At 41.5% G+C, this 60,948-nt stretch overlaps 2 protein-coding genes across 5 annotated transcripts; both read left to right on the top strand.

Annotated features, from left to right (window-relative positions):
- Nucleotides 1-17,485: 17,485 nt before the first annotated feature.
- CUNH21orf62 (chromosome unknown C21orf62 homolog) lies at nt 17,486-28,340 on the top strand. The gene is made up of 3 exons (XM_057410046.1): nt 17,486-17,545; nt 18,335-18,525; nt 27,620-28,340. The coding sequence occupies exons 1-3, from the start codon at nt 17,486-17,488 to the stop codon at nt 28,209-28,211; spliced, it is 843 nt and encodes a 280-aa protein (XP_057266029.1). The 3' UTR covers nt 28,212-28,340.
- A 4,241-nt stretch (nt 28,341-32,581) lies between these two features.
- PAXBP1 (PAX3 and PAX7 binding protein 1) lies at nt 32,582-58,608 on the top strand. 4 transcript variants are annotated; one of them, XM_057410123.1, is made up of 18 exons: nt 32,588-33,127; nt 34,680-34,808; nt 36,483-36,659; nt 37,906-38,001; nt 38,739-38,842; nt 39,662-39,882; nt 40,813-41,002; nt 46,116-46,239; nt 48,509-48,608; nt 49,053-49,168; nt 51,613-51,812; nt 52,306-52,450; nt 52,607-52,728; nt 53,495-53,571; nt 53,835-53,901; nt 55,542-55,688; nt 56,075-56,229; nt 58,340-58,608. In XM_057410123.1, exons 1-18 carry the CDS (start codon nt 32,665-32,667, stop codon nt 58,455-58,457), a joined length of 2,751 nt encoding a protein of 916 aa, XP_057266106.1. In that variant the 5' UTR covers nt 32,588-32,664; the 3' UTR covers nt 58,458-58,608. The 4 variants fall into 4 exon arrangements, with proteins under 4 accessions (XP_057266107.1, XP_057266106.1, XP_057266103.1 ...); XM_057410120.1 differs by having other exon boundaries at nt 32,589-33,127; nt 37,906-38,127; XM_057410121.1 differs by having other exon boundaries at nt 32,589-33,127; nt 36,486-36,659; nt 37,906-38,127.
- Nucleotides 58,609-60,948: the final 2,340 nt, after the last annotated feature.

Genomic DNA, 60,948 nt, shown 5'->3' on the forward strand with positions numbered 1-60,948 from the left:
CGATGCTTCAAGTTCTTCCAAAATCAGCTGGGCCCCTCTGTGGCTTTGTATTGTTAATGGTAGCTGTAGGGAGGGTAATACATTGAACTCACAGCATCAGGGGCTGCTTTTTCATTCAGTGCGCCTGTTGTGAAGACAAAGATATTAAATGAAGAAAGAAAATGCTACGTTTAGGACACCATCAAAATATGTACAAGTTTAGGACAGCAACAACACAATGAGTTTTAAACATAACATGGCTAATTTGCTCTGATATGAGAATACCCAATCATCTGAATTTGCTCACTTTCCCAGCTTGCTTTTGCAACCTTGTCACTAATAATTGTGATACTATCTCTCTCCCTTGTTTTCTAGGAAAAATAGAAATAGGAGAAAAGCTGGGGAGGAAAAGATATTAAGATATTTTTATAGCACGTCTTTCTTTGGTGTATCTTTCAGCCTTTACATTATTAAACTGTTACAGGAATTTTTAAGCCAACTATGAACACATACACACCACTGTGACCTCCGCATCTCTCTACATTCTGGTTTAAACAATCTGGAGGTTTGTAAGTATGAAATAATTTTTCCTTGATCTTGTATTGCTTCACAAGGGAAATACAAATAAGCAAGGCTAATCACAACCACAATTCTCATGTAGCATTGCCATCCCAATGTAAAGAAAAATTCTCCCCTCATTTGTGTCACTCAAAGAAGTCTTGAGGAGGCTTTCTTCAAGGTTTCCCAAAATGGCCTCTTCCAGCTGAGATCAAACAGGAAGCTTTAGAACAAAGGAATTTCCCTGAAAAGCTACTCAACAGGAAAGGGGGGTCAGGGTGGAAACTATGTCATAAGTCATTACTGTGTTTCCTACCAGCAACTGCATAATAAAAATACAAGATTGACATTTTTTGCAGGCATTACTCCATGATCTCCAGTCCGTGCTGATGCCCATAACAAACAGAAAGACAGAAAAAGTCTTCTGTATTTTCCTTCTTTTAAAAGACATTATTAGAAATAATTTGGCTTTTAGCTTTCAGTTCTTTTTGCAAGTGTTTAAACACTCCAAAGCTCCTTGAATAATGCTGGCAAGATAGGGCAGAAGCTTCTGTCTTTTCCAATCTGGCCACTGGAAGAGGAGGAGCAGCACACTGAGCTTGTCCGGAGGGTGATGTTAGGATAGAGGGTGGCTTAAAGAAGTCAAGACAAAGATGCAGAAAAAAACTTAAAAAAGAGTAAATTTATCTGCTCCCTTCTCTTTTTCTCTTCCAAAGGGACCAATTTAGTTCCCTTTGTTTATTCATTATCTCCCTTTTTTGTTTGTTCATTTGAGATGGGGGAATAGATGGTCTGATGGCATCTGAAATAGATGGTCATCCCCCAGCATCTGTAATGAAGTAAAAAAGCTTGTTATTTAAACACTAATGTTCTTTAGCACTGTGTTTTGCTGTAGTTTTAACACACTTCATATGAAAATTGCTGAGAGTAGAATTTTTTGCAGGATCTGCTTTAAACTAAGGGTGGAAATGTAGTTTACCCTTATGAAATGTCTGCAGCTGAAGCAGCTGCTGAGGCAATGCGAGACCTCCACGTGGGTAAGGAAGGGCATCAGGAAGCACACCATCCACTGCCCCTAAGTCCCTACCCATCCACCCAAGCCCCATCTGTAACAGAGGCTTTTTGGAAGTGTCGTGTCCATTTGCCCATCAGGGTAGCACACCTCCCTACCTTGAACGTGCTACCAGGGTAATAAGGAAACATCTTTCTTACATACAAAAGTACAAGGGCTGGAAAGGACTGATGCAGAGAGCAACAATTCATGAAATGCCCATTTTACCAGAAGGCAGTGTTTCTGTTAACAGACCCATGAAACCATATGAACTGTGTTTCATTTAGTTAGTCTTTACCCTGTCTCTGCTGGACCATGACTAATCCTCTTTAGTCAAACAACTTCAAAGTCTGATTAGATACCCCTCACAAGCACACAGCAGCTGCCTCTTTGCCTCCGGTTACCTACTAGCAAAAGCTGCAAGAAAAGGTGTTACCAGCAAGCATCTGATCCAGTGCTTTGGGTCAGCCCTCAGGTTTTCCCCTCCCTGTCACAGGATGCTGCTCCCCAGCAAGCAAATTCCCAGGCTGAGCAGGTCCAAGTTACTGAAGCTGGCCTCTCCCTGCCTCATCTGTGGGAAACAGGGGAAAGGAGACAGTGAGGTGGGAGGGCAGAAAGAGCAGGTAAAATCCTGCAAACTCTTCTCTCTTGCATTAACAGTCCCCGCAGCACCAATTCCAGGAGAGGATGTAGAGCAATGCCTGCATCCCGCGGTAGTGGTGCATGCCAGTTTGTATGTATCTATGTATTAAAAATTGTCACTGTGTTGGGACTGAATTCTGCAAAGAGGCATCAGTTTAGAGATTAATTTTACAAAAGTCAGGAATTAGAGTTCCTCACAAGTAATCACGCTCAGCTCTCGTAGGACCCCACTGCTGTTATATGTGCTAGGCCAAAGCAATGTTAGTTCCGGATCTCTGATTTTTAGTATGGTGTTCAACCTCCTGTTCTTTCAGCCTGGCAGTAGTGTTCACAACAAACCTCACTGCAGCACAGCTTCTCCTTACACCAGAAAAACACATCAAACTAGAGCAGCACAGTGTTCCCCAGGAAAATGTTTCTTCCATCAGTGGAACTCCAGCCCCCAAAAGGGCCTGCAACACCTTGTTACCTATTTGTTCAGCCATAAGAAAAATCAGAAAGCTTTATTTCAGAGGAAAGATCTTTATTTAAGATTTTGATACTGCTGCTGCTACTACACAGCAGGATACATATGGGCTGATGTCTCTCAGCTGTCCTTTCAGTTCTCCCTTATCCAGTCTGTACGAGTAAACAACAGAAGTGCATATCAAGCAGGATCTGACAGTAGTTCTAAACCACATAAAAGCTCTATGTATTTAACTATATTTTGAGTTCACATGTTAGCTTTCACCTTATTATTACTAATATTATATGGAGGTCAGAGTGTTAAGAGGTCAGGAACTGGTCACTGCTTAACCATAGAAACCCCAAGGTTGATTGCTCCAGAGCCAGTATACCCACAGCATGTGCCTTGTTTTGCAGCACCTCTGATAAACATGCCTTGCTGGATGTGCCTGATTTACATCCTTCATCAGCTGTTTCCTGGCAGTCTGACACACGGCAAAAAACAGCCTTCTACTTTACACACCCGGTGCTGTGAAGGCATGCACTAAGCAAGAAGAGATTATAATAAGCAGAACATTTTGTCTTTTCATGCAAAAACTCATTAAAACTTGACTTGCTCCTAGGGGTGAGACATTCTGGAGACATGAGACCTGACTGAGATCTCCACTTGACTCATCTTCACCCTTGTTTGGGTTTGAAGTATTTCTTTTCCTTCTGCTATTCTAAAAGGATGGAGAAGGAAGGGTGGGAGAGGAGACAAACAGGATGCTTGTAATGTTTGGGTCTCTGTAGTACATCCTATTCTGAAAGAGGAATGGAAGTAACCAAAAGAGGGACCTAAGGTAGGAAAAAGACTCAGGGATGGACTAGGGTGTTTCCTCCAGGGAAAAAAGGAAGTCTTCACCTCAGGCTAAGAGCAGTTTGCTGCCCAGACCTCCAAGGTACTTCAGTTTCTGTTTGGTGTGTGTGGTCAATAGCAGGCAGACTTCCATGACAGGTTTCTGCCTTCAGGACTGTGAAACATTTGCTCCCTACCATTTTGCAAAGGGCAGATAAGTATTTGTTCAAATTTACATTTAAGATTAAATTAAAATTTTCCAAAACTTAAGAAATAAAGCACATGAAATGTTTGGGTTTTTTTTTGTGGAAACAAGGTTATCTGGTGTTAATGTGCCCATCTCTTTCCTCCAGCATCCCTCACAGCTCTAGTCTTGGAATGGTTTCCAGGCATGAATTGATTTATCCTTACAATGCATCTGTGAAACAGTGAAATGCTAGCAAACCCATTCTGAAGGGCAGGGAAGACGCAGAGATGTGCAAGGGTTAGATTTACCACACAGCATCCTTGATGTGTGGGGTACACTTTGTGCACCCCAATCCACCAAAGTCAACTTCATCCCACCTGTGGTACCACTGCGGACTGGGGTCCATGGAGTTAAGACCATTTCTATCCCCACATGTTTGCATTAACTGCTTGTAGCCATGCTCTTACCCTGGTAACCCATGGGAGAAAGAGGGAAGCTTTCTGCTCCTTCAGAGAAGGGACATTTGTTTCACATTTACTGCTGAGTAATAGCCCACTTGCAAACAAATTGCCATGAAGTAGCTGTTGTACTGCAAGTTAGCGGCCCAGGTTGATTTACAGCAAATTGTCCATCTGCCAATATCTCTAGAATAGACCCCTCTCTCCAGGCTGTAATATTCATGTCTAGTTAGCGCAGCACTTCTGAATTTAGGAGCTGAGACCACACTTGAAATACAATGTCCTTCAGCAGTTAAATTACAAAAAGCACTTGCTCTGTAAATAGTGGCATTATCAGAAAAGTTTGGGGCTGCTGATTCAGTGCTAGCTACAGCTCTGTTCCTCCTACAGGATCAAAAGAAGAGATTTCCACAAAAATAGGTATTAAAAAAAATGGTAGAAAAAAAGAAACTGAACCTCAGAGCTTTGGTCTGGATAGAAGTGTTTTGTCCCGGTTTTAGGTACTTTGGTTATAGAAAATAAAACACAAGTACATTTAATACAAGAAATGCCTAAGTAATGCACATCCACAATCTCCTATTAGATATATATATATACACATACATACACACACACACACACACGCACACACATATATATATACACTTCTGACTGCTTTTACCACAAAGTTCACAACTGGGTAAGCCTGGCATAAGCTTATGACATTTAGTAGATGTCCAAATTGTGCACTTTTTTCTTTTCATCTGCTCTGTTTTGGGAAGCTCTAGAGCTAGGTATTTTTTTGTCACGTTTATGTACTCCAACAGCAGTTACTGCAAGCATCGTGCAGAATTGCTGCTCTGCCCCAGCACCCTGGCTGTCACACAGGTCTGTGGCAAACACCTTGGGGCCCTGGGTATGCTCCAAGCACAGCCTTCAGAAACCAGCACATCATTACTTTCATGGCATCTGCATATTTTCACACCAGAGTGACAAGGGAAGAAACAATGGTGAGCATTTCATAACCTGAAGATGAGTGTGAGGGAGGTGCAGCATGATTCATACAGGAGTATTTGAGGGAACCATCTGAATACTCTGAGGCTGGTATGGGCTGCTGATGCCTGTGACGCTGGCTGTGAACCAATCCTGCTCATGTTTCACAGCAGAAGAATGGGAACTAACTGCTAATGTTCATTTTAGCCCGAAAAATAATCAAGTGTCAATCACCATCTGAATATAAGAGAGCTGGTGGCAGCAGGGAGGTTGCTCTTCCTACCATATGTCTTTTCTCTTGCTTTGGATCCACGGTGTCATTTGTGAAGTGTCAGTACTCAATTCTTTCCATTACCTGGTTTTAATTAACCCCCTAAAGCCCCTTTGTGCGGCTGGTGATATCAGCTGGGGCTCTGAATAGAAGCCACCCTTGTCAAAAAATTTTGGAACAAGCTCCTCTTGAATGGGCCCAATGAGCCGGGGGGCTGTTTCCTCTTTAATCCCACATTTAATAGCACGAGCTGGGGACAATAGGCAGCTTCTCCAGCTTTTTGCTGCTTGATTCCGTTTGACATATCCAGCCCTCTTTTGTCTCCCTGGTGAGGACACACCACCTCCGCGTGCTCCGCACGGGACACCCGCCCTGAGTGTCACCGAGATGAAACAGCCCTGGGCAGCCTCTGCCTCCAGACCCGTGCTGCCGGCTCCATCACTGCCTGCAAAGCTGCTTACCTGCAGGGAGGGCTTCAGCCAGCAGAGCATTGAAACCTGGATGCCGCCAGTTTTGGTTGGTCTTTTTTTCCTGATATTCCTATAAGAATGTATTTCCATCAAAGAAGTCAAGGATTATAAGATTTCGCCATGGCAACATGCTATTATAAATGCAAATGTAAGACTGGAAAAGGGGAAGATTTTATATCTCATAATTGGATGACAAAAGGGTATAACATTGCCATTTTCCATATACTTTGAAACTGGAAAAATTATCCTCTCCTCTATCATCTTTTTTTTTCTGGAGAGCTGTGTTTCTTCAAAAAGAGCTTTTGATTGGAGACTATGGAAGAAATAAAATTCTTAACTTCATTTTTATTTTATTTGGTGGTGAGGTTGACACTCCACCTGAAGAGTGGCTAGATCTGACTGGCTGCTGCTGTTTTGGGCAGGCATTTATTATCCAAAAGAACAAGTAAAAGATCAGTGTGATCATCAGCCTTGGAGCCACATTTTAAATCAGGAGACTTCACAAGCAGAAGCTGTTCTGCCTGTGACCTTTCATTTGTATTTACAGCACCAGAGCTGATGACATGTTCATTAGATATTTCTTCAAATGCCTGCTGCATGGAGAAGAAGTGGACTAATTAGGTTTAGTTTTGGAAAAGAAAAGTCCTAGCATGTGTATAGTTGGCTAGGCGTAAAACACTGAGCAGCACATTGCGCAGAGAACACCTGTTAGCATATATTTTTTACTTGTCCGTCTGTATTTATCTTCTTCTTTTATGCAAAAAACTTTACCCAGCCCCAGTGTCAGGTTACTCCTACCTCAGGAAAAGAAGAAAAGTTTAGATAATAGCATATACTAATCCCAATAAGACAAAAAAGATCAAAAACAAACCCAAAATAAACCAAGAAAACAACCACAGAAACCACTATAAAAGCACTGCCTTAGTGCTGGCCCAGATTTCCACATATAAACAGGGATGTGTGGGGACTCCACTTTTGGATGGTGCACTTAGGACTCTCTTAAACAGATCTTGTTTTCGCAGTAGCAAGTCTTTCCAGGAAATCACAATGTCTTAGGACTGGTTACCAAAGATGAAACAAAAATTAGTAGTAACTCCTCTAATTTGCCTGTGTACCATCCCATCAGACTTTTTCTCCCAGCTATTCATCCTGTCCTCTTTCAAGGTCCCTTTAAAAGTAAATTTCTTTAATGATGCCTGCAAACTCTTATCCTGCCCTCCAAGGACTTTTTGCTAATTTGATGAAGACCACACACATAAAATCAAATGCTTTTGTCATTTGTTTCTCATTGTACCCACTTTCTAAAAGAAAGCATCGCCTGCATTGTCTCATCATAAACATTAGAGTTGGCAATCTGGCACCTTTCCAAATGTTCATTTTTCAGGGTAGCATTTTAGATAATTGTTGAGCTTCATGGTAACTATCAATTATATGACTCACTGGAAGCACTAGCACACTTTTCTGTGTCCTGATATACCTTCTAGTCTATTATTGAACTGGCTTTAAATCTCTTTGTGGGTTAAGTTCTCACCAACTCAAGTAAAGCAGGATTTAATCCTGTGACTTTAACACTTGTAAGAATATCCACTGGTAAAAGAAGTTCTCTTGAAAGTGATATTATTAAAAGCTGCATCTATTGGTATACATCTTGAAGAGTTATTAAGCCTTATTCCAAAGCCATATAAAAATATTGTACGATTCAGCTTCCAGCCACAAGTATGGCTTGTGATCTCAGCTCTCAAGCTAAGCAGTAACTATTTCCAGCACACAGAATGAAGAAACATTACCCATCTAGATGCCAGAGGCCAAATCCTTCAGGGCTATGACATCCATCAACTCAACACCAAACCCTTAGATGCCTGGGTCCTAACATAAAATTCACACTGCTCAGCTAGGCACTCAAGCTTCCTACACGCTGAAAGAGTTTTGGGTTTGGGATGGGATGCGATTCACCACAGCCAGCCTGCCCAAGTCTGCCAGTAACATGTGCTGACAAGGTATGTCTGAAAGACAAGCTTTATGCACTTGACTTGAGCAATCCTATTTGCATTTGCACCATGCCAAAACAGGCTGTCCTGACACTTGCACGTTGGCCAATTTAATTGTATCAGATAAACCCTGCACCACAGTATTCCTGTTCTCCTTCCTCCTGTGTTGTCAACATAAGGCAACTCAACCACGCTGACTCCTTCAACTCCATCCTGATCTACCTCACCAAGGACACAGCTGCTGTCAGGCAGACAGCACCTTTCTCTCAAAAGAAAGGGCTCACTTGATGGTCATTTGTACCTGCTGTCTGCAGAGGGTCAACACTGCCTGCAGGTCCCTCAGATACTTATTTGTCTCCCCTTTCTCTTTTTCCCTTTGCTGTCCCTGAGGTCCTGCAATGCCCAGGATGGCTCACTGGCCTTTAGACCATGAGATATACTTCACCCTGAGAGAAAAGTAGTTGTTTTCCTTGTGATGATGGACCCCATTCCCTAGGCTCTTCTCTCATGCTCTGTAACACCCCAGACATCCCTGTAAAATCTCCCATTTGGTGCCCCATTGTCCAGGCATCATTTTGCTGGAGACACCAGAAGCGCTGGTGAGGGGAAATCAAAGTGCAGAGCCCCCAGGGGAGTTTAGCCATGGCAGACACTCAGGAAGATTCAACCAGAAAAGGGTAAGACAATGAAATACGCGCTCCACGATGACCTCAAACCGCAAGAATCCCAAAACTCTGCAGACTTCACGGTATGAAGTTAAATAGATTTCCGTGATTTCAGAGAAATAACTTCAGACATGCTTAGGGGCAGTATACCATCTCATAGCAAAATAACTATCAGGACAGTAAACTTTAGCTAAAGGAATCACCTTTAAACAGAGCTTGCCAAGTAAAAATGTAAAGGGCTGTTGCCTCCCAAAGGATGATAATCTAAGACAATATAAACCAACTTAAAGAGATTTATATGAATACAGCTATGTATATACTTCCTAGGAAATAATTTGAAAGAAATACCAAATGTGAGCACCATCCTACACTTCTTCCCCAATCCCCAGAATTTACTGGTTTTGAAACAATTCTTACTACTGCATTTGGATCCATCCATGCCAAGTAAATAGGGAAGAGATTTCATCCTAGAAAGAAAAAAAAACCTTCAATAAAACTTTAAATTTATCAGAAGGAATGAAATGGAAAAGTCATTTTCATGTTAATAACTGAGCTGATGAAGGCTATATGAAATTCAAAGTATTGATATGACAGTAGAGTAGCAACAGCATTAGGAGTCTCCACACTTGATACCTGTAATTGTAATAAAGTGTCATGCTTAGTCTTGAGATGTTTTTAGTGGAGGACTTTTTAGTGATTTTACTCTCAACAGACTACATGAATAAAATCCCATGTTTTTAAAATGTCTGTATTCCTTTACTGTGGTTTCTTAATTCTGTAAAATGAATGGTTCTCCAGAACTGATCAGCTGTTGCCCTCTGATTTCCCTGAGTAAAGCACAGAGGTGATGTCCCTTTAGACAGAAAGCTTCCTGCTCTGTGAAGATCCACCTGCTCTACGGAACACATTAGTTTTCACATCCTCAGTCTGTATTTGAGTACCTTATTTTTTGTCCTGGGTGGATTTATACCAGAAGCCTGGTAGGCAGGAGGGTTATTAGGAGTGCTGAGGGGAAAACTAGCCTGCTGATCAAAATTGTTATTTAGCTGGGTATTAATGCTGGAAGCACAAGTGGGATCCAATAAATAGTAATAGACCCAAGTCTGTTACTCTAAGTGTATAAAAATGGGCACATCCGGTAAAAATGACACTTAAACTAAGAACAAGCTTCAAGCCTTTGCCTCCAGTGTTCGCTGATGGATGTGGAGCAGAATGGACATGGGTATGGATATATTGTAGGAGCAGACAGAGATCAGAAGAGATGATGACTGCCAGAGGCTCTGCTTCACTGAATGCTTCGCACCTCTTTCCTCTGTCTGCTCTTTCAAAGCCTGATTACACAAAGTTAACGAAAGCCCTTTTGCCTTCTGTAAAAGGATAAGGATTAAGTGGAAGATTGCTGGTACTGAGTTCATTCATCCTCACTCGCCTCATCTGATACGCAGCCCTGAATGAGGTCTGAACAAATTTTTCTCTAGGGCTGGGGTATTAAAGGCTCTACTGTAAGGCTTCTTTCCTTTATTTTGTGTAAGGAGCTATCCTTTTCACAGGATGGTGCCTTGTTTTGTGATGGTCAGTGAGTATGGGAAAAGGAGAAAAGCAATTAATCTGGAGGATCCTAAATAGGGACATTTTACATAGGAAACAAGAGGCACTTCTAGCAAGAAATAAATGTGCCATTCCTACCTTGGGTAATGAGATAAAGGTGTGACACAAAGGGAAGGACACGTTACAGAAATCTTGCATGATACTCAGTGCAAGTGTACTGCATCAACATTTAAAAATGATTAGACACTGATCAGCAGTAAAGATACAATTGTTTCCAGTGTTCCACTTCAAACACAGAAATGTCCTAAAAGGAAACTCAGATCAGCAGTAATGAGATTTATTACTCTAAAGGTGAATTTAGGGCACTTTAGGAAAATTGAGACAGGATGAGCAGAAACGGTCTCAAAAAACTGTCAGGCAAATGTATGTACGAGTGACACAGTTTTGGTCTTTAAGCCTGGCTTTGATCAGATTTTTTTGTAAGGGATTTTAATGGGAAGGAAAACCATTTGCTTTCTGCTACCATCCCTGTCTCTGAGGGGCCATGAATTTTCCCATGAGCATATGGTCAAAATGCAGTCAAGAATATCTTGCTTTTGCTTAAGCCAACTTCTTAACTCCCACTGAAACCACTGAGTCTTAAGCACTTTCTTCTTTGTTTTCCTCATCAAGACATAACACCCTTCCATTGCATCCTTAATATAAATCCAGCTTTTATTTACATTCCATGTTACTTTCAAGCATACAAACCAAGCAAGCATCTTCCCTGAACCAGAGTCTTAGGAGAGCAATTCCAAAAGCTACAGCAAAGAGACAGGTAACAGGATTCCCTCCTTCCTACCCTCCCGTAACAAACACCTTTCCCCAGACCTAATATATAAGCTGGTCCCTGTTCCTTGGGAAAAACAAGGAAGGAAAAGATACATGATCAGCAGTGAACCCCAGTGGTCAACATGATGCACACCTGAGTGGTTCGAAACAGGGTACCAAGGTTCCACCAGCCACTCTGGCCTCAGCTGTGGGAATGGCAGCTGGACACATGAAGACAGGTATTGTTCAGGAACCCCTGGCGGCATTTAGCTCAGAATAGGCACATCCAATCCCAGGCAAGGCACCCCTGCCAGAGCTGGGACAGCTACAGACACCAGTGGCTCAGTAGCCTGTACCCAAAGCTCCCCAGAGTGCATCAGCAGTGATTACCCCTGTGTTCTGCACTCTTCCTCCATGCCCAGAGAGGCTCTGGCAGGGATCTGATCCGCAGAAGGGCAGCAGTCGCCCTGGGCTCCTCGAGCAGCCATTCTCATCGACACAGGCCTCTCCAGTGCCTCCCAGTTTGTGATGACAGAGAGCTGAGTCCCAGAGCTGCCTGCAGCAGGAACTGGAGCTGCCTGGGGACAACAGCAGGGGCTGAAGGGAAACCCCAGGCACAGCCAAACGGAGGAAGACTCCAGCTGTCTCTGGCTTCTGCCAGCCATCTATGTGTGCCCCTGGTCCAGGGGCTGAGCTGGAGGAGAGCAGCGCTGCTGGATCTGTACTGCTGCTGCTGAGGGTCTCCCTCCCTCCGGCATGGGAGCTGCTGTGACGCATGGTCTGGGGCAGCCATGCCACAAATTCACACATTCTCCACAGCCTGCGGGGCTTCTGCACCGTCAATGATCCAGCAGCGCTGCTGCCCAAGGCTCGCTGCCTCAAATGGCTCATTAAGCTGGAGAGATGAAATCTGTAACACAACCAGATCAATACTGGGAAGGGAGAGCTCCTCTCCCTGGAGGAGGTTAGAGGTGGGGGACAGGTCCTTATCACGACAGCTTGCTCGCACTCCCGCCGCAGCGCCCGGGCAGGGGCACGAATGACCCCACTCCCGCTGTGCCCCAGCCCCGCCAAGCCGCCAGGCGGCGCTCGCTCTCCGCGGGGCGGGCAGCTCGCGGGCGGGAGCGGGGCTTGCCGGCGCCTCCTGTCGGCACGGGCGGGAGGGCGCTGGCGGCCCACCGCGGGCAGAAGCTACTGCCGGCTGGAAGGGCAACAGCGCCCCCAGGTGGCCGCCGGCCGCTACCTTACCGCACAGACAGCATACACACACACACACACAGACACAGACACATAGACAGACAGACACACAGACACGCAGTCTGTCCCTCTGAAAACAGCAGCCTGGATGCTTTTGGCAAACCAAATTTTCTGATTGCTTTCCCCCGCCCACTCAGCTTTGCTCTCACATCTGTTTTGTTTATATAAAACATAAATCCCGCCTACAGCACTCGAAATCCCTCTGCTGACATTAATTCCTTAATTTGCTGCTCAGATCTTCTCAACGTCTGCCACTAGCAGGTTTTTCAAACCCCACATGTGATTTTAGATTAAATATAAGAAAGAAGTTCTTCCCTGTGAGGGTGGTGAGGCACTGGCACAGGTTGCCCAGAGAAGCTGTGGCTGCCCCATCCCTGGCAGTGTTCAAGGTCAGGCTGGATGGGGCTTTGAGCAGCCTGGGCTAGTGGAAGGTGTCCTTGCCCATGGCAGGGGGTTGGAACTGGATGACCTTCATGACCCCTTCCAGCCCAAACCATTCTGTGATGATGAGATTCTATGACTAGGTAGCATTTTACAGAGAGGCACAAGCTCCCACTGCCCCCACTTTGAGACAGCGAAACAAAAGCCAGCCCCAAGCTGGAATTTGGCAGCACACTTTCTGCCCTATGCCCCCCTCCTCCCACCTCATGTCCCCCAACAGAGCCTAGCACAGTGGCTGTGTAACATCTCTGCAGCCTGAGGACGATGGCAGAGATGGGCCTGCATGCGGGAGCTTCTCCTGCCCTGTTGGTGCTTTTAGACAGTGAAGATAAGCTGGCAGTGTGCTTTCCTAGAGATCAAACAGGCTGTGGATTATGAGACGTGGTTTGTTATTTGCTATTTTTATTGCTGTAGAATTGACTCAGAGGCTGCCTGAGGGAGTAGCTGGTGCACCAGAGGAAGAGGAATGAAAGGGAGAAGTCGGTGGGGTGGGAAATCCAGCCTGTACCTCAAGCATACACTGGTGGTTTCATGGACCTGCCATAGGTTGCATCTCCCTGACGAACAGCAGGGCCCAGTCCCTCTCTTGCCATCAGAAATCAGTGGCTCCAGTGACAGATTGTTGTGGTCAAAGGACGTGGAGAAATGGCACAGTTGGCCTGGCACATCACTGAACACCACCAGCCTTATCTTAATGATCTCTAAAATGCATTCGGGGAAATACATCCATGCTGCATTCAGAGGGAGATGGGGAGAGCTGAGCTTTACTGAGAATCTCCACCCAGACACAAAGCCGTGATCAGTAGAGCCACATGCCAGCTGAAATCTAGGCATAACAACCAAGCACCTGAATGGTGCCACACATGAAATCAGCTGGATGTTTTAGCTGTTAGCAGATGACTGTCTCCACAGCAAAAATTACATCCATAACTGATGGCACAGTTCCTCTAGATGTTGTTGGACATGACTAACTCCAGGCCAACAAGAAAGTCATGACGTATAGCTCCTGAACAAAATAATATTGCAGTCATTCTGTGTAATGTAAGCCCAGGCCTACATATTAGTGCCATATTAGTGCAGCATATGCCCCATATTAGTGCAGCAGAATAATGCCTGCTCATTATGGGTGAGGCCCATTCTGCTCAGCTTTTTCAAGCAACATTAAAATAAAATTAATTTTTTTTTCTATGGCATGCAATGAGAAAATACAGTTAAGTACAGGATTACACTCCTCAAAATCGCCTGTTGGACTGGATGAAGTCAGTATAAGGTCTTCAAAGCAACCGCTTTCAACAGGAGTAGATTTATTTCTGTTGAGATTTTATTTGCCATAAAACTGCTTGTACTGTACGTAGAGCAGTAGGAGCAGACATGGCTATGCTCGAGAAAAAATACTGCGTCAGGTGGGCTCCACATTTTGGGCTAGGCACATTTCTTTGGCTTCCTTCTGAGAAGGAACACAACCAAAGTTACATCCTCTGAAATAATCTGGCTATCAGTACAGCTAGCTTCTTTCCTTGTTTTCCATCAGGTTTCTCAAGCTTTAGATGGAGAGATAATCTCATTTATGTGTACACAGTTCTTGGCCTGTAGGTTCAGATGAGCACTGGTTGCTGCCAAGTGTGGAAGTGAGGTTCTTTGGTGTTTGTTTAGAAATGCTATCCCTTGGCAACAGGACAAAACATTCAGTTCACCTTATGGATGATACTGAACAGTGACTACCAGCCCTAACAGTTAACCCTAAGCAACTCAGAAGTAAGCATCAATTTATCACATTCAATCATCAATCAATTCACATGGTTTTAATACTACTGTAACATGTATATATATAATGTGTTTATTCTTACTTTATGTCAGCATATGAGATATTATACTAAGCCACACTGTGGCATGTATACTCTGTTCCATAAAACCTGTCCACTCCTTAGCCTCTTGCCAAATTGCTGCTTATTTTTATTCACCTGAGGCTGTAGAATTTCTGATGCATTACAGGGTTTCTCTTCACACTTACAGAAGAACAATGCCTAGAACAAGGGAAAAAAACATCCCAGTCTCTAACCTTCACATTCTTCCTGAAGGAGCACTGAAACTCAGAATAATTTCATGATTCAAGAATCTATGTATATGTGCACATATGCACATACACAGAAGAGCTAACAGGTGTATTTAATTTCCTTTAAAGACAAATGGCAAAAGGCATCAATCATCTTATGCAACTGCTTTTGTGGCTGTCCACTTTACACACAAATGGGAACATGTTACCATTCCCCATGATGACATACTGAGACATGTGGACATAAGCAGGAGCAGTGCTGGATAAAAGCCACTTGGCTCACTTATGAGCCCATGAAACAGAGCTGAAACCAGGCAAGGCTCATATCCATCCCTCAGCCTGGCTCTGAACCTGTCAGAGATCCTGCAGTGTTGTGAGAGCTGAAATGACAGGGATGGGGCTGCCTAGCATATTGCAGAGTCTGGTCTTCAGGGAAGTAATTTACCAATTAAGAGAAGAAGAAATTTCCAGCTAATGGACTATGGTGCTGCGGAGATTGCTGATTGCTTGTGGTAGCAATTCGGCTGAGCAGACAGCTACCACAGGTAGAAAAGAGGGCACACTCCTGCTGCAGTGACCCCACTAGATGCAGTGAGTCAGAAGGAAAAGGCTTAAGGAAGGCTTTAAGAGTGGGCTGGATTTCAGCTCTCATCTTGGCAAAGTCAAACCACAAACTTGGCTTAGGAGCACAGGTGACAGAGCTGTTTGTTCTAGAAAATGGAAGACTCAAAATGACCATTTAATAATATATTTTTAAAATACGTGTACCACTAAGAGTGAGAGGAAAACCAGCTTACTTTATTTGCAGGTTATATGCTCAGGAATGTTTCCTAATGCTAAGTCTGATTAAGTACTGAAATGAGTTAAACTGGAAGGCATTGGGATCTTTTTCAGTGAAGATTTAAAAGATGGTCTGAAGTTGCTTATGGAGCATCTTCCAGCTTAGGGAATGGACTATACAAGGTTTCAGACCTCTTTGAGCTCTGCCTTCCTGGGTTTCAGTGCTTAATGTGTCCAGGAGAGTCAGCTAACTCACCCACAGCTGGAGCACAGCGCCGTGAGCAGCCTCTGTGACGAAGGAAGCTACAACTGAAACAGTGAACTCTTCACCAGTTGGGGTTTTGTAGTTTTCACATAGTTCAGAGACTCAGTTGGAATAGGGAGAGTTTTCTCTCATGCAGCCAGGAAAGGCTTGTCAGCACGGATTATACTCCAGGCAGACAGGAAGGAAAAGGTGCTGTCATTTAAATGACAGAGCCCACTGGTTTCTCCCACCCCATCCCCATGTGTGACTTCAGAAGCTCTGCTTCTGGCTTCCTGTTTCTTTCTGGACCCTTCAAGGCAGGGGCTCCTCTCCGTTTGTGCTGCAGCTTGTATATATAGCAGTATGATGTTAGCTGCGCCCAGGTATTACTCCAGTTCATATATTAATAACTGGTACTAGTAGATGTTTGAGACCTGGCTTGTGCCCACGGACAGGCTGAGTGCCACAGGATGGCAGCCTTGCACCAAGCAGAACTGCAGACACCAGCTCCACCGCCCTCTCCCCCTGCTAGGTAAGCAGCTGGGAAAAGAGTCTTTTGAGGAAAACCACAGACTTTGAAAGCTGCCTCCCCTGTGTAGCTACAGCCAGGTACTGAAATCTCACTTCACAGGAACTGTCAGCATGTTTAGCATAAAGCTGAAGCTATCAGTGTTGTTCAAATGCTTTGAGTTTTTCTACAGCTGAAGCTATACAGCAACGTGAGGCAAACACTGTGCTGAGCTCAAAGACTGGGCTGAATAATTCAATATAAAACAAACCAAACTGGGGGGATGAGTTGGTATGCTCAAGGGCAGGGCTGGCACTCAGAGGGACCTCAGCCCTGCACAAAGGAAAGATGAGCCAGCCTTAATACCTAACATTTTCTTTTGTATTGCTTCTGCCTGATAATATTTTGCAAGAAAAGATTACAGTCTGGTTAAGGAAGATGTGTTATTGGTTTACCCTTTTCTTATGTTTTGGACTGTTGAATGACAATGCTTGTTTTTGAGGATGTCCCGTCAGAGTTGCTCCGAACCTGTTGGTAACAGCTCCTTGCAGTGGAAGTGCATACAGGTGTCAAACCCACGTTCACTGAGTTTCCACAGCTGGGCTACTGGGCTGGCTGCCAGGCAGACCCTCTCTTAAATTACTTGACAACACCCAACAGCCAAGAAGAAAACTGAAATTGCCAGAAATAAAGACATGTTAGGAAAACATAAAGCTAAGGATGGTTTGGAGCAAAGAGGGGATGATGGTCTTCCCCTAATAGATGCATCCAAGAAGGCTTAAAGTAGAGTTTATCCTGAAATAAACAGACTTTCTGCTTAGTGGATAGAGAGATAAATTCATCACTAACTTATGCATGACACAAGTAAGGCAAAGTATCTCTTATAGTGCAACATTAACAACAGAGAAGTACTCTAGCAAACAGATCCTGTGTGCTTCTTATGTTTGCCTGATGCACAGCCCATGCATTTCTTACAAAAGAGGGCTCCCCAGAGCACCTCTCTTTCAGGAGCTGAACGGGCATCTTGGGAATTCAGGCTTCTGAATGAACTTCTGATGGGCAGAGAGAAATACTGCTCCTTCAGTTCTGAATAGGGGCAAGAGTGGGCTGAATTCTCTCACACAGAGCTCTTCCAGGAAAAAGTGCAGTCAGAAATCCCATGTTCATAACCCAGACATCTTGCCTGAAATATTGGTAGTACAATCAGTTAGATGTTTTCCTTTATATTTGCATAAGCAATAAGTCTCATAAATGAGTAGGCAGGGCTTCAATCACAGCAGCATTTTAGTGTCTAACTTCCATTGGTTTCAGTGATAATAAAATGCCCAAATCTGAACTGAACTTAAATGACACTAACTCCTGGCCAAATGCCCTTTCTGAGGTAACAGCATCAGTAGTTCCCAAAGAGATCTTGGGCATGTAAAGGCCAGGCACTGTTTTTGATAAAGCAGAAAATATATTTTCATTTGAATCGCAGCAATTCTTACTTTTTAAGATGCTCCTACTGCATTTCCTTGTGAAGCTGCTTATGACTGGCCTGTCCTTACAAACAATCCCCCTGGTTATTCAGGCTAGCCTGGTATCGGAGCTTTCAGTAGGTACTCTCCTATGGTAACAGCATTGTAAAACATGTTACAAAGATGTTGTTTCCCAGACTGGGTCATAGAGAAGCATCTAGAGAGTTTAAGTTGTGGTTGAGAGCCAGAATGTGCCTCTGCTAAGTTGTGCCTGAAATTTTTGAGTTCCTCTTTCCAGTTGAGCGAGCAGGCTTTCCAACTGGACGTGGGGTTTTGCTGTTCTAAGCCTACACACAAAGTCCCTGGAAAGCGGGCAGGGCAGAATATGTCCCGAGGGGACGGTCACGGAGCTCCCCAAGGGGAGGGCCAGCGTCGTGCCGGGAGGAGAGCACAGCACGCTAGAGGTCCCAACTCCCTGCCTGTGCCGAGCCTGGCCACCTCCCCGTGAACACCAGCTCCCTCTGCCTGGATACATCCCAGCTCCCCTTCTAGAGCTAGCAGGGAGGCTGTCAGTCACCTCTAAGCATTGCCAGGCGAGCCTTTTGTGTAGGACAGCACACCCGACGGCAAGGGAGCAGAGGTTATAGAGAGGTAGGGATCCTGCTGCGATGGCATTAACGATAGGGGCAGACCTTGGACTGCTCTCCAGGTAGTCAGGGGAACGGCATGGGTTGCCAGCCAGCGAAAATATAAACGAACAGCAGCGAGTGGGAGAGCCGGCACTGCCGCCTGCCTCGCAGGCTGACCCTGCTCCCAGCCACAGCCGAGCATCCTTGCCTCAGCAAGCTCGGCCAAGCGGGAAGCCGGGCGGTGACAAACCCATCCACTGGCATCCGGAGAAAGAGTAAGTCACTTTGTTTCAGCTCTAAAAAGAGGGGTAAATGACAGAGGAACGTTTAATAACTTGTATTATTAGGAATAAGGCCATTTCTCTTCCAGCACAATCATTTCCTTGCCAGTAATTCTGTCCCAGCAGGTTTTGCATTTGTTTTTTTTTTCACATTTGTTGTTTTGTAATCACGGTGAAGTAACAGATTCTGCAAAGTTTGTCTTTCATATGTTGCAACTGTTTATGCGCTGTATCTGTGTGCCTTAGGTAATAATTAATAGCTCTATGAATAATAACCATGAAGAACAGGGGAATGATTTTGTTCCATTTTGCTAATACTTCTTCAGGCACATCTTTAAAGGTGACAGGAGTGTTGGCAGGAGTTATTCCAGCTGACAGGAGTTGAGTCATTTTATTCAGTTAAAACTGCAGAAGAGCACTGGAATAGGAGGACTGGGTAAAGAGAAGCTAGGACCTGTGCTTAATTATGGCATTTAATTTACCTGTTGTTTAGACTTGTGTTTTATTCTGCCATTTCGTTTATAAAGAAAGCCAGTGATACAGTAAGGACAAAACAAAGGAAATAAACCATCTCTATATAGCTCTCGAGTTGCAATAGCAGTGACAACATCCACTACGCGAGTGAGTGAACATGAGCTGAGATACCAGGAAGTCCTACTCCAGAGTCTCAGTCTCCAGATGCTTAGTGACCATTAACATTTCATGACAGCTTTCTATCATGTACCTTAACCCACACACTTTTTTTTTTCTTAATTTAGGATTTGAACAATAGAAAATGAAGTGTTAAAATATGCATTTTATACCATTCTCATTCATGAAGTAAGCATTACGGTTTGGGCTTGGCAAATCTTTAATTTAGTCTAATGCTTAACTTGAACTTTTGTCCAGGTCAGGTTAGAAAGAGAAATAGTAACAAAAAGTTGCAGTCCAGCTTTCTTTCCTAAAGTTCACTCAGTGTAAATACCCTTGCTCCAGGGAGTAGCAGGTTTGACATGAAAATATTAGAATTTTAAAAAGTGGATTTAAAATTAATCTTAGTTCCTCGTGTGTTCAAGTGCTCAGCTTGTGCTGCCAAGGGTAACTCCAGTTTTCAGGCAGTGCTGACCACCCATCCTTGGGACACCTGATTTCCCAGAAGGTGTCCCTTTCTAAGGACAGATGAACAAACAGGGATTTGATTGTGCATACCTTAAAATTGCAAGCCTTACTTGTAATGTGATGTGCTAGTGCATTCATGAGCATACAGATTCACACTTTATACATGTATATGCACTTCTTCTTTTTTTAGTACTCAGACTCTAAATCACAGGAAGCACAATCCCCATAAAACTGTAGCTTACATACATTCAGTGCATTCAGAGTCAGCACTGGTACTGAAGTAAATTGTATTTGCTAAGGCTTCTGTTTTACAAAAAGAAATAAAATGAGCCTAATGGAAAGCAAAAGGCTACATCATTCAATAAGCAAACAAGGAATTTGTTGAAAAGTACTAATCTATCATTTAGAGTAGAAGTAAAATCTTTTTACTATGTATATATAACTGTGTACCCCAGGGTTTCTCTTTAACACAAAGCCAGGACATGATTATGTATTCCTGACACCTTTTGATACAGGACTGTCTCATAAAGATTCAGGACAAGAGTTCAAGCCACCAGTGGCCCCATTATTTGAAAGCTGCAGAAGGCACCGCAGAGAAATATCAGTCAACAGACTGGAATAGCTGCCTGGTTAAACAGTAGCAGGAAGAAACTGTTTTTTCTATAGTGCCTTCCCTCTGAGACTCTTAAAGCACTTCATAACCACTGAATAGAAACCTGGGTCTTGTAGTCATAGGTTGTGCTAGCAGGCAGGATGGAGGCACGGTGCCATAATGGCACTGCTACAAATAAAATTCTGATATTTCATTTCATTAGATCAGATTTATACCACTGGTTTCAACCCAGGTACACAGATGTAATGACAAATGCTGTCTATAGTGCTTGAGTGGGTAAGGCATGTTTGATCTGCTGCTGCTTTGTAAAGCTGAGCACAAGAGTGCTCTCCTCTCAAACTGGTAAAGCTTTATACTGCTTTCTTTTCACTTGTCACTTACGTAAATGCTTGTCCTGGTGCAATTTGAAGGTGAATACCCAGAGCAGTGTGGGTCAGCCTTCCCGGACAGCATGTACTGTGCACATCTCCACGCTGGAATAGCTCCAGGCCTGTTCCAGCAAAGCAAATCCTGACACTCATCCTGGTCCCCTGCTCTTTATTAGGAAAAGTGCAGACTGCACACATGAAGCAGGGTGTGAAAATGAAGGCTGTACACATGCATCCTTTCTCCTCTCTCAAGATTTGGAATAATCAGGCTGTGACCTGCCAAGGCCGTGCTTCATCCAGCATTAGAAGGGAGGTTTAACCACTCCCGGTTCTTTGGGAGAACAGGACTTTGCCCTTTTCCTTGCATTTTCTCCTATTAATCTGCCTCCCTGCAGTTACAACCTTCCCCACTGTAACATTTGCCTCTGGTATGGACAGAAGCTTTGCATGGGACAGACAGGCTTTACCATTCTGCAGAGAAGTTTTTAGATGAACTCTCTGTCCCTGAGGCTGTGCTCACCTCAATACCAAAATATCCACACGGGAACATTTTCGAGGTTCGGTGTGTTTTTAAAGCTCAACACAACAGAACTGCCTATTTTGTCTTGCATTTTTATCACTTCTGTGAAAGAATTTGTTCTGCTACACTTGACAGCATCATGACTACAGCACTGGCTGCTCAGCCTAATGACAGCAGGCCAGGCTTTTGCTGCACAAGCAAATGAAAATACAATTTTCAAGTTATTGACAACAAGAAGGGATCACGCTGCAGCCTGGAAGTCTGTAGAACATCAGTTTTTATCACCAAGTTATTTTCCTGTATTTGTGGAGTAACTAAATAAATATGGTAATTGTTTAAACAGAGATTGAAAACAAAATACTTCTCTCTCTGCCATCAGCCCACTTAACTCCTAAAACTCCCAAAACTCCCACAGAGGAAAAAGGTCAAATCCAGCATTTTGTTTCCCTCAAGGCCTGAGCCTCCCCAGGGCTTTCTGGTCAGCGCTTCTGCAGGGAAGACTCAGGCTGTGAAGGAACTGACTGCATTTTACATAACTCTTTCTTTACATTTTCCTGTAATCTTGTATTTTAACACCTGTTTAGTTCAGTAGGTGTTAAAAGCTATCCTCACCCTTTCTCATGTGCATACCTGTTTGCATACCAGAGACGTTATTTCAGTTTACTCTTTCAAATGCTGAAGAAAGTACCCTTTAAAACCTCCAGTTAGTTACAATGAGAACACAGCACAGATACTCACCAGTAGCCCTGTGCAGTCTTCAAAAGCCCCTTCTTCAACAGACATTTTACAGGTTAGACCAACATTAAACATCACCAAAAGAGTACACAGATGAAGGTATGCCTGGAGCACGCTTTGCTCCTTAGAGTAACAGGAGCTTGTCTGCACTCCTCCCCCTGCCTTCTTTTTGAGGTTCCAGAGTGGCAGGTGAGTAACTGTACCTATGTCCTTGCTGACACCTTCACTCTGAAATGCAATCTACTTTTTTTTACACATCCCTCCCATACCTGCATAGAAAGAGGAAAAGAAAGAGGCAGTCTTCATAGTTCTAAATGCTTTTGCTGTTGCCCAGCCTTTCATGCTATTTTGATCTAAATTGGGTGGTTTTGGTATTCATTCTGTGTACATTACTCAAGCTGCACAAGATTATATGGATTTAAGCTCCTCTTTGCTTAATACAGCACTTTCACATAGGCACATGTTAACACAAGTGATCAATGACGGGTTTTAATTAGGTTTTTTTCTGAATAAAGAATGGAAGAAAGCACCCTGTGAAGAAATTAATTATATAGGCTTTGGACTTCCATTGAATAGGATTAACTTTCCTTGAGACAGTAGCATTCTCACACAACAGCCAAAGGCTTTTTATTGCTTTTTTGCAATTTTCTTAATACACAGATCTGTAATTAGGAAAAAAAAAAAATAAAATTAGTGGAATGATCAAAGCAAATTCAGAAACCTGAAATGGCACTATTACTGAATAATCTTTGAAAATCTCCTTTAGCTATTGAAACTTGTGAAGAAAAAAGGAGCATGGCTGGAATCATGTGCTAGAAAACTTTGGGTATAAAATATAATAAAACAGGGGTTTCAGTGTTGGAAAGAGGATACACGTCTAAAAACATGCATGGCTGAAGCAATCAAACTGGAAAAATTTTCTGCTGGTTCCTATGTCTAGTGTGATTTCCACATGAAAAGTCCCCCATTCAGGAAAGAAATGAACAAATAGTTTGCCAGATTTAGATCACTCAAAACTGTTTCAGAAGCAGGCTATTCCTACTGGAAGCAAGCAAAATTTACCCAAAATCATTGGGATTACTGTTTGCTGCTAGGCAGGGAATGCAGCTTCTCTTCTCCCCTCCCTATTGCAGAGATCCCAGCTCCAAAGCAGTGGCTGCCTTACCCCTCCCCAAGCCAACATTGCAGACTGGAAGGACTCCCAAGGCAGCTGCTGTGATCCAGCTTCTCTCCAGTTTTGCAGGGAAGGAACAACTCATTACTGAACAACAAATATTGGACTAGATATAAAACACACAAATCACAAGCCAAAGCAGAAGCAGAATGGGTGGCTCTCCTAGAGAAATGCTGTTCCTCTCTTTTACTTTCTGTCAAGACATGCTTGTAAAGTCATCAAAAAAAGTGCCACAGAACCTCAGTTCACTTTTTCTGTATGTTCTGCCCTATTAAAGAGCTTCCTGACTTGTTAAGAAAGGCTTCCTACTCCTTCCTCCTCCTCCATTCTTCCATCCCATCTCTGGCCTGCACTTGTCTCTCCTCCACCCAGCCCCTTATCACCATCTTTCCCCCCCCCTATAGCTGCCTCCTTTGCCCACAGCTACCTCCCTATTCCACCATCAAGGCTGCTGCTGCTGTTTCTTCCTCACCCACCTGCATCTGCTGGGTCTGTCCTCTGGGGTTTAGGTACCGCGTCCAGGTACTCCTAGAAATGCTTTACTACAGACTTACTTAGGTGTTAGAGAGCTGGTAAGCTTTCGTGCTTAGAGCTGACCATTATTCCCTGTTCTCCAACTATTCAGCTAAACAGAGCTGGTTATAACAAAAAGTCCTCCAATTTGGGGTGATTCAAGAGCTTCCCCTCAATGTCAACAAAGACTTTTCTAAAGGAATCTACAAGGAAAACTGTTCTGAGGTGTTTTAATGCTCTAACTGGAATCTAGTCACTGAGGAAACAGTGTCAGTTGTTTGGAGGAAAACTGCGTCAACTATCAGTACTTCCCATGTAGTGGTGGTACTTTACCACTGCTCAGTGAAGCTGAGTGACTGCTTACCCAGGCATAAGAAAAAGCTGGCATAAGAAAAGACCTCTGGGGCAATACTAGTTTTACTTGCCTCTTGTTTTTTTCCCACTTCTAATTCTAATTAACCCAAGCTGGTATTACTTCTGCTGGCAGTCATCTTGCAGCCTGGCAGATTCTTTTACTCGAAAGTTTAAACAAAGCTTTCAGCAATAGCACAAGACTCCTACAGTGCATACCACATTTAGGCTACAGAGACATTCTGTGTTTTAATCAAAATGTACTTACAAGTCAGTTTACTGCAACTGGTTAATGAACAAGTTCTACAATTTCTGGTATCATTCAAAAAGATACAACTTGGAACCATCAAGCTAGCGCAGTTAAGTTTTATCTATGCTTTAGCTCATTTCTTCCTTGCAGGCAGCTCCCTCCACCTCCAAAATTAAAGCCAACCTTTTTCCAAGCCTTAACCAGTGCAGACAGCAAAGTAATTTGATTAAGAGACACATAATGAACGTTTTTCTGTAGATAATTAGCAACTTAAGTAAAGGTGCATTGCAGGTGACTTTGACACTTCACGGAGAAACAACCTGCAACATATATTTCATTGCTTGCATATCACTCACCAAAGCCACCCAGAAACGAAATACTAAGAACTGAGTTTATAGGAATGTTTCTGCATTGCAGGGAGCAGAAGAGGATAGCAAGTATTTCTGGAGATAACATTTCCTGGAATGCCAGTATTTAGAGTTTTGTTTGGATTTTACAGATGGAACCCTAATGCTATCAGCTAAACTTGAAAAGGAATTTTATTTGGCTGGCTGCAAGATAATGGAGAACTAAAGGTTCTCTACTCTTCAGGCACTGAAAGAAAGCAAAGGAATCAGGAGTCAAAACTAATGAGGAAGCATCAAAATATTTTATTCTAATGTTTTTATGACTATTAATTTTTCACGTTATGTGGAAAAAGCAGTATCACCCCTTTTGATGCATGTGCGAGTTTGAAATGCGGAAGTGTTGGGTCTTCAATTAAAATTTCTTTCCTTTAGTTCAGACTCATATTGTTAACATTATCTAGGAATTCTTCTTGCAAATATTACCTCCACACCAGATAAACCCAAATAATATCACTGAGTTGTGTAAGAGTGGTGATATTACGAGTTTCTGATTTATCAAAACTGTTAGCCACGGTTAATGACTGAGAAAATAAGCATGGTGTGGAGGTTTAGTAGTAGGATTTTCATGGTGATGCATGATTAGATGCTTAGATACTGGAGGCCAAATTAATCTAGAATTAATGATACCAGAAGAGCTACAGCTTGGATGTGTCTGATCTTTGAAGTTAAACATTAGCTAAGAGTTGGACTGGTATTTCTGGTATGTTCCACTACATGGATTAAATATTTAAGCATTAAAATGTCTGTTTCCTTCATTTAAGAAAAAAACATACCAAATTCAGGGAGTACATACAGAATTAAATCATGTTTGAGTCAGTTTGTTTACATTTACATTACATGGGTCTTGCATAAGAACAATCATAATCTGCCAGACCAAATAGCCATCTGTTGAGCAGCCACCTCCATGTGCAGGAGAGATTTTCAATAGGACAAGAACAAGTGATACGTACTGCTCTAGCTTTCTTTGCCTCCAACTATTTTGAGCACAGGGTCATCTGTATGTAGGTGTAGTGCCTATGTACATGATAATCACAGTGGACTTCTCACTGAGCTTAACCAGTCCTGCCTCGAGTTGGTGAAAACCTTCTGCACCCCCAACATCTTTTGCTAAGGATCTGCAAGTCAGGTGTGACCCTACTGGTTTTATTTGAGATGTCTTGCTCTTGTTCTTGGGAAAAGCAGTGAAAAACTGATCTTTCCACATCATCTCCGTGTTATTTGTGCTTCAATAGAACACCACTACATCCTGCCTCAACCACCTCTTGTCCCACTTAAAGCTCTAACTTATGTAGTCCCACCTTACTTACAGGCATGCCCTTCAATATCTCATCACTCTTGTTGCTCTTCTCTGAACTCCAGTCCTGTGGTATCTTTTCTGAAATGGTGGGATCTGAACTGCAAACAACAGGCAAGTGTCAGCAAACAAGTGATTTATGCAGTAGTTCAACAGCACCATCTTTTTTTCTCCCATCATTTTCCTATTACCTCTTGATAACTTGGTTACTTTTTGAAGCTGTTAAGCAGTGAGATGATGTTTTGCTGTAACTGCCTATCACAAGCTAAAGATCTCATTCCTGGAAAGGATTCAGTGGCAATGTCTGGCCCAGAGTCTACCATTGCTTATGTGCAGATTTTTCTCGCATGTGCATGTAACTTTCCCTTTTCTTCCTTATTCCAAGGATGGCAAGGCTCTGGTCATTTACAAACCATCACAGTTTATACAGATACACTCACAGGAGACTTCAAAGAAAAAAGGTAGACTAGAGGACTATACCCTATCTAAGTAAGAAATGTGGAAAGTAGGATACAAACTATTCTGTCATGATGCAGTTTTGTGGGGTTTTTTAAATTTAGTATTAGTCAAAAGACACTCTCACTTGAATTTTCATCAGGAACTGAGCTTAAAACATTAAGATCTAAATCACATACCTGGTAAACTACCATGCATACAATAGTGCTAATGACCAAGAGAACTTCAGTGTGCTCCTAAAGACACTCTCCTTTAAGTGTCTCTTAAATGACCATGAAGTTTATAGCAGAAGATTCCATTGTGTAATGACGGGAGATTGAATAACAGACAAAACCAATTTCTGTTTTTATTCTAAATGCTATTATTGTCCTGTTTGTCTGGTATGTTTCTCCAAAACTGCAGGTGTATTGCCATGTTTTCTGAGGTGAGGAGATACGCATTCTGGACATGGATCAATTTTTTCACATGCTAAGGACCAAATTCTGCTTACTGCATGCCCTTACTGCTATCTTCACTAGGACTTGCCAACTTTGGTAGGAATTTGACAATAACGTCTCTTGGTGCTTCAAAACAGTTACAGTCAAATCAGACAAACTTTCCAACATGTTACACTTTATATAGTTTAACCACCCTTTCTTTCTTTCTTTCCCTTTGCCTAGCATATCCCACACTCAGTTTAAAGGGAAGGTTAGCACAGCCCTTACTTAGCAATTCAGGTGTAAAACAAAAAACACTTGTCTTTAGTCCCCCTCAGACTGCCTCATTTGGTGAAGTGGAGAACAGGATTATTTGCCACCTCTATCTGCTGTTGGGAAGCAGACAAAGAGAAAGCAGAAAGGAGAAATGAGGAAGAGGAGTCCTGCTCTTACATTCACATGGGGCAGGCTTAGGAGGTGCCTGGATAGAGAAGAGGGTGTCCAAGCTGCCCTATAAGCATATGAAACTATTTAGAGCAAAAGAAGAGTGAAGGAAGAATCCCAAACATGAGTCACAATTAATTTTTCTGAATCAGTGTATCTATGCTTCCCCTCTAATGCAGGGCAACCTGCAAAACTGCAATATGGTTCTGAACAGATGAGATAGTGAGTGAGTGTGAAAAGCAAAGTGATATTAACCGTGGAGTGGTCTTCAGTATAATAAAGACATTGTTTTTCTTCAGTAGGTAAAGCCAAGTGGTATAAATCACTGAGTAAGAGAAGACACTTGGCAACCTGGCACCAGTACTAATGAAGCCAATAGCCTTCTCTGCTCTCTCCTTTTGGCTGGCTCTCCTTTTGGCTGGCTTCCTTGGCATACGCATCACAGGCAGTTTTGTGAGAAGTCAGAAGAACCATACGCTAATTTTCACCAAGGAAAACACAATTCGCAACTGCAGCTGCTCAGTGGATATCCATGACTGCGACTACTGCCTGGCAAACTTGATGTGCAATTGCAAAACAGTGCTGCCTTCTACCATGGAAAAAACTACCTACAAGAGCCACCTCACCATTTGGTTCACAGACACCTCTGTGCTGGAGATGCTTCTCAACTTCACAAGGGTGCGGGATTTGAAGCTGTCTTTCTGTGGCACCACTCCTCTCCCAACAGAATACTTGGCCATTTGGGGACTTCGAAAGCTGCGGGTAAAAAAGGTCAAGGGACTGTTTCCAGAGCAGAGTGTAACCATCTACAGCAGCAGCAACAATGAAAAAGAAAACTCACTCGCAATGCACAACAAGGACAGGCAAATGCTTGCACATATTTCTTTTCTGGATACCTCTCTTTTCAATGGATATTCTTTGCTGAAGTCATACAGTGTGGAAAACGTCTCTAGTATCATGGAGCACTTTCCCAGCCTGCTGTACTCTGATGTTTCCTCAACCTCAGATAACAAGAGCTATGTTGTAACATTCATTTACTGAGTTATTTGACATATTCAGTAGTCAGAGGCATGTTAGACTGCTAAGAGACTGACAAGACTTCTTTAAGTCTGTCTCGTTTGGCCAGGAGGAGCTGTTAGGCGATGAACAGTTCTGACTGTGATAGCACTCTACAAGACAGACAGACTCAGACTGATTTAGTAAATGCCTTCTTAAAGAACAAAGAAAATGTGAAATGACTGTTTTAGAAAGCATCGATACAAATTCTTTCTATATATTGTACGCTAAGAATTGATATCTACAGACAAGTTTTGTTCTAAGGTTGCACCTCAGACAGAAAAAGACATAACCATGTTATCTCCAGTTGTAAAGGAACCTGAGCCTCCCAGAGAGTCACTGCGGTTAGCTGGCAGCTCAGGAGGTCTCCAGCGCAACTGCCTGCCCCAAGGAGAGCCACCTCTGGGATCAGGCTTCTCAGGGGGTTCTGCAGTCAGGTCCCAAAACCCAAGGATGGAGCCTGCACAACCTCATTGGGCAACCTGCTCCACTGCCTGCCTGTCCTCTTGGGGAAACTTTTTTCCATGGATGGACCCCAGCCTCCTCTTCTTCAGGCTGAGCAAGCCCAGATCCCTCACACTGTTCTCAATGTCACATGCACCAGCCACGGACTGACCATCTTGATGCCTCTCCACTGGACTGCTTCGGTTGATCCATATCTTTCTTGCACTGGGAGGGGCAGAACTGCCTGCAGTACTCTGTATGGAGTCTAGTAAGTGCTGGGACAAGGAAAATAATCCCTTCCTTCCACCTACTGGCCATGCCCCTGTCGATACAGCCCACTGCTGGCAGGTTCAATGTGTGTGAGGTGGTTACAGGTTACTCAAACTAGGAGTGCAGAGGTGTCCTTACCCTCTGGTACGTGGTCAGAGCTGGGAAGCCTCTACTGAGGCTGTGTGACACAGCCTCTTGTGAAAGCAGGGACAGGCTATGCAGACACCCTCCAACCTCAGCACCCAGTAAAGGCATGTTTAGAGGATGACCAGGAAGCCATGTTCTTTGCCAAGCCATGGCAAAGAAAGCATGGCAAAGCACTGGGCAGGAGGCCACCTGACAGGTGAGACGCCATGCTCACAAAGGTGTTCCCAGGGAAATGCCTGTCCCTTGCACATGAAGTGTGCTGACACCTGCAATTTCCCCAAATGCCAGGAGCTTGACTTCACCTTCTTTGATAATGGCAAGCTCCGTCAATGTTCTTCTCTACAAGAAAGCAGAAAAATCCCATCCAATAACTTGTCTGATAAGGGAGGCAAGGCTTCTGGCAGACATGTAGCAAACAATTTTTAGATGCATTGAGGGAAACATATGCTGGGACTATTGATGTAGCACACAGTCTGCTCCTCTGCTCCTTGCCCATTTCTGCAGCATTTGCATTCTGTGAGGTACAAATAAGACCAGGAACCATTCGTATAGTACAATACAGGCCTTGGAATACTAAGTCCTAACAGTCTGTCATTGCCAGCAAAGAATTGCATGAAACTGGGATAAAATATGTGTACTGAAGGGAATGGCTATCAAGATTTTGAGGAACCAATGAGGTTGCTTCAACAACTTTAAAGAGGGACTTCTTTTGTAACTGCAATCAATGTCACAGCAGTTTTGCCAGGAAGCAAAACTTAATCTTCCAGAATACTTAAATACATGCACACCTTCCATGACTGTGAGTTCTCCCACTCAACTCAACCATGTGGTAACTACTGAATTAATGGAGTTTATTTGCAACTGCAAATTAACAGATTTAAGCACATGAGTGTTTGAAGGCTGAGGATTGAACTCGGTTTAACTCAACCAGACAACTATAAAATCAGCTGTTGTAAAGCCCTTATTTCCTTTGTCAGCACCTGGGCAACAAATTGCAAGCCTTCTTCCCACATCATAAATATTTCTGGTGATACCTCTCACAACTGTGTCATGACAGGAGCAGGAGCTGGGCTGACAGAGATTGGTGACAGTGGGGTGGTGGTGTTCTGGGCACGTTACATGCCTGGAATGTAATACAGACACAGGCAAACCATTCTTAATGTCTCCCCCAGGCATCCCATGCTCCAAGTGCCTCCAAGAACACTAACCTTGCCTTCACAAACTGGCTAGTCACTAATCGTGCACAGAATACTATTGTAAATAAAAACCAGAGCTGGCACACACAAGTTTACTGATTTCTGAATATTGTCAATGCTCTCATCAAACCTAAATGAGCTTCAGCGAATTCACTGAGGCTCTGCTGCCCTCTAGTAAACAATGTGCCGAATAGCACAGTACTTTCACACTGCTCTGACAGCAGTCTGGCTGCTGCTACTGTGCAAAATTCACACCTGCACTAGTAAACGAGAATGTTGGGAAGAAACCTTATGATTAATAATTCCATGGGCTTTTAAACACTGCAAACTACAGTTTTTTAGCTTTGCCACTGTAGTGTTGTGAGTAAAACTGACGCAGAAGACCTTTTACTCCTGTGTCCAATTAAGCACTGCAGAGATTTTGCTGCAATCAGGAAAAAATCCTCCTCTCAATTACATGTGCAGCAGAAAACCACAGCACCAATGCTGCAGTGATCTTTTCAACTCCCCTGTTCGTATAAAATGTATCTTAGACTCACAGAATTGTAGAATGGTTTGGGGTGGAACGACGCTTAAAGATCATCTTGTTCCAAACCCCCTGCCATGGTCAGGGACACCTTCCACTAGACCAGGTTGCCCCAAGCTCCGTATAACCTGACCTTGAACGCTGCCAGGCTGCCACATCTTCTCTGGGCAACCTGTTCCACAATTGTTGTGAATGTTACTAGCTCTGTTGGCACAGGTTTCTTTTACCTGCCTGTGAACTACATACAGTGGTACATTAAGCATCACTCTGCAGAAACAATTACGTGATTTTGTGAATCTGTTTTAAATCCCAGTGTAAGATACTCACACTTAACACTGTAGAGCATTTGATTATATATTTATAGCAGTTAATATTTATATACACAAAGGTTTCATTCTCCATGTATGGAAGTTCAACCTGTACGTATTTCTCAGCCTTTAACAATTACTGGATATGCCAATCAATGGAAACTGAGGGGGAGGGGGGTTGTATCAGACAAAAAAAATTGGAGATAGCAGTTGTAAATTTAGTTTTCCTTCCTACCAGTAATTCTGGTGTGACTTTGGGGAGTCAGAACAGATTGAGAACAGCACAAGTGATGTGATTAGATATTAGGAAGAAACTCCCCCCTATGAGGGTGGTGAGGCACTGTCACAGGTTGCCCACAGAAGCTGTGGCTGCCCCATCCCTGGCAGTGTACAAGGCCAGGCTGGATGGGGCTTGGAGCAGCCTGGTATGGTGGAAGGTGTCCCTGCCCGTGGCACGGGGTTGGAACTGGATGAGCTTTAAGGTCCCTCCAACCCAAACCATTCTGTGATGTTTATTCCTATGGGAGATTTCGCTGTGCAGCCACAGTGAGAGGATGCAGGACACCAGCCAGCCCCCGGCATCTTCTCCTAGGCAGACCTCCAGCCGGCTGGCGGGGATTGGGGGGATGCTGCAGCATAGTCTGTGCCTCCTGGTATGGTGGGAAGGCTGAAGAGTCCCTCCAGGTCCCAGCACTTGTACTTGGGGAGGGTGCCTTTAAAATACCACCGATTTTCTGGCATCGTCCACCAAGCTCGTATCTTTTCTTCTAGCCAACAGTGGCCACTGAGACCGGTTCGACCGACTTCTGATGCTGTCCCCAGCACAGGCGAACCGAACTCAAACAGCCCAACACATGAAAGACTCTACTATTCAGAACTGGTGACGAGCCCACATTGTTTCGCCCGTCCCGGCCAGAAGCCACGATCTCCTCAGGAAGAGCAGGGGCCGTCCCGCACAACCCGTGCAAGAGCCGAGGGCCGAGACCCGGCTGAGGCGAGCACCCCGCCCGCCGAGGATACGGCGAGGGATAGGTGCTGTACGATTTCTCCGGATGGCCGCCGCCATCCACAGGCTGGTTGCGGACAACGTGCCCACACAGGCGGGGACGAGGAGGCCGAGGCTCGGCGTTCCCTTGCCCGGGGAACACCCTGTGCCTTAACCGGGAAGCATCAGCCACGATGCCTCCCACCTCCGCCATAGCGCAACCCCCACGGAACGCCTCTGGCGGGTGCCACAACATGGCGGCACCACCGGCACCCGGAAAGCAACGGGAAGGAGTGGCGAGCAGCGAGGCGGGTTGCTCTAGCCAGACTCTCTACGCTCCCAGCCGTGCACACTCTATCCGCCGACCTCGGTGCCTCTCTATGGTCGGGAGGCCGCTTGCCGTTGGCAGGCTGGCGGCGGCGGGCAGCGGCCGGTAGGGGACGCTGTGGCCGCCCTTGAGACTGCTATCATGCTCGGAGAGCCGGGCCTGGGCCGCGGCGCGGGGTGGCGGGAGCGAGCGGCGTCGGAGCGGTGCAGTGCAGGGGGGTCGGTATCTGGCGGGATGTTCCGCAAGGCGCGGAGAGTGAACGTGCGGAAACGGAACGAGTCGGAGGACGAGGATGAGGAGCGCGACGAGGAGCCGTCTCAGGAACCGGCGCCGGCGGCCGGGGTGGTAGAGGAAGGAGCCGGCGAGGCCTCCATGGCGCTGGCGGCGGGCCCCGGGCTCCTGCCGCTGCCCGCCGGCTGCGTGCCCCTCGCCTTGCCCGGCAGCCCCGCGGCCTTCGCCTGCGCCGCGAGCTACGGTGCGGCTCTGGGCTTGGGGCTGAGCCTGGCGGGAGGCGATAGGACAAGCCTGGGGGCTCTGTCGGCGTCCGCCTTCCTGCCCCCCCCGCCGCCGCCACCGCCGCAGCAACAGCAGGGCAACGGGCTGCCAGGGCCTGGGCGTCCCAAGGAGAAGAAGCGGACGCGGGAGAACAAAGAGGTCCCTCGGGCCAGCCTGCTCAGCTTCCAGGATGAGGAGGAGGGTGAGGCGAAACGGCTGCCCGCCTTTTGGGGCTGGAAGGGGCCCAGGCAGCCTGCACCACCCCGCGGGAGAGCGGGCCTCTTGGTTTATGTATTTGTAAGGCAGTGGGGCTGCCCCGTGTGGGATGGGGGCGATGGGGGTGCACCAGAGGGGTAGAGCCCTGGAGGACGTGGTGAGGAGGGGCAGGGAGCATCGGCAGTCGCCTTCGGCCCCGAGCGCGACCCGGCTCCTGCGGGGCCAGCGTGCTCCCAGCACCGGGGTGGTGTCCCCGAGTGTTTAATTCCGGTTTAATGGGGCAGATTGTTCCTGCTTCGGTGTTGCCGGTTCGTGCCTGTTGCACCCGTGTGGCTTCACCTGGGTTTGTGCAGTACGCTGTACAGGGCCCATCGCTTGTGCAGCCCTCCTCGTCTGCCGCAGAACCGGCAGTGCTGGCTGGGGCATCTTTCTGGCAGCTTGGTGTCGAGTTTGTTTTCATCTGATGTGCTGGTGTGCACAGGTTGGACTGCCTGTTGAAGCTGCCAACGAGGTTTTGTTAGGTTAACCTTCACAAATGGTGGAAGAAGTGGCTGAGCAGTTTCTGAAACAGAGCTTTTGTAAAAATAACATAATTGTACAGTGCTTTAGCTAATAATTTTGCTGGGTTCCAGCAGGTACCATACTCATGAATTGGTCTGTTCATACTCAGTCTGACTATGGATAATGATTACTACATATTGAAAATTATCAAAAAACACTCCTCAAACTCCAGAGTTTGTGGCATCCCAGAAGTTCGGGATGAATAAAATGAGGAACATATTTTTCTTACACCTTTTGTCAGCAGGAGAGTTAATATGCATTTTGAAGTTTCTTAGAAGGAATTGTATTGTAATCATTGGGACATGGATTTTAAGACTGGTGGTTTGAAATCGTGACAGAAATACTGGAAACATGGAATCACACTATAGACTTAAAAACACCCAAACACTTGTGGGTTTCCTACATTAAACTTTGATTGATTTCTTTATTTTATTTTTTTTTTCCCCTGTGCTATTTAGTTCTTAAACTTACTGCATACCTTTTGGTAGGTTGTAGTGCTGCAGACATTTGAACTGGTAGTACAGCCAACACCAGCCATTCCCTTACTCATTATTTGTGCATATGTGTGGCTATGAAAAGACTTGACCCAAAATATTGTGGCTTCATGTTGTTTTCTTCCAAAACGCATGGTAACAGTGAAGGATCAGCTGGGTTTTGGTTTTAAAAAGAAGGTTTCTACAGTTAGATAAAAGCAGGCCATGTATGTACCCTGTTGTGTAACTTCTGCCTTATTTTCTGTATCTGTGCTGTGAGTGGGATGCATACACATGAAAATGACCACAAAAAAAGTGGGGTAGACATGAGTCCACATGAAAGGATATCGGACTGGTTTTGTTGCAACAGTACAAATACAACGTCACCTTAAATTATGTTGTTAGTGGCATTTACTAAGTTCTGGGTGCAAAATTAACAGATTTAATAGGTCAGTATACTTCTTGGCAGGTCTAATGTAATGTTTTCCAACTTCTCTTTTAAAGAAACTGAAGAAGTTTTTAAAGTGAAGAAGTCAAGTTACAGCAAAAAGATTGTGAAACAATTGAAGAAAGAATACAAAGAAGATCTTGAAAAATCAAAAGTTAGAACAGAGGTCAATTCTCCAACAGATGGTAACTGCAAAGCTAACAGTACCTTTTGTAATGGAAAAGATTAAATCCTGTAGACGCAAATTACTTGTTTTCAGGATGAACTGTTAGTTTTCTAGAGGATTTAGCATTTAGAACTGAGGCAAGCATTAAGTGTGTTCATTTAAACCTTACAAATGCTGTTCTGAAGCTAGTAGAGTTCATATGGAAATGAATGTAGAAGGATGAAACTTGTCAGCTACTTACACAGTTGCCAGTAGACTGCAGTACTTTCTGTATTGCAGCTCTGTTTACGTCAGATAAATTTCTCCCTATGGAATTAGGAAGGAATTAGTGTAGAAGTGTGTCTGTTTCTTATCTGCCGGGAAATGTCCTTGTAACACATCTGAAAAAGGAAGATTTTTGGGGTGAGCAAGAGTGGTCTTTGTTACTGAGTAAATAAGAAGTCCTCAACAGCTGCCTGTTTGAGGACTTGGACCTTAGAGCAGACTTGCTGATTAAAATGACAGGATGAAAATTTTGGAGCAGAAGGATCTTTTAACAATGTACAGTCCTCCAGAGCTTGAAATAGAGCCTGGGATTTAAATTCCATTATACTTCTGTTACTGTTTTTTGGGAAGCTCATTGGTAAAGTGTAGTGATTCCTTTTACAGTTTTGATTGTTTTTTTTTTGTGTAGAGTAATAACCTACAACACTATGAGAACGAGCTGAGGGGCTTATGATCTAATGGTAGCAATGGTATAGCTGAAGCATGTGAGATTAGGGCATGGTCCCATGCAGAAAATTGCCCTTTTTTAAGTAATCTTAAATATTTTTAAAAGGCTTTGTTTGCATTTAAGAGACCCACTGGTTCTTTTTTATTGGAATCTTTAAGTTGCCTATGCAGTAGTGTGGGGCATGAGCCAAACCAGAAATGATTTCTCTGGCTAATGTTCAGGTGATCTGTGAAAACTTGTATCTTAATTCTGGCTTCTGTCACAAAGATCCTTCATTTTGCACGCAGCTAGTGCGTGCTTGTTTTCTGTTTGTCTGTCTTGCAGTCTCAGTAGTTGGTTTGGTTATAGTGCAAAAATCTCATGGCTGCTACTGAGTCAGTAGTCTGGATTCTCTAAGCAGATGCTAACGTCTGAAAACTAGCTATGTGCACCTGGATTTCTATGCATTTTTTTACTTAATATTTATAGCTGCTGCCTGTGTCTGCATGTTACCCAACTAATGCTGGTTAATGTTGCACCCAGCCCAAGAGGAAAATGAAAGGGTTCTTTTGGAATGAATCTCTTTGTGTGGAAAGATTTGGTGTAACACAGGCAATGCTTTCTAATTACATACGTAAGAGACTGTGTGAAGGTTGCACGTATAATCTTAATTACTGAGTTCCCTCACTTTTTTCAATACTTGGCAATATTGAGAATATTTAGTGGTCGATGAGGTGTGTGCTTTGTCAAGTTTTATTTTGAGAGGATGTCAGTGACTTAGTCACAGGTAAGAAGGCATATTTTACTAGATCTAGAACAATGAAATTATCATTTAACATTTTCATTTATTGGTTTGTGGGGTTTTTTGTTTGTTTGTTTTTTGTTTGTTTGGAGGTTTTTTTTTTTACTTTTGGCTTTTATACCTTAAAAAAAAAATCAAAACACTAACTTTTGAGTGATCTTTATAAAAAGAGTAAAACATGGGCTTTGTTGTCTTACCAGTAGAACCACCACTAGAAAAGACAGGACAGATTAAGGATATAGGTCAAGAAGATGGGACTGCAAACAGCGAGCATGGTGAAGAAGAAATGGAAGTTGAAAGTGAGAAGGAAGAAGAAAAACCCAAAGCTGGTGGGGCTTTTTCCAGTGCTCTGTCGTCATTGAATGTTCTCCGCCCAGGTTGGTTTTGTAGTATGTCTAATATGTTAACAAAATCTTTAGCCAACTTTTACAGCAGACTAACTTGTGAGATTAGGAAATACTTTCCAGCAGTATATCAAGCATCTGGGAATTCAGGAAACTGCTGTTTTCCAAACCTGTTCAACTTTACAAGCCTTATTAAGAGAAAATGTTTTACTACAGAATGTTTCATCGTAATGTCAAGATTTTTGTCTGAGTGATGACAAACTAAGAAAATCTGGATTGGAAGAGGCGACTTACCATGAATTTTAACTGCTGTCTATTAAGATTCTGTCTTTAATTCGAATGTATCGGTTACAGGTCTGCAATGTATCTCAGGAGGTTCTAGGTCAGGCATTGAGGCCAAAGAAATCAGTCTGAGAAAGTATTTTTGAAACTGGTTTACAAACTGTTAGCTCACTCATGGTAGCCTGCTCTCCACAGCCTTGGCCATGTTTCAAGAGAAAAAGGATTTTCTAGTTGACTACCAAATAACTTTTCCTTTTAGGGGTAATTGCAAACTAGTGGCATAGGTACATTATTGCATCTCTAAAGATAATGCTTGCTTGGATAGAGTATCTCGTGCAAGTATAAAGAGAACCTGAAATTTAACTGGTTTTGCATGCTTAATCAAAGTAGTGGTAAAAATTGTTTGAAAAAATTGATTTTGGGGGACTTCTTTATATGATGTGTGTAAGTTGGATTAATTTTGTGCTAGAGATTTCAAATATTTTTTAATTATGTCTGCTTTTCTTGTTTTTCCTCAATTGTACAATCTCTCATATTAGCTTTGTCCAGTCTGGTGTCCTCTTAATCTGTGAGCTGTTATTGCCTGCTGAAATGGCTGATGGTTTTTGTTCATGCAAAATAAAAACAGGAGCGATATCAGGGCAGGAAGTGACCCAGTAAAGAATGTAATTTTCTTCCTCCCTTTGCAATAGTCAGCTCATGTAAAGGACGTCCTCTTCTTTGGGAATATTTCCCACAGGAACATCAAGCTCCTGCTGTTACGGCATGTGAGCTGCTGGAAGCAGAGCTGGACTTCTTTGGTATATCCCAGCTTTGAAGGTTTCTGTTCAGAAAGTTTGCATATGCAGCTTATAAGTTGCTTGCAAATGTTTCTGTGAGTATGGATTTTTGTTCTTGTCACATTTTTTTCTATTTACAAAATTAATTTGTTAGGGTGGCAGAGATTAATAAGTTTTTGTTGCAATGGTTGTTTAATGGTGCAAACATCTATCTCTAGGAGAAATTCCAGATGCTGCTTTTATTCATGCCGCTAGGAAAAAGCGTCAAATGGCTCGTGAACTTGGAGACTTTACCCCCGTTGACAGTGAACCAGGTAAAGGCCGCCTTGTTCGAGAAGATGAAAATGATGCCAGTGATGATGAAGATGATGACGAGAAGAGGAGGATAGTTTTTACAGTGAAGGAAAAATCCCAAAGGCAAAAGATTGCTGAGGAAATAGGTAAAACCTTTTAAGAAGGACAGCTGATAACCTTTCACATTGTTTCACTGCAAGTGCTCCCATTCAACATTTTTGAACAGCATTTTTTTCAAATGGGCATGAATCTGGAGTTGTATTCTGTTTCTAAGGAAAAGTACTGCATAATGGAATCTAAGTATAAAATTTTGAGCACAAACTGTATTTCTGTGCTTACAAGCACAGACTCCTCTGAAGCTGGTAGAAACTTAGACTAAGAATCAGTTAGTATTGTTCCTGTACTTTGTTTTTTAGGAAGTATATAGTTGGAAAAGAAAAACATTAGTTCTTTGGTGTAGCATTCTTTTTGCTGACAAGCAGGTAGAATAACTCTGGAAAAGAACAATTAGTGAGATACAAAGGATTTTAACATTAGAGGATTTTACCAGCAGTTAGTTGCAAATTTGCCCATTGGATTTTTTAAGTGGAACATCTGTGATAATAATTCACAGGCTAGTGTCCTTAATTCCTCATGAAGAGGAAAGGAAGATGCTCTGCGATGTTCCCACTGAAGCATGGTCTCTCAAGGTTTTGAACTCATGGCCCTTACTATTATCTTCTCGTTTTTGTTACCTGTCTGTTTTACTCGTATTAAGGTATTGAAGGAAGTGATGACGAAGCGTTGGTGGCAGGGGAGCAAGATGAAGAACTCAGTAGATGGGAGCAAGAACAGATACGGAAAGGCATCAACATACCTCAGGCATGTATTCAGTTGTGAACTCTTTTTGGTTTGTTTCTGCATATTTTGGCTAAATCCATTACAAGCTTCAGCAATTTACAGAAGGCTGTTTCATCTGAGAAGTTCATATGTAACTTCTGATATTCTTTAAAGAGAAGAGGTCAGATTTAAGTATCCAGTGGTATCAGTTTCATTAGTGTCTCTGTTCTGGGTAGATACTGATTGATTGTGGTGCTGTTAACAGGCATTTATTTGCAGCTAGACAGAGCTAGAATAATGCCACTTTGAAGACACCTCTGTTCTTGTTTATCATTGGGTTCATAGAGTCTGTGTAAACAGTGTGTGTTTCTTTGTTTCTGTATCCTGCATTGCAGCATAGAGTTGGAATTAGTAGCAGGTTGCACCATATGTTGCCTGCACACTCATAATGAAGTTGCCACTCAGTTTAAGAGGATAGTGGTCTTTTAAAACAAACAACAACAAAACCCATCACCCCACATTTCTGCAAAATCACAACGAAAACACTGATTCTAAGAACTTGTGTTATTCTGTTAAATAGCCACAGCAAAGTTGAGTATAGTCCCAAACACTTGGTTATTCTTGGATTTATAGGCTGGTTAAAATCGTTATTTCATATGATAATGATACTAAGGTACTTAAATGTGTCCATTTAAGAAGGTGCATCTGAGTGAATTTGTTTCTGTTGGAAGTTCTACACTTGATAATTAAATTTTGTAAATGTACCTGCCTACATTTCTTGCTTTATAACTTATGTGTGAAAGGAAGTTTCTCTTTTCTTTAAAATCTAATAGAGTACAATTGTATTTTCTCTTTCATTAGGTTCAACCAAGTCAGCCTGCTGAAGTGAATAATCTGTACTACCAGAACACTTACCAGACACTGTCTTATGGTTCATCCTATGGCGTTCCATACACTTACACTGCGTATGGATCATCGGAAACCAAGTCTCAAAAAACAGATAATACAGTTCCTTTCAAAACTCCCAGTAATGAGATGACTCCTGTTACTATTGATTTGGTAAAGAAACAGCTTAAAGACAGGTAGGACAGACCATCTTTTTAGACTTAAAGACTTGTCCCCTAGCTTTCTGTTCCTCGGGTGTCTTTTAGTCTCGGTGAGCAAACAGAGTTTCATCGCTGGAAAAGTACTGACTGGCACATCCATTAAAAAAAAAAGGCAAACAAAAAAAGCTCAAAGTGAAGATGACATTGATATTTTGTTCGAAAATCTCCTTGGATTGCTTCTATGGAAGTGAAGCTTTAAATATGAGGCCATTGATCTTGTTGAAGACAGGTCTGAGTTGCATCTTCTGGACACTGGACAGGCTTATAGTCAAGAATGGAAAGGCCAGTGAGGTGTTTAGCTTGTCAAGTTGTATTCCTTTAAACTGTGAATCAGGTTTTTCCCCTTCAGGAGACAGTTATAGTGTATACAGGGGTTTTCTTTTTAGTTTAAACACTCTAATCTGCTTGTCAGGTACGGAAAAGATCCTACTAAGTGAACACCCCAGTTGCAGTAAGAAATCATTTATAATCAACAGCTTGCACTTTACATGTCTTCAAAATTGGTTTGTATGCCTCTTGTAGTGTTAGAGCCTTTGACAGTGCATCAAGTTAGTAGGGGAATAACTCTGTTTTGTGTAAGCAATAGTTCTCCCACCACCACCGCCCCAAACCTTCCTTCCCAGTTGTACTTTTGGGCCAGCCTTGTACTATTCTACCCATCCTGTAAAAAGCTGTGGTAGTGGGCAGTCCAGGGCACTCAGCATAGTCTAGCAAATTAATTTAAACCATTAGCCTTGCTGTTTATTTAGACAGGAGAGAAAGCAACAAATGGAAGTTAGGGAATATGTCTTTGCAGTATTTCCCATATATAGTGCTTGGCACTTGCACTGTCTGTTTAATATCTCAATGGTCTGAAATAATACAGACTTTTGGATGTAAATTTGCTATTTATCCGTTGCCCTTCAGGTTGGACTCTATGAAAGAATTGCACAAAGCTAATCGACAGCAATATGAGAAACACCAGCAAAGCCGAGAGGACTCTACCAAGGCAATTGAAAGATTAGAAGGGTCTTCTGGGGGTATTGGTGAACAGTATAAGTTTTTGCAAGAAATGCGAGGGTATGTCCAAGACTTGCTTGAGTGTTTCAGTGAAAAGGTAAGGATGAAAAAACATTCATCTTTTTTCAAAAAAAAAAAAAAAAAGAAAAAAAAAGGGGATTCTTAGTACATGCCAAACACCATCTCCTTCTGTTTGCGAAAAATGTTCCCTGAGAACGTGTTCTTCTAAAGGTTTGGTTATTTGAGGGTTGAAAAGATAAATTTTCATCATGCCAAACTGGTGATCAGGAGCCAATCTTTCACAGTGTAAGAGGTTGCTGACTTTAGATTGCCTAAAACAAGCTTTAGATTGTATGTCATTAGAATTTTGGTAGATATTGCGTTATTTCAGCTTTACTCAAGATGCTGTTTTTTACTTGTGTTGAATACCAGGTTAACAAAAGTAAGGGCCGAATTGCAGCGTTGTTACTGTGTTCATAAAAGCATTCCAGAAACTAGCAAAGACTTGTATTTTGAATGTTATTATAAGACTTCCTCCTGCCAGGCAGTTTCATGTATTTGATACTGTTCTCATGTCTGAAGGAGAGTTTTAAAACTAGTATAGCTGTCTGAAGACACCCAGACTTAAAAATGCACTCATGTAGTGTGATACTTTTGTGTATGTCTAACTTGAAAGCTTGGTCTTCCTTTCTTGTGGTATTCATTATGTTTTAGTTATTTTTTGTAAGTATAACCGGAGATCCTGAAAATATAAATATATATATATGTGTGTGTGTATATATATACTTATATATGCTTTTTTATATATATGTATACATATATATTCCACACAGGAGCTGTAAAGTTCAGGTAGCACTACCTAGGCTATTGTTGTCTGACTTGAATACAAAAGTATTGTGTCTTCTTAATATATTAGCTCTCATAATTACTTGAGTAGTGGAAGCTGTTGCTTCTCTAGCTTGTTAGGTGTGGAAGAAGAATATAAAAGCATTCTGATTGCTGATTGGCTAGAGAGGAATTGTCCAGCATTACTACTGGTATTGGGAGAGTCCCATCTTCAATCCTGTAAACTGAAGAATAGCTGTGTCATGAGCTAAATCCCGGAAGTGTGGACCAGTTAATTCAGCCAGCTTCTTGATTAGTTAAAATAGATATTGTTCACTGAAGAGGCAGTAGTCCTGCGTCTGTGTTGGCATTATCTACTGAAGGGTAGTAAAGGTACTTGCCTTTTCAGCTGTGTCAGTGTTGGTTGCCCAGATGCCTAAATTCCTTCTTGAAGATACTTTTTTATATTCTTTTCTAAGATAAATTTGTATTTCAGGAGACAAGTTAAACACCTGCATCTCTATTCAGCATTTGCTTTCTGAAGACTTCTTGTTAAATCTCTCTTGGAGTAACTCTAAGTCACGTCTGGAGGTTTTCTTCGATAGTCTTGTTCAAGTCTTTTATTGAAGACACCATTCTGAGTATAAACCAAGCCTTTTAGTCTCTCGGATTTTGTACTAAGTGGGACGACTTACTGTTAAGTAATAGTGTTAACAATTTCAGTTCAGTTTGTAGAAATGTTACTGACTTACCTAGCTATACTAGTAAATAAATAAATTCCAGCCATTTAATGGCAATTTAACTGCTGATAATCTAATAAACAGGCTTGTTATAGTTGTTTTCTTACAATATGCCTTTCCGGGTAGTTGGTCTTTTAAGAATTCTACACCCATACACCTTCCTCACCCTTCCCACCCTCTCCATACCCCGTTTGCCATGCCAGTCCATTGAACTTTTAAGGCGTGTTTATCATCTGATGAGAAGGCTGCATGGAGACCTCATAGCAGCCTTCCAGTATCTGAAGGGGGGCTATAGGGATGCTGGGGATGGACTGTTCATTAGGGACTGTAGTGACAGGACAAGGGGTAACGGGTTAAAACTTAAACAGGGGAAGTTTAGATTGGATATAAGGAGGAAATTCTTTCCTGTTAGGGTAGTGAGGCACTGGAATGGGGTGCCCAGGGAAGTTGTGAATGCTCCATCCCTGGCGGTGTTCAAGGCCAGGTTGGACAGAGCCTTGGGTGGCATGATTTATTGTGGGATGTCTCTGCCCATGTCAAGGGGGGTTGGAACTAGATGATCTTAAGGTGCTTTCCAACCCTAACTATTTTATGAGTCTGTGATTCTTAGGGGCAATCACAGTGTTTTGTTGTTTTCAGTTGGAGGCTGCTGCACTACCTGTATGTACAATGAGTCACAAAATTAGGAGGTGATGTTAGTTTAACAGGAGCATTTCATTTATTGTGATGTCCTATATATCCCTCAGTTCTTTGGCCAGATCATCTATTTTAGAATTTGGTGCTTTCAGCAGGACAGAAGTACTATCAAATTCAAAACCAGTAGCTCACAGGATACTGCAGGGTTTTGTAAAAAGGAGGCAGAGGGAGGGGATAGAGTAGTAAAATCAGTATGAGGTTTTATTTAAATGAAATAATGAAGTGCAGCAGGACAGTAAATTCTTCAATTGTAGAAATAAATTAACTTCAGCTTTTTTTGTATAACCTGTGGCCCTGACTACATATTTAAAGTGTGTATGTTTATAATCTATAATGTATGTAGTTGTAATATACATAAGTATATAAAATGTGTATCCATGTGTGTAATAAGTGTGTATATGTGTGTGTGCATATGCACATATATGAACACATAACCTAAATATGCATAGAACTAGGTCCCTCCCTCTTCTTTCAAATGTGATGCTTTGATGCTTTCTCTTAATTTTAGACAAGTTATTAGACAAATTCACATTGGTGCTGATCTGAATGAAAAAGTGGTTTGCTGAAGTACTAATGGGTTCACAATATACTTGTCCACTCCAAAGGAGTCTGTTCCCCTAGAGATTTCTTGTATGTCTAATGGCTTAGTTCTGGAGAACCAAAGCTGTCATTATAAATTAGACTTTGTTCCCCCTACCCATCTTATTTCTGCACCTACTCAGCATTCTCAACCCTTCATGACCCCCAGCCAAGCGAAACCATGTTTACTGTTTTGAAGAAAATCTGAATGTTAAAAACACTTTGTTCACTGGTAAGGTGCAGCAGAGAGTATATATATTATACAGATTTTAGAAACAAGCAATAGAAATGTCAAATCCTCTATGATTTTTTTCTCTCCAATAAATGATAAAGGCCAGTGGAGTGGGAGCTGCTTGCATGAGTTCCTTCAGAAGTAATTACTGTCAAAATTAGGCTTTCTGAGAAGGCTAGAAAGTGATAACAGTATCTTTACCTTGTGAATGTAGCAACATGCAAGGGATACAGAAAGATTAAATTGTTCTGAGCGTGTCTTTGACAGCACAGTTAGATGAACAGTTATTTTACCTGCAGAAGCAGATTACCAAAACACAGTGTGTCAGAGATGGGGGACTGTAGGTTGAAATTATGCTTGAAGTCTAAACATTCAGAGAGGTTTTCACTTTTCCTCTTAACACTGTTTACAGTAAAAGTGAAGAAAAAAGAACCCAAACCACTGAATTCAAGGTATTGACTAAATAAAACAATAAATGACAGCTGTAGCTTTACAGGAGTCAGTGAAATTATCAGTTATTCATCAACCACAGTATTGATTATAGAAGAATAACAGCTTCTAAGTCTCTTGTGTTTTAAATAGGAAGTGTTTTGAGTTGATTTATATAACTGAATACATAGCTGCTTTTTTTTAATCCTGAGGCAATTATAGAAAAAACTTCTAGGGATGCTTTGAAAATTTCATTGAACTTGTCCATGTTAGAATTCCTGTACACTCGTAAGGAAGAATCTGTAGTTTTTGTGGTAAACTACAGTGAAACTAGTTGTTTGGTTTTTTTTTAATATTTCTCTTTTCAAAATTGTCTTAAATACCAAATACCAAATTCCCGTGCTGGGATATTGTGACTTCCAATTTCTCTCTACTCTATTTTCTCCAAAAGATGTGTGTAGTTTCGGTTGTTTCGCAGTTGCTTTTATTTTAATCCCCGTAGGCCAGTTTATACCGCAGAGCACTAATACTTCATCCTTTTGATATCTCCTCTGATGTGTGTGTCATTCGCAGATGGCTGAACTGACCCTGTAGCTCTGATCTCATAATCTTACATTTTATTGGAGGAGTTTCTTCAATAGCTGCTGAGTCATGTTCTAAATTACGTCAGGAAACCATTTCCGATTTTTATCTTTTGTTTTGCAAAAAACCCCACCTTAATTCTGTCTGGTAGGCAGCAATGAAATACTTATCTAAAAGGCTGTAAGACTGTGGACTAAAGCATATGTCTTGGAGGTAAGGACTTAACGTGTTCATACCGAAAGGAGATGCCTTTCCAAATAAAGAGATTGTGAAAAGTTCTCTTTTGCATCTGAATATTTATAATAATCTATTTTTCACTTGTCCCAGGAAATTAATTTTTGCAAAAGTGTGCAGTGATTCTTACATATTTAATGTCAGGAGATTTCCAGATGTGACAACATCATCTGTTTTTGTTATAGCTGCTACTGAAGTTTAGTCCACTTGGCAGGGGGAACAAAGGCAAAGTGGCAAGCCTGGTGTCTGTATCACTCAAAGGTTATACTTAATGCATAACTCACACGAATTGTACAATTTAAATGATTCTACTGATTTGAATTTACCTGTTGGGGTAACATGCTTACGCAGCAGCTTATCGCATTTCAGTGATAGTATTTCAGCATAAGCTAATAGGAGTTACAGCAAAACAAAAGCTGCTGGCTTCAGGAGATTAGGCTCATGTTGGTTTGGTTTGTTTTTTTACTGTATACAGTCAGGTTGTTTTCTCATTAAAGCACAGAATACTGCAACATTCTTGTTTAAAGGTAGAGAAGAAACAGAGGTCTGAGAGTTGTAAGCACCGTAACACGGTATATAACATGCTTGGTAGAGAAGACAAGGGTACTTGAAGTAACATTTCAGCTCTTTAAAATGGTTGTCTTGCTGTGTAGACTCAATCAACAGAAGTTACTTTGAGAACGCTATTGCTATGGTTGAAAGGTGTCGGCATTAAATGCATGCTTTTTCATCACATTGAACTATTTACTGGTCTAAATGATACCAGTGGGTTAAAGCAAACAGTTTGTGCTGCTAGAAGTACAGTGACAGCATTATGCTTCGGAATAGTATGGAACCCCAGAAACTAAGCACCTGAAGAACTTGATATTACGTAGTGTGTTGTATTTTTACAGGTGCCTCTGATTAACGAACTTGAGTCCGCAATGCACCAGCTGTACAAACAGCGAGCTTCCCGCCTTGTCCAAAGACGACAAGATGATATTAAAGATGAATCTTCGGAGTTTTCAAGCCATTCAAGTCAGTCCATCTTGAAGGTTTTTATTATTCATTAAACAACCTTGTTTACTTAGTATGGCTTAATTTAAATGTAAATGTTTAAAGTATGACTGCCTTAATGTTTATCCTTACTCTTGACATGGGTAGAGGCAAGTTTAGATACAGTTCTCTAATCTGTTTTGTTTTAAACTCAGAGCCACTTGTAACTCTGACTTTACCTCTCCTTTCTTTTGCTCCTAACTGGATTTTCTCTTTCCTAGCACTGTAAATGTATGCATGGTGGCAGTGGTAGTAGTGGTAGCATGTGACTCCTGATTTTCTTCTTTTGTCAGAACTTCTTTTTTCTCATAACCTCATCTATAAATTTCCTGTAACACTTACAGTTAATTCTGTACAAAGCCATGAAGCACTGGGCTAGAGCTGATTTCTATCTGATGCTCTATTTGTAGGCAGCAGAAGTATTTCATTTCAGACACTTAACTGGTAAAACTAACGAACTGGAAGAGACTGGTGCCATTGTTAAAAATCAGATTAGTACAAAATGACCCTACAATTTAAGATTAGTCAGTTAAAATACCTTCTTACTGTGACTGTGGATGGGGGATTCTCAATGAGGAGTTTTCTGATGGTGATTGCTCTTCAGTATGTGAAACTACGAAAGTATAAATGTTAACTTGGATGGAAATACACATTCCTTGGAGGAGGTTTTATTCAGCATGTTACATGATGGGTAAATATATTAATGGTAGTCATCTTTCTGCTTTGGAGAGCTTTCTGTTTTTAAAAATGGTTTTCTTGTCTGTCCTATTGCTGACATAAGATCCTATAATAAAAGCCACTTTCTATTCTTTCACATTGTGTCCAGAGATGAAATTTTGATAATACTGTTAGCTAGAACTTACTAAGGGTGATAAAGTGCTAAGGCATCAGAGCTGCTCATGCCTTTACAGAGTGGTTAGCATACATGTTCCTTTTAGGACTTTATTTGCAGCCGCAGGCATCATATGTAGGCCTTGCAGTTTTACTATGAAAATGCTGTTGTAAAAATTAGAAACCTAATGTACTAGAAACATGTTTCCTGAAAGAAGCTTGGAATAGATTATTTTGGACTGGAATTTAATTATGGGGTGGAAATAGTTGTCATTGTCAAGGCTGGGTTTTAAAGAGAAATTTTATTTAGTATCTGTGAGTCTTGAGAATGAATTTCACTGTGTCTAGAAATAGTTCTGTTCTGTCTCTGAAATTACCACAGAAACTAGGATTTGATGCCAGAAATTGATTTGGTGCATGTACAGACATAGGCAATCTGCTTTTCTTCATGCAGTGTCAGAACACTAAAGGGCTAGAAGTGGATTCAAGTTTGTCTGTCAACTTTTGCTTTATTTCTCTGTAAAGACAAGCAGCTGAGCTTGGAATAACATTTTAAGAATTGAACAACTGATGGCTTCATCAGTATAAGGCTCTTAGTAGTTCCGATACGGATTTGGAATAATTACTTAGATTATTGTTAATATTTTTAATGATGGATTTGTAAATAGTTTTAGGTAAAACATTAAATTTGCTGCTGTGAAGTTTGGGTAGGCTTTTGTTTAAATCTTGATGTTTATGTTGTTGTGGGTGGGCTTGAGCACTGGCTAGCACTCGATCCACTTCTAAAATTTACCCAAAAAGGATGAACTGGAAATACTTTTGTGTCTGGCTGCTGGTTGGCGATCAGCTTCATTGGTTAGTGGTGGTGTTTTCTATAATCATTAATGTCTATAATGCAGCTTAGAGGAGGGAAGATTGTTTATTTTCCTGTAGCTTTTGGTGTGTTTAAAACTTTAGGCAGTCTAAAGCAAAATGACAATGAATAGAACTCCCAAATATCGTATATTCCTTCTCTGGTGACTCCTTTCTGGCTATTTTTTTGTTCATTTTCTTTTCAAAAGATACGTGGTGAGCATGTTTATGTAAGGAGCGCCTTTTGTTGTGGAACTTTCAGTTTAAGCAATTTCTTTTAAATGTTGGCTTTTATATTGTTGGGCACTGTTGTGAGAGGGACAAGAATGAGGTATGGTGAAAACTATTTGATGTTTAAGTGGAGATTTTTCCAAACCCCACTACTTCCTCTTTTAACCTCTATACATGTGAATTCAGGCTTCTGGGTGCATCTTTTTTTAAAACTTCAACCTTTCTGCTTCAAATTACTCTTAGTTTAAAGTAGGTAAAAGGCTCTTATGACACTGCCTGCAACACATTTATATAATCATAGATAAGCATTTTAATTTTCATCCATCTAATTTTACAGATAAAGCACTGATGGCACCAAATCTTGAATCTTTTGGACGAGACAGAGTGATCTATCAAGAGCAAGTAAAGCGTCGAACTGCAGAAAGAGAGGCTAGAAGGTAGAGTACTGAGATTTCTTGTCTGTTAGGAGTCTTTGCTGGCTTGCAGAATACAGTTGTCCTGTGTCACTTACTAATGTAAGTAACAATGTTTGCTCCTTTCCTGCAAAGGGAAAAAAACACTTAGGCTGGGCAGGGGTTTTCTTACATATTCCTGCTTACCATGCAAGTATACAAAACAAGGCTCTGTGACATAATACTGATATAAAATCACTAAAAGAGCACATAGTAGACCCATTCTGTATCTATCTTGTCACTGCTGGTTTCTCTTCCTTCCATTGTTTGAGGCAGCAGTATAGCTGTGGTAATGTAGTGAAAGTGGAGGGGGTTTTAGCCTGGATTTCCTTGCATTGAAAGTTATGACAAGCTTAGGTGGATCTGCACATTGCATGGGGGTAAAAAAAAAGCCAGTAATAACTGGTTTATGTTGCTGATCTTTTTCAGAACTCGTCGTAGACAAGCAAGAGAGCAAACTGGGAAGATGGCAGATCACCTTGAAGGCCTTTCCAGTGATGATGAGGAAACTTCGACAGATATTACAAACTTCAACATGGAGCGAGGTAGAAAAGCTTCTGAAGTTCTATGTAACAAAATTCAGAAAAAAAGGCAGAAAAAAAGAAGAATTGATCCAAATGCAGCCCTGTCCATATATTTCACCATATTTTGGAGAAAGTTTAGGAACTATTCCTTGCTGGATCATCAATGTGACAAAACCAGTCTTGTTTCACCAGGCTGTTGTGCAGCTTGCAGCTGACAAAGTACCCATCCTTACTGAGATTCTCTTTAATTGAAACATTCTTTTTCTGGCAAGCAGTAAGATTTTCTACCTTCAAGTGGATACTTCTAATTTGTAACATGGTTTATCATTCTTCAAACCTCTGCTTGTTTCACATGTGAAATTCTGAAAACCTCAGTGCTTTAGAAACCTTTAGAAACCTTTTTTTATCTTTTACAGCAGCAGTTAAAATACTATTCCAGTGGCTGCTGTGAAACCAGTAGTGAAGAAAGTGGAGCATCACTATAGTAATCCCATTCTCTTATTTTGAACCTTAGTACAATTATAATTATCTCTGATTAAAGAGAATTTAATCAGTTTAGAAGAAATGTGGAGAAGGGGAGCAGCAAGGATCACACATGAAGAATTGCTTATGTTGTGTATGAGAGAGGATTAAACAGTTTTACAATCTTCAGCTAGGAGAACAATGTTGACTTTTCACAGTATGAGAGCTAGGGGCATGAAATGAATTGGTAGGATTGGTTTAAAGTAAACAAGTCACTTCCCACAGAGAGTGTAATAAAAATGCCAAAGTCATTGCTGTAGGAGGCTGTGGAGATCCAAAGTGTGAACAGATTAAAAAAGCAATTAAATGAAGTGTCTAACAGTGGGATCCTTCAGAAGTGCAAACAGTTTCCACACCTTTAGTTCCTGGCTGAGTTACCAAAACTGGGGGTGCAGGGAGAGCTCTTTCATAAACAAAGCAACTGTTCAGGGTTGTTAGGTGCTATAATTAAGTTTGCCAAGTTAAATGATCTAGATTAAAAATTCAGCATGGCTGAATTGCTCTTTGCAGCTTGGCACTTTTACGTGTACTAAAGCCTTTTACAGTATCACAGTATGCTAGAGATTGGAAGGGACCTCAAAAGATCATCTAGTCCAATCCCCCTGCCGGAGCAGGAACACCTAGATAAGGTTACACAGGAATGTGTCCAGGCGGTTTTGAATGTCTCCAGGGAAGGAGACTCCACAACCTCCCTGGGCAGCCTGTTCCAGTGTTCTGTCACCCTCACTGAGAAGAAGTTTCTTCTCAAGTTTAAGTGGAACCTCTTGTGTTCCAGTTTGTACCCATTACCCCTTGTCCTATCATTGTTTGCCACTGAGTAGAGCCTGGCTCCATCCTCGTGACATTCCCCTTTATATATTTATATACACTAATAAGGTCACCCCTCAGTCTCCTCTAAACTATAGAGACCCAGCTCCCTCAGTCTTTCCTCATAAGGGAGATGCTCCACTCCCTTAATCATCTTAGTTGCCCTGCGCTGGACTCTCTCCAGCAGGTCCCTGTCCTTCTTGAACTGAGGGAAGTTTCATCAGTTTCTGAGTAAGCATAGTATTTCTAAAGATTGTTTATTTTTAATCATTTGTAGCTCTCATGTTAGTCCAGAATGAGCAGTGAGCTATGTGGAACAGAGGGATGCGCTTTGTGCCTGCTGACTTCATTTGTAGCATCTCTTCTTGATTCCAGTGTGAAAAATGTGTTTATATGACATAATCTTATGGTTCCCTTAGGCCTGTTTCTACTTTCTAAGCATACTAGTCACATTAGTTGCGTATAGGTTACTACTATAACTAAACATTTAAAACTGGCTGCAGCAAAAATGACTGATGAAAATGAAACTAACCCTAGGAAGTGGAAAAGATGAAGGGAAAGTAATATATGGAGAAAATGTTCTGGACTGCATAGAATACTGGTACTGTCAATATAAAACAACATAAGGAAGGTGCTAAGAGATTGTTATACTTTCCCAGTGCTAAGAGCCATGTTACGTTCAGCAGTTTAGTTTGGTGTCTACCAGTGCCCCCTCAGTCTGACATGCTGATTCAGTTAGCTTATCTGAGTTGCCCTCCTGTACTTGCACTTGGATGCACAAAGTCATAGCATAATTTGGGTTGGAAGGGACCTGGAGGTCAGCTGTTCCAAACTCCCATGCAGAGCAAGGCCAGCTTCAGAGTTAGGTCAACACTTGAATACAGCCCAGTACACACTGATTGTATGAAACGCTTAAAAGTGAGATCTGTGATAAAATAGTACATCAGAGACTAATCATGTGCTCTTGTTTTTATTACTTTGTATTCCTGAGACAGAAGTAACAGAACTTTTAAACATGATGGGGTTTTTGTTTGTTTATAGGAGTTTGCTTATGCCAGTGAGTATCAAAGTCGCTCTTGAAAGAGGTATTACAGGGAATAGGTGATTATCTTCTCACTGTTTTTCTCCCCCACCAGATCGTATATTGAAAGAATCCAGCAAAGTTTTTGAAGATGTTTTGGAAAACTTTTATTCAATTGATTGCATTAAGTCACAGTTTGAAGCTTGGCGCTCAAAGTACTTTGCTTCTTACAAGGATGCTTATATTGGCCTTTGTTTACCAAAGCTGTTTAACCCTTTAATCAGACTTCAGCTGCTTATCTGGACTCCTTTGGAGGTAAGGTCCTCTGCAAGCAACTTCTACAAAGTGGTTCTTTCACACTTCTGCAGAGCAAAGTAAATTTTGATGTGTGCTTCTCATAAATGCGTGTTCTAGGCAGAACATTTTCTTCATTTCTCAGGAATCAGGCTGGCCTGTGTTTCTTAAGGAAGTAGTGTCATTGCTTCAGAAGTAGGGGAGCACGTGAAGTAATTTACTCGCCCTTGAGACAGATTAAGAGACTTGCGGCACTCAGATCTTGAGGCACTATTTCTTTTTTTTTTGTTTAATTTCCACTGCAGATGAGTATCTGACATGTAAAGAAAAGGGACTAGGTTTGAATTGTGCTCACTTGCTGCTTGCCCTGCCTGCTTAGCATACTTTCTGAAGTTGTTGTTCTGTTTTGTGAGTGTATCATACTTGCGCATATACTATTCTTACTTTTATTTTCTTTAATGTGTTGACTGCAGATCTCTATTTAGAAATCCAACCTCAGTTCTTTATTCACTAGGGCAAGTGTCGAGATTTTGAGACTATGTTGTGGTTTGAATCATTGCTGTTTTATGGCTGTGAAGAACAGGAACAAGTGAAAGATGATGCTGATATTTCACTGTTGCCTACCATTGTAGAGAGAGTTGTTCTTCCTAAATTAACAGGTATAGTCTTGGAAAGAAAATGGGGAGAAATGCGGGGGTGTGGAAGCTGATGTTTGTGCTTTTGGGTCTTACTGTTTTGTAAATGATTGCCTGGCTGTTGTTAGTACTTGTATTTGAGCATTTGCAAAGAGAAGTATATTCTTTAATCTCTTACAGTGATTTCTGAAAATATATGGGATCCTTTTTCTACAACACAAACGTCCAGAATGGTAGCAATTGTACAGAAGCTAGTAGATGGATATCCTTCAGTGGTGAACGCAGAAAACAAAAATACACAAGTAAGTTGTTTTTTTCTTAAGTATCTTGCATAAGTTAAGAAATTTGGATATATTCTTTCTACGCTATATTGGAGAACACAGCATGCTTTGTGAGGAGCAGGAAAGACTTTTGCAGTTATTTAATGCTCTGCAGCCTTGTCATGGAGAGTCAAGTGGTGATAAATTAGGAGGAGGAACTTGGTGAAGTCTCCCCAAAATAGATGCTAGATATAAAAAGAGATATCAAATGTACTAAGAGTTGTTGATCTGTAGTTTTGGTTTTAGGGCCAGCTACAAATAGTTAGGCTTTTCTCTTTTTTAAAATCTTTGTAACCTTTTCAAATGTATTGCTTTGAAATTTGATTGCTTTACTTACCTTCTGTGAATGCAGGAATTGATGTCATGACTTCAGGTGCCACAGCTGATGCAGTGTATGAATTGCTTTTAGGATAGTGGAGACAGGCCAAAGTGCATGTGTATGGAGAAGTTGGAAGATTAAAAATTACAAAAGTCCTGACTTCCTAGAAGCTGTGTGATCAGGCTTAACTATAAAGTAGTTTCATTGCCTTCAGTTTTTATTGAAAGAGTCAAATTTCAAAATGGCCTCTGTCAAATTGCCTCTGTTAATTACTACAGGTTTCTCTAAGATTTTCTATATATAATGTGCTAAGTATGCCTACCTTCTACTGTTAGGGTCATAAATGTTCTTTGTTGCTTTGAAAATCAGTTTGAGTGGGTAACTACTAAGTGCATTGGACACTTTAAAAAATGAAATTATCTGTTTCAGATGCTTTTAAAGGCATTGTTGCTAAGAATGAGGAGAACACTAGATGATGATGTATTCATGCCCTTATATCCAAAAAAGTAAGTTTGCTTTCAACTACGGTGTTAGATCTTTATTTGCAAGTTGGTGTCTTCGGTCCATAGTTAACAGGGTTTTTTTCCCAGTATGGTTCACTGGCTGGATACAGGAGATATTTCGTTATCATACTGTGAAGATTTAGCAAAGACAAACAGGATGGAAGGGAATATTTACAGAGATGAACTGTGTGTGGGTAGGAGGAAGCCAGCAAACTCCAGACAGAGGTGATCTTGGTTATTCATTAAAGAAATCTCTTACTTTCCAGCATCTTAGAAAACAAGAACTCTGGTCCATATTTGTTTTTCCAACGTCAGTTTTGGTCCTCTGTTAAGGTAAGTCAGTAAATACATCTGGTAAATCTTTCATCTAGACAGTGTAGCAATGAAATCCTCTTCAAATCTGTGAAAAATGGTAGATGGAAATTGCTTTAACTACATTTGAAAGAACTCTAAATTAGGGTTCTTAGTCTTTGATAATGCACTGTGCCCTCTTCAAAAGGTTGCCAGTGAAAGTGCCATCATTTTAACTTGTATGTTGTGGGTTTATTTAGCATACTCAACCTATTTTTTTTTAATGTCATTGGGCTTAATGTCATTGTCAGAATAAAATATGCTGCTTTTATTTCACTTACGTTGGAACGAGAGAGTTTGGTTTGTTTTGTTTTTTTTTTTTACATATAGTCTGAGAATCTCCATGAAAATAACTTGGCTCCTTTTCAAAAGCTTACTGCTATTTGTAAAGTATAAGAGCATTTGTAATCTTGAGTTTAACTGAAACAATAAAGAGTGAGAAAGAAAAAGTCTCTGTGTGTGGAACATGCAGTACAGAGTTTGCAAAGGTCTGTAAGAATCTGTGACTGTTGTAGTTTATTTCCAATAAAAGGTTGTGAAGAAAATTAACTCCCAACTACACAGGAAAGTAAAGTATGAGTCATAGAATCACAGAATAGTTTGGGTGGAAGGGACCTTTAAAGATCATCTAGTTCCAATCCCCATGCCAGGGGCAGAGACCCATGGTGATTGAGCTGCTGATCTCCATGATCATGCAAACAGAAATCTTATCTGGAATTTTCTATTCAAATTGCAGCAGTGAGGGAGACTGTATTCCTAATAAGCTTCCAGTCACTTCATTTACTTAAAATATTTGGCACTGAATTCTTACACTTTGAAATAAAAGTCAACTTCATAAATGCTGCTTAGAACAAAAAATGCACAAGCATTTATTAAAATGCTGTTATTAAAACAGATTGCTTGTTTAGGGCTTGTGTGTCTTTTAAGGGTGAAATTGTCTGCCTCTGGCAGTATCTGTTGAAGCCTGGGCAGCTTAAAACAGTGGTAACAGCACAAATGGTTCTACTTTAGAGAAGCATTAAAAATACAGCTGTCTTGCACTAGCAAGTCAGTTACAGTATCAAAGATGAGCAGAAGTAGAAGCTGGGAGGCAAGTGCTTATTTACCATTTCCTGATGATGTGCCTCAGCTCTACACTCCTGGCTAGGCTCATTTGTATGAGGGTAGCAGCAATTCTTCACAGGCTGCATGCCAGTGGGGAATAACAGCTGTACCAGCTGGCTTAGCCAGCGTCCCTGGTGACATTTTGTGTCACTTGTGCCTTGGAAGTAAGGCTTTTGTTGACAAGGTGGCTATGAATTTGCCCCCATATGGCATATGCTGGGCATCACTTGGCTTGCCATCGATGCCAGGTTTTGAGAACAAGATGGCTTAAAACTTTAATCTTTATTTTATGATTTCTTGTGCAAAACATGAGCAAAGTTGAGATGGTGGTGGTTGTATGAGAATTCACAACACCCTAGGCTGGTACTTTATGGATTCTGAATAGTTTTGAAGCTAACAGAAGGCATATTTCCACTGCTTACCTTAGCCATGCTGTTGCATTTAAAAAAGCTCTAGAGTGTTTGATCAAAGTTTCAATACATTTGTAAATACTTATTTTCCCTGTGTTGTATTTTCAGTTATTAGGAAACTTTCTCCAGTGGTATGGAATCCTTTCAAACAAAACTCTTCAGGAACTGTCAATAGATGGTCTGCTAAACCGATACATACTAATGGCTTTTCAAAACTCTGAGTATGGAGAGGACAGCATTAAGAAAGCTCAAAGTGTAAGTAAAATCAAACGGTGTTTAAAATGACTTGTAATTCACATTTCAACTGAAGGAAAAATGTAGTTAAAGCTAGGTTACCTATGATGTCTTGGCTTTCACATTCCAAAGTTAAAATGTCAGTGAAAAATAGAATTTTTTACTTTTTCTTTTAATACACAAAAGAAAGAACTTTCTCTGCCTCATGCTTGTAGATAGTTCAGGTATAGCATCCATTTCAGTGGTTTACTGCTTGAATTTTGGATCTTTTTTGGTGAGTTTCTCAGTATTTCACTCAGTTGGGCCTTGTCACTGCAGTGTTACCTGGCAGGCTTCAGAAATCGTGTTAGATGGCTTTTCAAGTTTTGTTATATTGTGTTTAATGTTCTTTTTCCTGTTATGTCTAGGTAATTGCCTGCTTTCCTAAACAGTGGTTCACTAATCTAAAAGGAGACAAAACTATTTCTCAGCTAGAAAACTTCTGTAGATACCTTGTTCATCTTGCCGATACAATTTATAGAAACAGTATTGGTTGTTCTGATGTGGAGAAAAGAAATGCAAGGTAACTTCCTTTGAGTTAATGCGATTGAAATTCTTGTGCTTTGTGTTATTTTGCTGATGCACTCAAACATGGGTAAATATAGTGCTGCATGTCTTTTGAAACTTCTTTGAATTCAAACCTAAGAAATGTTATGGTATGGTAGATGGGGAGATTTTTAAGGTGTAAAACTGCAGCTGCTGGAATCCTGAAACATCTGTAGTATGTTTTGCACTGCTGCTTAGTGTCACTGATTCTGGCAGATTTTGTAGCTACTGGTTTTGGGTTGCTCCACCTTGTGAGCCTGCTGCCAATTCCTGCATAATGGCTTCTAAATTACAAACCGTGCTTTTGTATACAGTACAAAAGTTCTGACTTTATTTACACAGCCAGCTGGATGAACCTGTTTTCCCTGGTCATTTTACTGGTATCTGAAAACCAGCATAATTAAAAGTTCAGATTAGATCCATAAATGTTTCTGCTGGCCAAGTAACGTGAAATGCTATGGGTGTAGCATCCTACACTCAAACTTAGAAAAACAAGTTATTACACTGATATGCAGGACTGTGTTGAGACTGGAAGATTGTTTATTCCTGTGCTGTGGCATGGGAAGCAGAGGTTTCAAGGCCAGTAGTTCTGTTGTTCCAGCAAACCTGAAACTTGGAATGACAAACCCCCTTGCTACCTGCATTAATCATTCTTGATAGTTGAACTTGCTTGAGCCATTGTTGAATTACTTGTCAATTACTGATGCTCTCCAGGGGATTAGATCTTTTTTGCTTTTTTATCTTATGCACAGCACTGAATCATAGAGACAGAAATTCCCCTTAAACCGTAGCAGAGAAATCTTGGTTAAGAGGGTTGGGTTGTTCTTTTTTCTGGTGTCAGGTTTTTTTTTCCAGTTGCCATGTTGGTTATTAGACACTTTTCAGAGCCACTTTTGGCTGTGGCATATGAATCATCTAGTTTTCAGAGAACACTGAGCTTTGTGCCACGCTGGGTTGCTTTTCATCTGCTTTCAGGTTATGCCTCAGAACTTTTGTGTCCAAAGTACTACAGTAGTGTCACATAGCAATTTAATTTTCTCCACTATTCAAATTCCAAAAGGACTTAATACTACTTCATTTCTAAAACCAGAATGCCTTGCCTAGCATGATACTGGAATTGAAATGAAGGAGTTGAGATAGAATCCAGTAGAAATTAAAACTTCCTCTTTTTTGTTAGACTGTTCCTAAATTTGAAAGAGCTTTCTTTACCAGCTGGAATGATAACTTGGTAAAACTTCTGCATTGGAAGAGAAACATCCAATTAACAATTTTTTTTCTAGTGAATTCTAATATAATTTCTGTCTTATGTCCTCCTACTTTTTTCCTGGCATTTAACAAATCTATTGCCATTGCTCCATTAAGCAGATGAAATAAGTCTGCAGCAGAAATACTACTTTTTATAAGTGAAGAATGTCTTATCTTTTTTTTATAAAGCCTAGGACAGTTGTTTGAACTACAAAGGCGTTCATTTCTGCCAAGAGGGAAATGTATCTTTACCTATGTTTTCCAAACATTGGATGCTTTCTCACAGATCAGCCAAGTTCATTTTTACGATTGATTTACTTCTGTTGTTTTTACTGAGACCAGTGTAAATTTCATGTCCACCCTCAAAGCAAGGCACCAAAATTGTTCTCGACAGCTGAAGAAGTACAGTCCTCCTGACAGTTAGTTCACTCTTAAGCTTCCTAGATTGACCTGAATTGTAATGCAGCCTTTTTAAGACATGCATTAAAGCATACTTGTTGCCTTGATTTTACTTTCTTTTTTGGCTGAAACATTTATCAAGGGAGCTGTGACTCACTGCACAATACCACAAGTAATCGAAGACTTTCTCTTGAGATGATACTGCACCTCATATTAAACCATATTGTATGATTAATTCCTACTCCCAAAATACATTTTCCAATCTCAGTACAAAGCTGATACCCAGCTGATTTTATCAGACCAAGCAAGCGGGGCAGAGGATGATGTGAAGTTATCTGAAACTGATTTGCTATATGGATTCATAATGTAGTCTTCTGCTGAAATACTACTACTTGTACATGATCGTTCCATTCCTGTATTGATTTCTCCTTCCCCTTTTTTAGGGAGCACATAAAGCAGATCATAAAGCTTCTAGCAAGTATCCGAGCACTGGATCATGCTGTGACAGTTGCAAATGATCACAACATAAAAGAGTTAAAGATTTTAATAGAAGGAAAATAGACTTTTCTGATAACTCATTTTGAGCTTTAAAACCATTCCTGATGTGTAATTTATGTACATATGTAAAGTTTCTTAAACTGTAAAGTATTGATCTTTGTTTTAATACAAAGTGCATTCTTATATACAGCATCCTTAAAAATAAAAAAAATTACTTCTTTGAAAACAAAAATGGAATCCCAAGATTGTCATTTTTCCAGAAATCAGATTTTTCCTTAAAGTGTCTCAAAATCTTGCTTACAAAAATACTTTGTACCCACGATTAGTAGTCATCTGCTCTTGGTAATTGTTCCATGGTTAACTGGAATGTGTATAATATATTATGTGTAATACAATTATGTGTATGCATATATTAATACCACCACATTGCTTTCACACTGGATATAGCGATCTTGTACTGTGGGAGTAAGCTTTTCATTTGCTCAAAATTACTTATTTTGACAATAAAGTGATCATATTATTGGTCAAAAGGGCTGGCAAAACATTCCAATATGTGAAAATCATTTGAACTAAATAGTAGAGACACTTTCAGATGGAACCTGACCTTTAAAAAGCAGCTGTGCTGCACTCAAATTGGAATAGCCAAAAAATAGTTCGCATTCAGACTATGGAACACATAAGAGTGTTCTTGGAACCAAACCAGGAAGGAAATCCCAATCATAACTTAATTATTTTTTACTAGAGGCATACAAAGAGATTGTTGTATTATACTTGCGATTATTGCACAAGTATATATGACAGCACTTCCTAAGCCTCATTTTTCATTTTTTAGGAATAATAGTTTACCCATGAACTCTGGACACTTGTTTCCTGTACAAGTTGGTTAAATTCACATTTTTTGTCTTTTGGGTTTTGGGGGTTGGGTTTTATGGGGTTGAGGGTGTTTGTTTTGGGGGGTTTGGTTGGTTTTTGTAGCTTCATACATGGAACCTGATTTTTTTTTTTCTGATCGGTATACCAAGCAAAATGAAAGTGACGCAAATTTTATATCCCATGATTTGAAATATTTATAGTAAATAATCTAATGGTACACTTCCCATCAAATACCATCTACAAATAGTCTTAAAAAAAAAAAAAGGCATTTAATTTGAATGTAAATTAAAAAGAAAACACTTTTAAAATCTGGTGATTTATATCAAACACTGTTGGGGTCCAAGGCATGGGAATAGCTGTAATAGCCTTGGATTAAGAGCTATTTCCACGTGTGCCCTACTCTTTCAGGGAACCGTAGCAATAAACTGGCATACTGAATAACATAAGAAATCATCGTATTTTAAACTCATGTCATGTGGTATAAATGAGTATGTTAATGTACAATCTGTAACATGCAGGCTTCATTTTGACACTGAACAATTGTTTTTCTGAACTGTTGGGATTGATGGAGTACATTCAGAAATACCTGCTTTTAAAAAATTGTTTCAATAAACTCATCTGTCAAGGAGCTGTTGCAGTGCAACTTGGAACGTTTTATTCCTTTGGGAAGGTGAGAAAGGAAATTATATGTGCACTAGCTGACTCCATTTCAGTATGTCAGAGAGAAAAATTGTTCTTGGTGGGGGTTTAGAGTGAACAAAAGCAACCCTAACCAGTCTATAACTGGCTTTAGACTGGAAATCATGTTTGTTCACTCTGTACTGCCTCTCTGGGAAGAAGGCTTGTAATGAGTATTTCTTCCACTCTTTCTCTGACTGTTGTCCAGTTTTGAACCATCGGCCATCATCTCAAACTTTGATTTTCTTCTAATAGTAGAAAATAGAATCTTCTAATAGAATCGTAGAACCATAGAATCATAGAATAGTTAGGGTTGGAAAGGACCTTAAGATCATCCAATTCCAACCCCCCCTACTATGGGCAGGGACACCTCACACTAAACCATGTCACCCAAGGCTCTGTCCAACCCGGCCTTGAACACCACCAGGGATGGAGCATTCACAGCTTCCTTGGGCAACCCATTCCAGTGCCTCACCAGCCTCACTCACAGTAAAGAATTTCCTCCTTACATCCAATCTAAACTTCCCCTGTTTAAGTTTTAACCCGCTACCCCTCTTCCTGTCACTACAGTCCCTAATGAAGAGTCCCTCCCCAGCATCCTTACAGGCCCCCTTCAGATACTGGAAGCTGCTATGAGGTCTCCACGCAGCCTTCTCTTCTCCAGGCTGAACAGCCCCAACTTCCTCAGCCTGTCTTCATACAGGAGGTGCTCCAGTCCCCTGATCATCCTCGTGGACCTCCTCTGGACTTGTTCCAACAGTTATGTCCTTTTTATGTTGAGGACACTGGAACTGAACACAGTACTCCAAGTGAGGTCTCACGAGAGCAGAGTAGAGGGGCAGGATCCACCTTCCTCAACCTGCTGGTCACTTTTGTTTTGATGTAGGTAACTAACTATAAGACGTAGGTGCAGGTTTTCAACTGCATTTGCCATTTCAGTGGATGTGCACACTACTAATGGGGGTCCAGACTAGCAGAGCAGCAAAGCTCTATGTATTTATTA

Source organism: Pezoporus wallicus, unplaced genomic scaffold (assembly GCF_028554395.1).
Source record: "Pezoporus wallicus isolate ANWC-B61680 ecotype Strahan unplaced genomic scaffold, APGP_CSIRO_Pwel_v1 contig_7011, whole genome shotgun sequence".
NCBI lineage: Eukaryota > Metazoa > Chordata > Aves > Psittaciformes > Psittacidae > Pezoporus > Pezoporus wallicus.

Bases quoted from the DNA above. Each gene is read 5' to 3' on its own strand.
- PAXBP1 (XM_057410120.1), top strand. From the start codon at position 32,665: ATGTTCCGCAAGGCGCGGAGAGTGAACGTGCGGAAACGGAACGAGTCG. The intron at 41,003-46,115 runs GTAAGGATGAAA...GTATTTTTACAG, and splicing joins TTGAGTGTTTCAGTGAAAAG to GTGCCTCTGATTAACGAACT. The intron at 51,813-52,305 runs GTAAGGTCCTCT...TTTATTCACTAG, and splicing joins TTATCTGGACTCCTTTGGAG to GGCAAGTGTCGAGATTTTGA.
- CUNH21orf62 (XM_057410046.1), top strand. From the start codon at position 17,486: ATGCCCAAATCTGAACTGAACTTAAATGACACTAACTCCTGGCCAAAT. The intron at 17,546-18,334 runs GTAACAGCATCA...CTCTCCAGGTAG, and splicing joins GGCCAAATGCCCTTTCTGAG to TCAGGGGAACGGCATGGGTT. The intron at 18,526-27,619 runs GTAAGTCACTTT...CATCACAGGCAG, and splicing joins CACTGGCATCCGGAGAAAGA to TTTTGTGAGAAGTCAGAAGA.